This window comes from Brachyhypopomus gauderio, unplaced genomic scaffold (genome assembly GCF_052324685.1).
Source record: "Brachyhypopomus gauderio isolate BG-103 unplaced genomic scaffold, BGAUD_0.2 sc85, whole genome shotgun sequence".
NCBI lineage: Eukaryota > Metazoa > Chordata > Actinopteri > Gymnotiformes > Hypopomidae > Brachyhypopomus > Brachyhypopomus gauderio.
This window is the reverse complement of record NW_027506906.1, coordinates 107501-172500: the sequence shown is the minus strand read 5'-3', so window position 1 is coordinate 172500 and position 65000 is coordinate 107501. Positions and strand designations below refer to the sequence as shown.

General features: G+C 44.7%; 3 protein-coding genes and 1 long non-coding RNA gene across 7 annotated transcripts in view; 2 read left to right on the top strand and 2 right to left on the bottom strand.

The window, feature by feature from the left end:
* Positions 1-12037, top strand: part of cd44b (CD44 molecule (IN blood group) b) — a 16860-nt gene extending 4823 nt beyond the window's left edge. The window contains exons 2-8 of one of the 2 annotated variants that reach the window (XM_076991748.1): positions 3789-3957; positions 4306-4442; positions 4635-4715; positions 7982-8344; positions 9016-9120; positions 9506-9584; positions 9742-12037. In XM_076991748.1, the coding sequence (XP_076847863.1) occupies positions 3789-3957; positions 4306-4442; positions 4635-4715; positions 7982-8344; positions 9016-9120; positions 9506-9584; positions 9742-9955 (1148 nt within the window). In that variant the 3' untranslated portion in view covers positions 9956-12037. The other variant, XM_076991749.1, reaches the window with a different exon arrangement.
* A 4777-nt stretch (positions 12038-16814) lies between these two features.
* slc1a2b (solute carrier family 1 member 2b) lies at positions 16815-48310 on the bottom strand. 3 transcript variants are annotated; one of them, XM_076991729.1, is made up of 11 exons: positions 48079-48310; positions 27899-28035; positions 24980-25132; positions 24641-24891; positions 24381-24531; positions 24143-24269; positions 23743-23976; positions 23237-23431; positions 22779-22913; positions 22239-22473; positions 16815-20712 (listed from the first exon to the last, which is right to left on the bottom strand). In XM_076991729.1, exons 2-11 carry the CDS (start codon positions 28026-28028, stop codon positions 20638-20640), a joined length of 1686 nt encoding a protein of 561 aa, XP_076847844.1. In that variant the 5' UTR covers positions 28029-28035; positions 48079-48310; the 3' UTR covers positions 16815-20637. The 3 variants fall into 3 exon arrangements, with proteins under 3 accessions (XP_076847844.1, XP_076847843.1, XP_076847846.1); XM_076991728.1 differs by lacking the exon at positions 48079-48310 and adding an exon at positions 33604-33789; XM_076991731.1 differs by lacking the exon at positions 48079-48310 and adding an exon at positions 33604-33783 and having other exon boundaries at positions 22285-22473.
* Positions 48311-56334: 8024 nt separating this feature from the next.
* LOC143493349 (uncharacterized) overlaps positions 56335-65000 on the top strand; it is a 56792-nt gene continuing 48126 nt past the window's right edge. Inside the window, exon 1 of the long non-coding RNA XR_013125402.1 lies at positions 56335-56465. This is a non-coding gene — a long non-coding RNA (uncharacterized LOC143493349). The remainder of the gene's footprint in view (positions 56466-65000) is intronic.
* Positions 57921-65000, bottom strand: part of pamr1b (peptidase domain containing associated with muscle regeneration 1b) — a 28895-nt gene continuing 21815 nt past the window's right edge. Inside the window, exons 7-14 of the mRNA XM_076991734.1 lie at positions 64682-64852; positions 64228-64416; positions 61919-62803; positions 61310-61495; positions 61113-61179; positions 60621-60853; positions 59756-60147; positions 57921-59522 (exon numbers count right to left, since the gene is read on the bottom strand). Of these exons, the coding sequence (XP_076847849.1) occupies positions 58959-59522; positions 59756-60147; positions 60621-60853; positions 61113-61179; positions 61310-61495; positions 61919-62803; positions 64228-64416; positions 64682-64852 (2687 nt within the window). The 3' untranslated portion in view covers positions 57921-58958. The remainder of the gene's footprint in view (positions 59523-59755; positions 60148-60620; positions 60854-61112; positions 61180-61309; positions 61496-61918; positions 62804-64227; positions 64417-64681; positions 64853-65000) is intronic.

Genomic DNA, 65000 nt, shown 5'->3' with positions numbered 1-65000 from the left:
TTGTCAGATTGGATCATTGAAGACGACTATTTCACATCTATTTAATTTAAAAGCAAGATTAAACCTACGATGTAATGTAGCTCCAGACTTGAACATAACTGGTTAACAGTGCTGTTGCTGTGGTGGTGGGTCTTTTAATTAGATGCCAAAAGACCAAAGCAGAGATACACACAGTGCATAGAGCAGCTGGAGGTATTGGCACTCTCCATAGAAAACTGTTCTCTAATTCTCTCTCTCTCTCTCTCTCTCTCCTCTCTCTCTCTCTCTCTCTCTGTCTCTCTCTCCCTCCCTCACTTGCTTTCTCTGTCTGTCCTTTCTCCTTTCACATCATTTGTTTAATACCCCAATCCCGTAACTTCATTAAAGGAACTCCTTTGAAAATCAGCCCTTTTGCTGGGGCAGGACTGGACTCAGAACTTTGTGTCGACCAGCTGGACTACCCATTCCGCATGCAAATGCAGACACCTTGGCCGGGCCCAGCTCCTGGCTTTGACCCGGCGCTGTCTTTGATCCCTGATGTGCCTCTGCAGGCCCAGGGGCCAGGCCCGTCCTTCTGAAAACGGGCCACCGTGGGACACCCAGCCCACCGCTGGGCTGGGCTAAAGAGACAGGCAGGAGAGATGTAATAACGCTCAGGCCAACGGGCGTTAACGGTCACATGCAGGCGTCTTCCTCTCCGAGAGCCTGGTGTGTGTCCAGGGGAGAGTTCACACTAATAACACCCTGCCTGTTCCACACTGACCACCCATCAAAACCAGTTTTCAGTTCCTGTTTGCCTTGGACGCTGCTGTGTGCACGAGTCACCTAACCAACACTCTTATTAGCTGTGATGATTTAGATGTAGGCACGAGCTTTGAAGACTGCCGTCCTGGTATAGTATAATGTGTTTGGAGACGCTGCACTACAGAGACGGACGTAGTCCAGGTGTGCAGGTATCTCCATACACTGGGAGGACTGGCCAACCATCTCGCCCTGAGCTGCCTTCTAGCAGCTGAATACATCGTACGTGAAGACTATCATTATGGGTTTTACTGGCATGAGGTCTGACGGAATTAAATGGTGCAGCGGAAAAGTACTGGGACTGTGAACAGAACAGAGATTGAAAAGAGATTATTACACCTTGTACAATAATGCAACATACATATATTGAAACCTAATTTTGGATTTTGTTATATATCAAAAAGAATGTTGTGATCATGTTCCAAAATATTTTACAAGAAAAGTATAACTAGCATTTTCAGTTTAAATGGAAATCTCTATGTAAATAAAACTATAAATGTACTGTCTTGTTTGTAAACATCACCATAGTGACCTGCAGCTAACACAGCCTGGTACTGAAACTGCTTCCTGAGGTTACATGACACACCGATGAGATGCGAAAAGCAGAAGATATCACAGGATACGTAAGAGCGGCGTTTCAGAGAAGAGTTCGCCTTTTTTCATACTCGCTGACGCCTCTGTCAAAAAAACAATATTTGTACATCTGTTGTTGCCATGGTGATAGCAAACCTTGGTGGATTTTTTCGCCAAATTTCAACATTAATGCGCGTCAGAGAGGTCAGTTAGGAGAACCTCTTAGTTAGGAGAACCTCTCAGTTAGGAGAACCTCTCAGTTAGGAGAACCTCTCAGTTAGGAGAACCTCTTAGTTAGGAGAACCTCTCAGTTAGGAGAACCTCTTAGTTAGGAGAACCTCTCAGTTAGGAGAACCTCTTAGTTAGGAGAACCTCTCAGTTAGGAGAACCTCTTAGTTAGGAGAACCTCTCAGTTAGGAGAACCTCTCAGTTAGGAGAACCTCTTAGTTAGGAGAACCTCTTAGGCATCAGTGGTTAAGATGAGCCTGCACAACGGCCTTTGATGGCCTGTGTCAGTACGTCCAGTGTCAGTACGTCCAGTGTCAGTATGTCCTGTGTCAGTATGTCCAGTGTCAGTATGTCCTGTGTCAGTATGGCCTGTGTTAGTATGTCCAGTGTCAGTATGTCAATCAATCAATCAATCAAATTTTATTTATATAGCGCTTTTTACAACAGTTGTTGTCACAAAGCAGCTTTACAAGTGCCGAGTCCTAGCCCCCAGTGAGCAAGCCAAAGGCGACAGTGGCAAGGAAAAACTCCCTAGTTTTTTTGCATGAGGAAGAAACCTTGAGAGGAACCAAGACTCAGGGGGGGAACCCATCCTCCTCTGGCCGACACCGGTCACCATGACAACAACAACAATTTAAACAGAAAGAAGAGAAAGAAAAGGAAAAATATATAATAATGTCCATCATGATGTATGCATCCGGTTAGGCAGGAGGTGGCTGGCTCAGGATGGATCGCTGGTCTCCTCATCTTATTATTCCTCAAGCAGGCGGGCAGCCATGTGGAGAAATGAAACAGGGAAAATTAGCTCTGTATGAGGACATATACAGGACAGATGAAATTATAAACATTTCTGGAGTGTGGCAGCAACTCCGGCACTAAGTTAAATTATTACAGCCTAGCTAAAAAAGGCAGAACCAGAAGGTAACATAGGCTTGGGGGCATTCTAAGACAATGGCATCCGTCCACTGCACTGTCAACAAACTTGAGTGACCACGAGCAGTGACAGGACGACAGCACCAGCGCCCCAGTCTACCATAAAACCCTTCGTCTATGAACCCCTGGATCTGTACTTTTATCTAATATCTAGTATGTCTAATATCTAATATTTATCTAATATCTAGTATATCTAGTTTATCTTTTATCTAGTATGTCCTGTGTCAGTATGTCCAGTGTCAGTATGTCCAGTGTCAGTATGTCCAGTGTCAGTACGTCCAGTGTCAGTATGGCCTGTGTCAGTACGTCCAGTGTCAGTACGTCCAGTGTCAGTATGTCCAGTGTCAGTACGTCCAGTGTCAGTACGACCATTGTCAGTACGACCATTGTCAGTATGTCCAGTGTCAGTATGTCCAGTGTCAGTACGTCCAGTGTCAGTATGTTCCAGCACGGGGGGGGGGGGGGTTTGGGGGGATATTCCTTGGCTCAAATTTTTACACTGCTCATGAGAGACTTGATAATTATTCAAATAAGTCAAGTCTTTTAGCACAGGAGACATAGAACTGCAGTGTAAGTGTGTGTGTGTGTGTGTGTTTGTGTGTGTGTGTGTGTCTTCTTACTGGGGAATAATAATAAAATAATGATTATGATGATGGTGATTTCCATCCTTGGATATTGGCCTAAATCAGACGTCTTTTCCACTGTGATATAGTAGATGTAGGTCAGTCATGGTCTGGTGGTAGGGAACTGGTCTTGTGACCGGATGGTCGTGGGTTCGATTCCCAGACCTGAGGCCATGACCCTCAATTGCTAAAAATGAGATAGAAGTGTAAATCTTTCTGGATAAGGGTGTCTGCAAAAATGCCATAAATGTAAATGTAAATATGTACGCTGGAGTTCTGACATAATTACCTTCAGGCTCTCAGCGTCCAAGCAGCACGCATGACATGTGCTTCATGTTAGGAGTATAGCGCTGTAGTACTGTAGTACTGTAGTACTGTAGCGCTGTAGCACTGAGGGGATCCTCTTTATGACTTTGGAAAACGCATCAGTTAACACAAGACAGGAGCAACAGCTGCACTGGGACAGGAAGAAGGAAAACTGATACTTCCTCTCTTCTCCATTTTGAAGTTTACGTTGTCTTCACTGCAGAGTAATTAAAAGTCTCTTTCTCTCTCTCTATCTCCCTATCTCACTGTCTATCTCTCTCTCTCTGTCTCTCTCTCTGTCTCTCTCTCTCCCTCTCTCTCTCTCTCTCTCTCTCTCTCTCTCAGAGGTGAGGTCAAGGAGCTGCAGTTATGTGGGCGTGTACAAGATTGAAGGTGCTGATCGGTACTCTCTGAGTATTTCTGAAGCCCAGGAGGCCTGTGAACATTTAGGAGCCACTCTGGCCAGTGAGGAGCAGATGAACGCTGCTTATGTCAAAGGCTTTGAAACATGCAGGTGAGTTGACCATCCAACATGCCAGTGTGTAATGGCTATAAGCAAACTTAACAAGTCTTTTTTTATCTTTACATGCACATTAAAATTGATGTATCATTGAAATGCAAGGCTGACAAATACCTCATGTCTATTGTAAACCCTTCCAAACATCTCTGGCCCAGTAGGGATAATCAAAAGACGAAATTCCTCCTAGCACTAAAGTCTGCTCATGACATGACAAACACACAGAGAATCACGTCACTGCAGGGCTACTAAACGTGACAGCCACTTGGTTGACCAAAGTCCTCTCAAAGTAGCTACTGTAAATACAGACAGTGGTCATTAACCAGAGGTGGGGTGTGTGTTCAGGTACGGCTGGACCAGTAATGGAAACATCGGTATTCTTCGCCACAAAGCCAACCAGTTGTGTGCAGGAAACCAGACAGGCCACATCATCATAAACGCCACGGAGAGCACGTACGATGCGTACTGCTATGACGGAACAGGTAGCTATGAAAAAGATCTGAGCTAGTAATGGTGCCATAGCTTCTTATACATCTAGATTTGTATAGTTAGGCCTGGGGGGTTTATGAGAGCAGTTTGTCTTGAATGTAAAAGTCATTGGGGTTGATGTACCAGTGTGATTACAGTAAACACGGCCCTGCTCTTAAAACACGAACCCCTGTCTCCCAAACCAGACCTGTCCGTGAAAAACTGCACAATGATGAAGGTTCCTCACACCGGTGGTCCAAGCATCGCTCCTACATCTCCTCACACTGGTGAGGACCACAGCACTCTTCCTCCTTCATGACATCGTCATTGTTATTGTTGATGATGATGATGATGATGAATACCAGTGATCTACCTTCCACAGGAAGTTTTGTTTTGTCCAGTTTGTAGATGACTGCTGTTTATAGATTGTGCTCATTGTTCAGTGTGAGTATCAGCTTGGGTATCATATAATCACTATACACACACACACACACACACACACACACACACACACACACACACACACACACACACACAGTGTGCAGATTTACATTTGTATGTAGATTGTTACGTGTGCGTGTTTGCTTTTTCCTCTTTGTTCAACTTTTTGCTTCCACTATTACATGTATCCAGTTGTATAGTAACGTAGTAGAACTACTTCACTACTGTACTTAAGTACTAAAACGCTGTATCTGTACTTTACTGCTATTATTTTTTTTCTCCTACTTCCACTTTTACTTCACTACATTTTTTCCATCAGTTTAATACTTTTACTCCGATAAATTTTTTACATGCTGTGTAGTTACTCGTTACATTTATAAACATGTTACAAGGTGGAATTCATGCACTTGTACGGAACTTTGAAGGTTTTCAGTATTTTCCAGCACCTTCAGCTTAATTTACAAATTTATACAAATAAACACATACTCGAATTATTCCAAATAATTCGCTTTTTATCTCATTAAAAGAGATGATACCGTGTTTGGTAACAGCATAAGTGCTGCATAATAAGCTTGTTGGCGTTTTAATGTACATATATTGGCACATTCCACACCTTCAACATCGAGTGATCGTGGCGGTGAGGGTGAGGAAGGAGACCACCCTGGCCCTACCTAGAGACAGTGTTTGAGGAAGGAGACCACCCTGGCCCTACCTAGAGACAGTGTTTGCGTTTGCTGGAGCGAAAGTAAATTCCTATAGGATGAAGTGCCATCTCTGCCTCCGTAAAGAGGGTGAAATATTGGCCTTCAAATATTCACCTTCGAACTTGAAGAAACACATCAATGTAAGTTATAAATATAACACACAGAAGACACACCAGCTTTAGCTGTCAGTAAGCGCTAGTTAGGTTAGATATCTTAGCTAACTAACCTAATGTAAACCTTATGTTTATAATGTGCTGCAGTATTCACTTAACATTAGCTGGCAGTCATAAAGGTGATGTCACGTTGAGTTGTGTTTTTAGCAACAGTAAGCCGTGTCTCTTTTCATGCTGACTAATCATGTGCCCATTTTAAAGTGTAGTGTTTTTATAGGGGGCATTTATTGAGGGTAAACGCAGGGCAGTAGGCTCACCCTTAGAATCCGACGGACAGATTTTACATCCAAAATACACCTCGTTTTCTCAGCTAAATTAAGGCGAACTTGTAGTTCTGCGTCAAACCTACAACGTAGTGGGACATAGGTTATCTGTTTTATGTGTAATAATAATAATAATAATAATAATAATAAACTTTATTTGTATAGCTCCTTTCATACATACACATTTACAGAATAAATTTGAAAAAGAAACATTAAAAAGAGGCAAAGATAAAAAGACAAAGCAAAATATTAAGAAATATTTAAAAAAAAAGGAAACAACACAATAAAATAATGTAATAAAATGAATAAAGTAAATAAGATGGAACAGATTTAGGGTTGCTTAACTAAAACTACAAAGTGTTAAGCCCAGTTTTTTAAGTTGCTACTTGTTTGTACATACAGAACACTTGTATTTGTGGTCTTTGACATCTTTGATTTGTAAGTGATATATAAAAACAATTGGCAATCAAACGTTGACGGCTTTCTTTATTTAATTAAAAACACAATACTTGTACTTTTTACTTTCAGTACTTGAGTAATACATTTTATTTTCTTTTATTTATTATTGTTTTTTTAATAGCCCACCTCCACCCCCCCATCTTTGGAGGACAACTTTGTTTTTATGTACAGTTCAAATGACAATTATAACAATAAGCAAAGTGATAATTATTGGGGTTAGGTGGACCAAGAAAAGAGGGGGAGAGAAAGAATAAAAAGGGAAAAGACAGAAGGGCCCCCCTCCCGCCGAGGAGCCCCGAGCCGCCCCAGACCACAACCGCCCAGGGGAGCGGGCCAACCGCCCCCACGCCGGCGCACCAGGCTGGGCCCCGGAACTCCAAGGCACCCCTCCCTGGAGTGAAGCAGTAACCACAGGGGAGCAGCCGGGAGAGGACCAGGCACGACCAGCCCCCGACCCCCCGACATTTGGAACATCCTTTGTCCTGTATAGTGTGTTCTATGAAGGACTTTGTATTGTATAAGTTGTAAGTTGGGGCTTTTACTTATTTTGAAGATATTTGTACATATATCTGTCCAGAAGTGTTGATCTGGATTGATAGAAAGATCTCGTTCCCATTTGGCTATCGGAAGGGAGATTGAGTCATCAAATTTTAACAATAATTTATACAGTTTTGATAATAATTTACAGAGTACATAGATTTAAAAATTCAGTTACCCATGCTGATATTCCTAAATTCAGTTGATTGCGGTTGAATCTCTGTTTAACGATGGATTTTAATTGTTGATATTCAAGAAATCTATTGTTGTTTATTCCATATTCTGATATAAGTTCCTGAAATGTGACAAAGTTTCCATCATTAATAACATGTTCTAAATGTTTTATTCCCCTGTCATGCCATGATGTGAAATGTAGTACTTTCGTATTCTGACAAATGTCTGGATTGTTCCAAATGGGTGTTAGTTTACATGGGATGAGTGGAGACCGAGTTAGTTTTTTAATAAATTTTATTAAAAAATAATAAATAGTTATTGATTTTAGAATAAACTACTTGCAATACTTAAGTACAAAAAATGCTGAATACTTCTGTGCTTCTACTTAAGTAAAGTTTTTAAAGAACACTTCAACTTCTACTCAAGTCAGTTTTTTGATAGAGTACTTGTACTTTTACTCAAGTATGGGTCTCGAATACTTTATACAACACTGCATGTATCCTCCATGTTTACCTTCTGACGTACAGCTTCACCTTAGAAGCCCTGTTGGTAGTAAATCTGTATGAATATGGATACTCTATATTTGGGGAACAGAGTCTGAAGTCACCGGTTGTGTTGGGAGGACTCAGATTATTGAACCTGCTGTTAATCTCTGTGCTCTGGGGGAGTTTGCAAACTTGCTGCTTAGAGAACGTTTGTGTGAACATGCAGGGAAGTGCAGGAAATGTACATAAATTAAAAGATCTTTGCAGAAAGAGCAAAAATCTTGCAGCCTGCCATCAAGTGGCTGCTCTTGTTTCAGACACAGAGAGGCCTGCTGATGTTTCGGAGGGTGGAGACCCCACCATCTGGACCTCCACCGAGCCAGAGGACACCACCATGCCGTCCAGCTACGCAGAAGATGCAGGGAATAAATCGATGGGGACCGGCAGCCTCGAGGACACCACAGAGGCCACGCAACATGACCGAGGCCCCGTGGCGGAGGGCCCAACAAAAGCCCATCCCTGGACTCGTCATCCAACCGGGACCACGGCCTTCACCACCCGGGGGGACGTCGGGGGCTCCGGGATGGGGGACACAGCAGACAAAGACATACCGGACTTCAGCAGCGAAGATGGAGCCCGTCTGCCCGACATGACGAAGGCCTCAGACGAGAATGATGAAGGTCAATCATCATCACACACCCTTTTATTACACAGTAGCTCCACAAGATCCACACAACTGAGTCACATTTCCACAGAATGATATTATAAATGCTATAACATGGTTATGAATTGTTAATTACGTCTTATTATTTGTATTCTTATTATACATTTTACATGTTTAAATGCATTTAATTCCAGGCAACAAATACACAAATAATAAATAACTTATGATACAAAATTGTTATTTGGTTTTTATTTACTAATAATTTACTAATAATTATTTTTATTTACTAAAATGAAGGAGTGAATGCTTCTTAGATTACTTACACTCCCAAATGTTTCTAAGTGGGCCCCCCTGCCAGTGGACATGTGTGAGAGGCGTTGGTTTTGATGTTAGTGCCAGCGTTAGTGCAAAGCCCCCTCTGCTGTTAGAGTTCAAGTTTGTGGAGCTGTAACAGGTGCTTCTTCTTCTGTCCCAGCATGCTGAAGAACGCCCCCTGCTGCTCACTGGCAGATATTACAATTACAAAGTTCGTTTCAAATAAATGTCAAAGAATAAGCTATACTGTATGTAAGACCACAGTGCACTTTATGTCCTACAGAGCAAAACCTATTTTAATAAAAAGTAGACCTGTTTGGTCTCAGAAGGGTGACATAAATGTGACATGTGTCTTGTGAATTCTGCATGTAGGAAACACTGTGTCAGAGACGTTGGACCATACAGAGTCTCCAAAATGGCCCTTGGGAGCAGACAAGGGACCCTCAGCAGAGGACAAGGGACAGAGCGGAGCACGAAGTATACCCCCCCCCACACACACACACACACCACACCAATGGACAGACCAACCTCACAACCTCACAAACTCACAGTCAGAACCCACTGAGAACAAGTTCACACAGCACAACACAAAGAAAACTAGTTTAGTTTTACCATGTTTTGTGTCTGACAAAAGATTTAAAATGATTGAATGTGAAAATGTGTTCTGTTTCTTTTGTAGATTGGCTGGTCATTGTGGCCGTGGTTACGTTGTTTCTTTTGTAGATTGGCTGATCATTGTGGGCGTGGTTACGTTCTGTTTCTTTTGTAGATTGGCTGATCATTGTGGGCGTGGTTACGTTCTGTTTCTTTTGTAGATTGGCTGATCATTGTGGGCGTGGTTACGTTCTGTTTCTTTTTGTAGATTGGCTGATCATTGTGGGCGTGATTGTGGCCGTTGCTGTCATCCTTCTAGTCTGTGCTGCCGTGGCAACAAGGAAAAGGTATGTTTATTGATGGATCTCTGTCTCCTTATAGTACGAGACTGTAGTCATTAGTATTCTTGCTAAGTCAGTATTCTCTTAGATGACCCATACAGTCCGTGATCCTTTGACCCCAGACGTGGCGGAGGTCATCTGAGCGTCCGTGTGTCTCCCACAGGTGGTGCGGCAGGCAGCAGACTCTGATGATCACATCGAAGAGCAGCAGCGACGGCAACGGGGCAGCCGCCTCGGCCACGAGCTCCCGGGCCCAGGAACGAGAGCAGGAGATGGTGACACTCATGAACAAGGAGAAGATCCAGGAGAACGGAAACCCTGAGGAGTTCACCGTCATCACCCTGGAGGAGTCACCCGAGAAGAAGGAGCAAGCATGAATGAGGCCGGCGAGGGAGGGGTCAGGGGTCAGGGGTCATGGGGTTGACCAGGAAGAGACAGAAGCATTGAACATTGGCAGAGTGAGTTATTCACCTTTGGATTCATTCCGGAGCCGAGACAGAGACCGTGTGTTTGGGGGGGCCACAGGGGTGGGTGAGTGTGTGTTGCACGTCTGTGTGAGTGGGGTTTTTCATGGCGCTTTTATGTGATAATACATTCCCTATATGTTAATGATCCTTCTGGTAGCATTTTTGGTCCCAGGTTCAGAATTAGAATTTTACCTAAAGGGAAAATGAAGGTTTCTTCAGAGTCTAACAAGTGGGAAGACTTTTGCCAAACTTTTTTCACCTCTTGCATGGTGTCTTTTACATCTTCTGATGCTTTTAGAGCTGAGTGTAGTCATAAGCAGTCAGGAATTCAGCTGTATTTACCCATGCGTGGAGTATTACCTGCACACAGTTGAAGTTTCACATCTCACCTCACCCCCCCCCCCCCCCCCCCCCTCCTCAGGCTGTCACATCAGTGCTCTCATAGTGACACATACTGATTCCTCTCTGAAGGGGTACAATTCATATTTCATGGTTATTATTATTGTTGCTAGACTTTTTGAAATCTCATTTCACAATTAGAATAAATGTTCAACATTTCTACAGAAAAAAACAAACAATTCTTACAAAACAATACTGAATGTTGGGGTGGGGGGCTTGTAAACATTTATAGGAATATTGGGATATCCATTGTGTTTTTAAGGGGTGGGTGTATGATAGTGTGGGGGTGGGGGGGGGTGTAAAGATGTAAATAAGCACCGTTACAGAGCTGACACAGACAGCCCTTCAGAGTGATGGCATTTTATCTCCAAACCAGCTGAAACCTGAAACAGTTGATTCGTTTGGTCAGTGGTGGGAGGTGCCCCTCTCTGAGAGGACAGGGGTGCGATTCGTTTGATCAGTGGTGGGAGGTGCCCCTCTCTGAGAGGACAGGGGTGTGATTCGTTTGGTCAGTGGTGGGAGGTGCCCCTCTCTGAGAGGACAGGGGTGTGATTCGTTTGATCAGTGGTGGGAGGTGCCCCTCTCTAAGAGGACACACGCTTCTTAAAATGTAGCGCCTGGTTTTCTTTACATATTAACCTTGTGTAAGTATCTTTTTTCCTGTGTATAGCTTACATGTATTTTTTTCTTATTTTTTTCTCAGATGTTGCTATTTTAATTTATGTTTTTGATTTGTTTTTTGTATATAACACGATGCTTCTTTACTAAAGGTATCATTGGGTATCCTGAGTAGGTCAACTATTTCAGTTGACTTTTTATAGTCCTATTAATTACCAATATCAGTTTGTGTAATCTCATATTACATCATATTGATGATGTAGTTTACGAAAACATACCAGTCATTTGTTGTATTTTTAAATTTATACGTCTATTAGAGACAGTGTTCCCAGTGAAGCTACTGAATATTCATGTATCACCAAATCTCATGCATATGCAATTAACACATGTTTACGTTGATTAGAGGCAATTCGTTTTATTCAACAAATTACCAAGAATTTAGTGTCTACATTATCAATAATGCTAAACATGCGGGGTATTTATTTTAAGATAACGGACGTAGTCATGCGATGGTGTCGTTTAGTGGACATTGTGCACCTTATGTTACATACGCCAAAACACAAATGTACAGATCTCCATGAGCAAGCTCCATCCACGACTGAAAGATGATCAGAAACACGGTGTTTTCTTGGTATGTTTGATGATCAGAAACACGGTGTTTTCTTGGTATGTTTGATGATCAGAAACACGGTGTTTTCTTGGTATGTTTTCTGTCACCCTATTTCCAGTCTCTCAAAGTGTGGTGACACGTCGCACCATGAAAAAAACCCGAAATCATTATAGACTCCTTTCACTTCTTCTCTCTTGTCTTTGTGCTGTCACTCATCCCGTGGGCGGGTTCTGTTTGGGAAGGATTAGCATATGCATCAGTGGGAGGGGTGTGTAGCGAGTGTTTGTTATGATAAAATAACAAATTACTGTTCTTTAAAAAATCAATTTGTGAAGTAAGAAATCAAATAAAACTGAATAGATGTATTTTTTGGTTTAGTTTTTTTTTTGTTTTTTGTATTATTTTCAGTTCAAATGGTCTGAACATCTATGGTGCCATTAAACCCTGGCAGTGATAGAAAGAGAGAGCGAGAGAGAGAAAGAGAGATGAGCAGAGGAGAAAGAGGGGGGAGGTGGAGAGAGAGAGAGAGGAGCAGAGAAGAGAGAGAGAGGGGAGCAGGAGAGAGAGAGAGAAAGAGAGATGAGCAGAGGAGAGAGAGGGGGAGGTGGAGAGAGAGAGAGAGGAGCAGAGAAGAGAGAGAGAGGGGAGCAGGAGAGAGAGAGAAAGAGAGATGAGCAGAGGAGAGAAAGGGGGGTGGAGAGAGAGAGAGAGGAGCAGAGAAGAGAGAGAGAGGGGAGCAGGAGAGAGAGAGAAAGAGAGATGAGCAGAGGAGAGAAAGGGGGGTGGAGAGAGAGAGAGAGGGGAGCAGGAGAGAGAGAGGGGGGGGGGGGGGACTGTGCAGTTGCCATGGTATCCAAGTCATGCTGGAAGATTTTCTCCACCCAAGCTTGGAGACAATAGAGGGTGGGGGTGTGGGGGGGGGGGGGAGGGGTGTGGGTAGTGTTGGTGGGGGGGTGTGGGGGTGTAGGCCATTTTAATTTATGTTCCCCATCACTTTGTTTTCTCTGCACTTAAAAATTGTACTATGTGGAATTAAAAGGTAACGTATGACAAACATCCAGACTGACGATGTTTGATTAACACCAAAGAGCATCTGAGGATCTTATTGGCCTTAGATCACACAGCACTGCTCTGTATGAGACCATATTAAAGCTCCTGCATAGCTCATATCATTATCACTCATATAGATATTTGAACTTTCCAAATCATGACCATTTTTATACAAGAAGCACTAATCTGTTTAATCGTATTTTTGGAAAGGAGATAGACTAAATTAATTTAAAATAAAATATTACTTGAATTTTGTGAATTATGTTTAGCATGTGCTGTTGGGATAGTGAATGTCATACAGGTAAAACACAGGAAAAATACAGACATATGGATGAAACATCTAAATTAAGAGGTAAAATTTCATTCATTGTCTGAAATCAACCGTGATGTCATCTGTTGAGAGAGACTACAGGACAATGCAAAAATCTGTTCATTAAATAGCAGATGGCGTGAGGATATAAATAGCATACAGCAGTAGTCATTTCATTTCTCATTGTTGTTAGAAGCTAATTTGATAGCTATCGTGTTCAGTGAGGCGTATTGTATATCTACACCACATGACTGCAATTTTGCAACCTACTTCTCACTGATGTTTTAATTTGTTACGGATAAGGCTGCCTATCACATCCATTTTCTTAGAATTTAACTTAGAATGTCTTCCCTCTTACGGGAGTTGGCTTGAATTTCATGTGAAATCACACACTCTAGGCTACCATGCCGACCCCCGGAGACGTCAGACCCTGTCTGGGCTAGGATGCCATAGGCAGTATAGAGATTGCAGTCGCATTAATCCTCTTCTTGCCATGATAAAAGCTGACAGAGATTGTACTGGGGCTGCTAACTGCTCTGTTATGTGCTCATGGCCGCCTGTTCCCAGGAGATGAGGAAGACTTCACCAGAATCTTCATCAGACAGGTATCAGATAACTGAGCTGCTGTACACACACAAATCTGTTCTGAAGTTTAAAGCACAATTTCATTACTTATTTGACAACAAAGTGAAAAAATAAATATTCCAAACTTTTAGTAATTAGATGGATTTTGCATTCATTAACTATGCAATTATTCTTCTGTGAATTAAAGAAATTCATATGCCCCTCTTTAATTTATTTATTTTTGTTATAATTTCTTGTTCTGTTTGATATTATGTTGGTACTTCTGAATGTGTCCAGGATGTTTGTGCACCTTGTGCCTCTGTGAACGCAGCACCAAGGTCACCAAGGTCACCAAGGTCAGGAGGTGAGACCTTCCCTGTGGTGAGACCTCCGAGGCTCCGTCCTCCCTCACCTGTCTGTCTCCGTCCCCCACTCTCTTCCTCCTGTCTCTCTCCCCTCTCTCCTCCTGTCTCTCTCCCCTCTCTCCTCCTGTCTCTCTCCCCTCTCTTCCTCCTGTCTCTCTCCCCTCTCTTCCTCCTGTCTCTCTCCCCTCTCTCCTCCTGTCTCTCTCCCCTCTCTCCTCCTGTCTCTCTCCCCTCTCTCCTCCTGTCTCTCTCCCCTCTCTCCCCCTGTCTCTCTCCCCTCTCTTCCTCCTGTCTCTCTCCCCTCTCTCCTCCTGTCTCTCTCCCCTCTCTCCTCCTGTCTCTCTCCCCTCTCTTCCTCCTGTCTCTCTCCCCTCTCTCCTCCTGTCTCTCTCCCCTCTCTCCTCCTGTCTCTCTCCCCTCTCTTCCTCCTGTCTCTCTCCCCTCTCTTCCTCCTGTCTCTCTCCCCTCTCTCCTCCTGTCTCTCTCCCCTCTCTCCTCCTGTCTCTCTCCCCTCTCTCCTCCTGTCTCTCTCCCCTCTCTCCCCCTGTCTCTCTCCCCTCTCTCCTCCTGTCTCTCTCCCCTCTCTCCTCCTGTCTCTCTCCCCTCTCTTCTCCTGTCTCTCTTTAAGGTGGTTCACCCTCCACTGTTGTTAGACTGACTGCCACATGTTAGACTAGCACAATTTTTCTGCCACAAATAAATGTAAACACTGACCTGAGGTTTCACAAATGAACAGAAATGCGAGGATTAGCACAATCTCCCGACTCTTCACTGTCAAACTAACATTATGATACAGAAGTCTGGACTGGCACAGTAACGTCTCTTTGGTAAGTAACACCATTATCCTGAACCAGCTGTCAGATAGATTTACTTTTTGTAGGATAGGAAAGACTTGGGATTAGGGCAATCTGATTTCATCCCAGGCACTTAGAGAAGAATTGTTTTAGCAGATAATTTATCCTGTTACCGCACCATCCCTGATGAGCAATCCTCACTGAATTGTAGAAGAACTCCTGGAAACCTCCTGAGGGTTTAGCTAAAACACTTTAGGCATCTCAGATGCCTCTCTCTATTTTGGTAAATGTCAGATATCAAATATCAAACACTGACGGGATGTTTTGCACACACGTGTTTTGCTTTGGTTGCAGGCAAAAATAACAGGACATGAGTGCATGACCTATGACCTTCCTTCTGACCCTTTCTGTGAAACCAGTCTGTCTGTTTAATATTCATGACACAGCTACCATGTGTTTGGACGGAATATTTATGGCAAAGAATTATAATGTAAGTGTCGTTTGTGGTTGTTTTCAGGGCACTGGAGTCATTTCGGAAGCCGTATTCTTCATCATCTTCTCGGCTTCCCTCCTCGGCATGTGTATGAGCTGTCACGGCTTTGACCAAGCTCAGCCCTTCGTCCCCGTCCACACACCTGCTTAAGCACAATTACACTCCTGCTGTGGATTTGAATGCTGGGTAGCTAAAATTATCAGCAGCCGTTATATGTTTTGTCGGAAGGCGCAGTAGTTTAAAAGACTGCTGAGACAACATCACACACAAATTACTGTCCTCTATACAGTATGATACATTTGAAGACCTCTTCCACTGAGTAGACTAATAAACGTGGTTCAGAAACTCTACAAACCTCAAAGTCTTACAGTTACAGAATAAAAGAGGATGCTATCGATGCCTTATCATTTGTCTAAAGTTGTCTTTCAAGTGGCGATTTTTATTTAGCTTTAGTTTAAAAACTCACCAAAGCTTTCATGTAATGGCCTCTTGAGCATTCTTTGCAGACTGAGTTTCCAGATTTCTCTGCAGTCCTTGTCCATCAGTCTGCTGTCTGAAGGTTTGTTCCTGGCCTCCACCTGGGCCACTTCCTCGAGGACACACTGTGACTTGACCTGAACTGCAACATTCTGCTTGTATACCTGCTGGCAGGTTCTCCTCGGAGAAGTTAACCAAGCACATGTGAAAACACATGGATCATTATGCCAGACTTTGAGGTTCGGCAGAGCATGCTGGGAAGAGTCCATAACTGCCACCCCCTGGAATGCAGTAGGCAAAGGTTTCACTTTCTTCAGAGTCTGGGTCCTGTTTGAAGCCTGTTTTATTGAGGTTCACTAGAAGGTTGTGCAGATGCCTCTCGACAGGAGTGGAGCTGAAAGTGGAGGAGTCAACAGGTTCTGACCAAGAGTGAGCGACGCTGTCTGGTGGGCCATCGAGCTCTTTAGCGATAGCGTCCTGCAGTGCCCAACAGACGGCTGGCTTTTCTTCTTCTACGGTCTTCTTCTTCTCTTCACTTATGTTGATGATAAAACCGGACGCGTTTTTGAAGAGGGTCCCTGGCATTCTCCGGCCTGGTCCTTCTGTGGGCTTCAGCTGGACCTGCTCACTTCTCCAACGTGCCTGTATGTCCACGCAAAGCTTTGCAGTGCAGGACTGGCTAGTTCTGAAATCATCCACAGCTGACGCCCTTTACCGGCATTTATGGCTTAGCGTATTCATTTCTTTTGTTTTCTGTTTTAAATAATGACATTTTAAAAACTGATTAGACTCATGACTATGACCTTATGTGCTGTCAAATCCTCGTGTGTGAGAGTGATATAATGAGGCTTTGTCTCTGTTACATACAAACTGTTTGGAAGACTGAGGTATTCTGAAGTACAAAAAAATTACATTTAATTAATGACACTTCTGGGACATTTTTGGTGCTTGTCATATGCTAAATGTTGGACATTTTCACTTTTGTATATATTGTAAAGGCACATAGTGTTAGGAAGTCCACACTATTAGCTAATATAGGATCTAAGTTAATACAAGTTAATATTCTGTGGAAAAAAAGAAAGACCGTAATTAGTTATGAATAAACATTTATTAGTTATCATAATTGTATGTACACCAATGGTACAACACATTGATATGTATGAACATACTTTTATTCCACAGGGCTTTTTTTCTTAATTTTTCTTACTTATACTCCTTCATTTAAAAATTCCAAGAATGTCACAAAATAGATGAAAGTAAGGACAGAACAGATGGGTGCAAAGGTGGAGTGTGAGACAGGTTATCATATCTAAATGGTGTTTTAACATGATAAGAAGCATTACAAATGTTCATGCTCAATAAAATAAGATGGACACTCCTGGGGTGCTCTGTAGTACATGAGAGACTGTTGACTGGGACTCTCTCAGGGTTCTTTGTTCATCAAGGCTTGTGAAAGGGACATGTTTGGGTTTACACATGTTTTTTGAGAAGTAAAAGACCATAACAGTTAAAGAAATAGCCGAGGCTTAACCAAGCCATGTGTCTACACTCAGGGTCGGAAATGTTTCATTGTCTACTGGCCTGACGGGATCGCCAGCCAGAGATCTGACTTTACATGCAGCATCCTTATTGGACAGGAACATGATCTAATCCACCAGATCTAATCCCCAAAAGCAGGAGCTCTACTGCACTGTGACTGGCAGATCTTCCTCATTAGCCCCCAGCCATCAGAGACTCTCAGCACCACCATTCAGATCTCTACCGCCAATCAGCATTCATCCAAAAATTACTCTCAGCATCTAAGGTACTAGTGATCTACTGAAATGAATTTGGTGTTGTTTTAATGTTCATACAAACATAATATTATAATAATATCCACATACAAATGAGGGGCACACCGGACAAGAACACCCTTATAGAAGCACGCTCTTCCCTCTTTCAATATGATTTCATAAACAAGACTCATGGTTTAACAGCTGGAACAATCCACGTTGCATTGTGGCAGCGTGAATCATATATATATTTATATTTATGTACAATGAAAGTGAATGCACGCATGGAACAATCAACTTGCATCACATACAAAAGAGAAATATTGTATATGGAACATTAACGTGAGACAGCTAGACAGGTAGAGCTACTTACGCTTTAAAACGGTTCATTACACTCTCAATACATGTGCTAATCTACTTTCTTATGCATTACGTAAACATATATTTCTATAGTATTATAGAATTACAATTAAACACTACGTTTCCCCACTGAAAAATAAATGAGAACAAATTGTTACCTACAATATGTACACAAAAGTGCAAGGAGGCACTTTAAATTCATGCTTTGAAAGAAACTGATGCAAAAATAATGAAATGTCCATGCTTCTATAACATTGAGCTCAAACACTGCAGTGGATGGCAGTTCTTATATAATAGGATATCTGACTTTAAAACACAAAACCTCAACAACATCACCCTTCATAACTGGACTTGTGCAATACACCCTTTGACACCGTCTTGAAGCAGGTAACGTCCACCTGAACACACAGCAGGGATGCAGTGAAGAATCGCTCAACACGGAGCGTAACCGCAGGGATTCTGAACAAGCTGTGTGTTTAGCTACATGTTAGTGCCCTTCATAACGTGGCTTTAAATCATGAAAGAAAGAAAAAACGACTTGTTGCTTTGTGAATGTTGTCCTAAGACAGACCCGTGAGTGTGAAGCATAGTGGTTAATGCTTTAGAGGCAAGGCAGAGCTTAAAGGAGGTATCATAGCATCCATTCTTGTGAATCAAGGAAATATATCCTAAGAAGCAAGCATGTATTATTATTATTATTATTATTATTGTGTATTTACGTTTGAGTGGGGGGGTTCATGTAGATCAGTTTTTCATGAAAAGAACCAAAAAAACATAATTTGGTTCAGTGAAGATATTCAGAATTTGTGCTGACAGTAAGTATAACTCCTAGAGTCCTGCCAGTGGTCAGTCTTTCATACGTAAAGGTAGGTAGTCATGGCAGCATGCAGAGAGTGGCAGGTCAGTTATGCACCTGTGCTGAAGGTTTTGCGAGACACAGAGGAGAAAGAAGAGGCCACTAAGGTAAGAGAAGCAAACAGCAGGTGCACAGCTGACCCTTGTTTTGGGACACTGTTACTGTAGAGCTGTTCTTTAGAGTTACTGACCAGTGCACCATTCTTCTTCTCTTCATTGCTTTATTCATTCTCTATTGCAATGCTTTATTGGAATTGGAATGATATCCTTAAGATTGTTCCTTACAATAAGCTTTTAAATTTGATCGGATAATTCTTATTGGAGAATATGTTTGCTATTTAAAGAAACAGCATGTTTGATTTGAAAAAAATGCTAAACGTCAGTGTGAAAAAAGTGTATGCTTCCAGTGCAAGCATTTAGGAATAAAAGGGCAATAGGCATTTGGGCAGCTGTAAACACAATGGGAATTTGTAAACAGGTAAACAGTTACTCTCCAGCATGTTAAAAGGGATTAATGCAAACTCTTTAAACTGCTTGCATTAGGAATGTGTCTCCCCTCACAATGAGTGCATTTACATTTGCCTGAGTATCTAACATTCTACAATCTACATATTACAGAAGAAAAACATCTAAAGAGGAAACTGAATATGAAGGACAAATGATTTGTGCTATGGATTCAACACCATAAGAGCATGCATGGTGTTTACAATTTTAAGTTTGGGCACATTAATTTCGTATAGTTATTAAGTGTGTATATTCATTTTCAAACACTTGCAATGTTTCCACCATACAAACCAAATGCACAAGTTAACTTTGAATACTTGTCATTCCAACAAAGTAAACGTTTTTTTTTTATCAACAATTTTGATAATTTTATAGACTTTGTGAATAATGCGCTAAGTATTACATATTTCTTGTTAGGCTCTGGTGTTCACTGTGCAAGACAACCTGTGCTTACAATTGTCTAAAAATAATGTTCACTAATCATGTTGATATCAGTGTCAAAGCAAATAAGTCATGTCCTGTTGTTGGTTTGGTCCATTCTGTGATATGTGGGTACACATGAATCCCACCTACACATGAAAACAATCAAAAATGCTGCTTAACGAATCTCATGTGAGGAGAGCCGAGACCCCAGTGGGTCCTTGGTGAACGGGAGGAAATGCCTTCACTCTCCACATGGCTTGTGCTTTTCATTCCTTCGAGTATGTGCAGTGGCTTCTGCCCCTACTAGTACATCACATTAACACCGGGACTTCCCTGCAGAAAACTGTCCACTGCAGACACACTCCCGAGCAAAAACAGCTTGTGCCAGGTAGGTCAGAGGTCACACAGGCTGAGGTAAAACAGGGGTGAGGTTACCAGGTGAATGACTATTGCTCTGAAGACAGAATTGTAAACAGCTACAAGGGCAGGCACTCCCGCACAGACTCAGTACAATATTTAGTTCAATCTGAACTGCTGGGTAATCTGTGAATTCTCTCCCTAACTTCTGAGAAGCTTGCTCATATGTCATTAACAGCAGTCATCTGCCACCCTCACTACCAAACTCGTACCATAGATCTGAGAGAATCGGAGTACGTACAGTATATATTTACCACCAGGAATCATTTACGTTGTGCACGTTTTTTTTTTTCTTGTTCTCTCCCAAGCTTTGCTATGCACTGTTAGGCACAAGTTAGCGCACTATCAGACCGTGTGGTTCTAGCCATTGTTTAACATTAGTATGTGTTATTTCAGACAGTTAAAAAAACAGTAATGGGAAAAATAGAAGCCTAAACTACTAACCCATCATTTGTTCTGTTTGTATGATTTTAGCTGTTTTTTTCGCTCTTTCTCTTGTCCTTCAGCAGAAAGGAAAGCGTGGGGGCTTGGACACGGGGTTTGGACACGGGGTTTGGACACGGGGCTTGGACGTGCTCACATTATTCACTCTTCCGTGGCTCCTCTTCAATAAGTGCGTATTCCGCAGTAGAGCCGTTTGTAGCTGCCGAGGTCACCTGCAAGCAGTTACCAGGGAGATCTAAACAACACAGTTCAAAAACAACATACCAATTCCTGTACTGGGCAAACACCTAAGAGAGTGACCCTTCTAGCTCCAAAGGTGTAAGGTTTGGGGAACAACTACATTTTATAACTTCTTGAAGATTTATGAGAGGAAGTAACATTTATTTCTTTGTTGATTTTGCAGAATTACAACAACGAAACTCGGTGTGCAATACGAGATTTTAAAAATCTGCAGGTTTGTTTTTTATTCATTTTCTCTTTTATATTTGGTGTAGCACACGTTGGCCCTGCACTGTTGTAGCTGCAGAGGCATGTGGCCTTTACGTAGAGCCACATTTCGTTTTTGTAAAAATCTCTGAGAATCTATTACTCAAGAATTGTTTGTGTTTGCATTTTTGTTTCCTAGAACATCACAGCCACATGGGCAACTTTTAAAAGTGTATGACACATCTTTCAAAAGCAATAACCCATAAAAATCATGTATAACCTATATAAAACATGCAAAAATCACAATTTGGTATGTTTTATGACACACAATAAAATACAAATACAACAATCAAACAAAATAATACACATTCCATTCAAGCAGAAATGATAAAATACCAGATTGTTACAAATATGTGTGAGTGGCAGCATTAAGTCTATGTTGTGTTATTTTGCGGATACAATGGTTTCAATGGTACAATGGTTATCTTTGGATAAATAAGGTTAGTTTGGGTCAATTTCACATCACAGTCATGCAAACACAAAAGACATTACAGCAGCTCCTCGGTCATCCATATGAGCTCAAGGTGAAGAGTTAGAGAATAGTGTAGTTGCTGTATTTTACAGAACCGTATATATCACTCTAAAAATACCCCTCATCACTCCTGGCCTTTTGTATAATTCGAGTGCACTCAGTCTGATTTGTACAATGATATTATGCGGTGATAATGAAGTGAGATGTCAAAGACTAAGCCTGAAAGTGCACACAGCAATCTCATACTTAATTTCAACAGCGTCCCATCTCTGTTCTTGCACACAATTTATGTCCCTGAGATGCTATGGGAGGGAGCTGGTTCCACTATCCATTATCCTTGCTTATAAGGTCCTGATCGCAAGGAACGTAGACAGAGCTAAAATAGGAATCCTCATAAAAAGAAAAAGCTAATTTGCCCATACTGTGGACTTAAGTTGCACATTTAAGTTATCTTTGGGATAAAAGGCCTGGAAGAAAGCATTTTAAAGTAAAACCTTGTCTATTAGTTTTACAGTGAATGCTGTAATACTGTCATACTCTGTAATAAAGCCATATTAATGCACATATTGACCACAATTTTTGATTGGCATACAGGTGGATGACACTAGAACCACTGCCTCATAAAAACAGCCATTGAAATATATACACCGTTCTTTAGTTGTTTGTGTATGTATTTACATTGGCCTGGACCACATAAACGTAAGGAGACGTGAAGACGGGTGAGCATGCAGCAGAGATGAGCTATATACAGCTCTCTATGTCTGTAAGCATGAGCTGTACCTTGCATTCATCTACCAAGACTGAATTGTGAGCAGCAAAGACGCACTGGTTGGAGTTGTTCTCATGATGATTCTTGAGGTCGTCATAATAGGACTGCGTCTTGGTCATCATCTCGATGTCGTCAGATTTGCCGTGCTGAGCGTCCAGGGCATCCAGCTCTGCCTTGGACAGATGGTAAACGATGCCGGCCCCATACGAGTCGCCCACCACGTTGACAGAGGTACGGAAACGATCCCTACAGAACACACAGTGAAACACGGGCAGTGTGAGTGGATTTACACGTCACATCTTCCACTTTCCGACAGGCGTTGATGCTGTGATAGATGTCAGCGCCCTTTTATATAGGGACATTTCCCAGTCCAGCTTCACCTACAATGGCTTAAAACTCCTCGTCATCCTTGAGTCTCAGGGACTATCACCAAAGTTTTGAAGTCAAATGAAAACTGGGCTGCTATAATGCACTTAACACTCAGTTTACTTATGCAAAAACTGACCAAGATGACTTCACTATGTAAAAAAAAAAAAAAAAAAAAAACTTACAGAAGCCAATCAACAGCTACGAGCAGACTGATGTCCTGAGTGGGAAGTCCCACGGCTGTAAGAATCAGTAGCATGGTTACCAGTCCTGCACTGGGAATACTGGCCGCCCCAACACTGGCCAGTGTAGCTGTAAGACTGAAAACAGTGCAGAATGAGAATTTAATATGAAAATATAAATATACTATAATATGCTTGTTAGAGCTGTAACTTGATCTGACTATTATGAATCTTTAGAAAATAATTCATTGTATCACAACAATTGTAGCTAAATGAACAGATGCATGCATTGATGCATTTGTACATTTGTACCGGCAACCTTTTTTATTATGGCTATAAATGAGATAATATAAAACATTTTATGTGAAGGTAGTACTTTCCTGTATAAAATCAGACGTATGTTGCAATTATACCAAAATGAGCAATAAGGCTGATTGAAGCATTTAACCCATAGAAGCTACCTGACGGTGACTATCTGGCCAGGGTCCAGGTTGATGCCATTCATCTGGGCTATGAAGATGGCAGCCACTGCTTCATACAGGGCAGTGCCATCCATGTTGATTGTGGCCCCCACGGGGAGGACGAAGCGCGTGACTCTTTTGTCAATGCCCAAGTTCTCCTCCAGACAGCGGAAGGTGACGGGCAGAGTGCCAGCACTTTGGGTAGAGGCGGTTACATCGTCATTGGGGCATTGGGATAACAGCTTGAGTTTGCAATCGATCAAAATTGTATGTTTTATGTTTTAAGTTTCCGTCGGTCTGATAATATAGGGGGTCAACGGCTCATGCATATACATTTAAATTAATTAGAATCCATCATGTGGCTGGATCTCATAGCAAGTTAGGCAAACATTTCACAGACAGACTATTATGACCGATATAATTACTATACTGTAATATAGTGAATTCTGAGTACAAAAACTATTATGGATGTACAAAAAAAAAGATTCATGGGTGAAGTGTCCCACCTGGAGGCCGTTCCCAGAGCAGTGATCCAGGCCTGGAAGATTCCCATGAAGAAGCTGAAGGGATTTTTCCTTACGATGGCAAAGTAAATACAGGGTAGGAATATGGCTCCATGAATGATGAGTCCAATGATGACGGTGATCATGTACATCCCCAGCTGTCTGGCCACCACCTCCAGATCTTTGATGGAGATGATCTTGCCACAGATCAAGCAAGCAATACCAAAGGGAGAATACCTGCAAATAAAGGCAATACACACGAGAGCTTGAAATATGAAATGGATTTGACTTGATATTTTAAATGTCTTGAGACCGTCGAAACAAAGCTATAAGACATGAGAATAAATAAGAGTTGAGTAGTTCACGAGCAGGCGGCTGCAACCATTGAGCGGCTCTGACTAACCACATGATCATGATGACCAACTTCATCACGATTTCGTTCAGGATGTTGAAGAAGTCAATCATGAGTCGGGCCTTCTCCCCCATCTTCCCCATGCAGATACCAAAGGCAATGAAGAATCCAATCAAACCTGACAGGGAGCACAAAGGCATCAACGTTAACGTTTCCCAACGAACTTTATGTGAACCTGTTTAAGATTGTATTCTTCTACTATTCTGCTTCTGTGTGTTTGGCGTCCTACCCAGAACGTTCATCCCACTCTTGAACTGCAGGGATTTCTGCTCTATGAAAACAGGAGGAGGTTTGGTGGCGGTGGAGAGAAAATCATCCATGGTGCTGTTGGTGTCCTCAAAATCTGGTAGAACTTCCACCTTCTTCACAACGGTCTGAATCTGTGAACAGAGGGAGCAGACCAGTCATTTCATCACGTCACATCCTCAAAATGCGGTGACTGACATCAGTGTTGCTAAAAAGGGTGTAGAGGGTTGTGAAAACACTAACCTGCTGAAAACAAGCTTGTACCAAATTCTCAGGGAAGAGATTCCTGATGAGGTCAAAAAAGGCGTCAAGACTAGAGACCTCATCGTTCTTCAGGCCCTCACCAAGGTTCTCCTTCAGCTTGGGGTTGCCCGGGTGGATGATCAAAACCAGTATCACTCCCAGAACGGCAGCAATCACAGTGGTGGTCATGTAATAAATCATGGCTCTGGATCCCAGACGGCCACTGGACTTGGCATCCAGGCCGGCGAGACCTGGGTTGAAGATGCAGGACAGATTAGCGCCATTCTGTCATATGTGAAATCATCATCTACGTGTAGATTTGATGCTTTCTGTGGTCACCTGTAATTAAACTGGAGATGATGAGAGGAAGGATAAGCATCTTCAGCATCCTCATCAGAATGTCTCCAGGGAAGGAAATCACCATGACAATGTTGCTATCAAGAGGAGAGGCCACTCTCAGAAGCATACCCGACACCGCTCCCAATATCACACCTGTGGCAGAGCGAGGGGGGGGGGGGGCAGAGAGAGAGAGAGAGAGGGAGGGAGGGATGGTAGGGCAGAGGAGAGAGGATCATTTGAGAGAAAGAAATGAACTTACTCATTTCTCACAGATCCATTCATTATTCATTTTCTGTGGCATGTAATTTCCCTAAGAATTCCAGAAACGTGAAATGTGATGTACAACATAATCCCAACCAAATGTATTTTCTAAATGTGGTGTGTGTGTGTGTGTGTGTGGGGGGGGGGGGGGGAGTCCATGTGTGTATTGGGGAGGCACTGAATCGTGTGTTTGGGGGAAAAAAAAGTGTGAAGCAAAAAACAACAACAACAAAAGAAGTGTGTTATCAGTGTCAGGGACAGACTCCTGGAATGGATGACTAGATAACCATCTGTGTTCCCCAGAGGGGGAGGCAGGTTTTCTAACAGTCTCTTTGATGGTGTGTAGGAATAAAACCTGGTGCCTCACAGCTCTGGGCTGAACTCAGCAGCCATGCTGGGAGCCCTGGTCTCAGAGAACCATGTCCCCCGGGGCTCCTGATGGCCCCTGTGTTGTCCGGTGAGTGGGCGGTGTGGAGCCCTCACTGCCAGACAGGGCAGGACCCCGGAACTGCTGCACACCTCCCTGGATCAGGATCACGGCCTTTGAGCTCATGCCAGGGTGAATAACCCAGAGGGCCCCCACCCCCACCCAGGCCCACCGGCTTGGGAAGCACCAGGAGTGACACATGAGGACTTTGCAGTTGTGTGTGGTTCACACTGTAGGGACTGCAGGTTCAGGGCAGCGTGAACAGTGGAGGGAACGTGTGTCTTTTAGTCATGCTCTAAAACACAGATGCACACGCACAGCTGCATGCACACGCTTTGGGCTGCATGACCCATGTGATGTGTGCACAGATATTAGGGCATAGTTATTATTTATCATAAATCCAAGTGCTCACTTAATTAGAACAGATGTTCTTAAAAATGAATCAATAAAAACTCACAACCGTGGCAACAAGAAGCATAGTTGCAGACTATGAAACCAAGGAATACTACATTACAGCTCTCTGTCTGTCTCTCATTCAAAGAAAAATCAACTAATGTGCACCCTTCTTGTTATTGCTAGTAATGTTAAACCAGGGGTGGTTTACTCACGTTACTGTAATTGAGTACTTTTTATGAGTAATTTGTAATTTTCTGAGTAGTTTTTGAAATATGTAATTTTTTACTTTTACTCGAGTAAATTTTGACTTAAGTAGTTTTACTTACTTCACTTTACTTCACTACATTGGAACCGCTTCACGTTACTGAGTAAAAAAAATATTGATGGTGAAAAATTTAATGCAGGCAGAAATTTAAACTTCTGAGCCCCGGAACTGAAAGTCAATTGCGTTGTCAGAGCTGGCTCGGCTGCCTCTCCTCCTAACAACACTAGAGGCACCCGAGTCAGTCCTAGACTCTCCAGGCGCAATCAGCAGTGATCTGGTTTAGCTGTCTCATAGCCTACCTCAAGTTTTCCCCTGCCTTATCTCTTCCTATCAGTTCTTCGTTTATTTTGGGAAGGGTTTTTGTTTCGTCGCGGCGTTCTGCCTGCTGCCAGTTACTTCCCCTGGCGTCCTACGTTTCATTTTCTCGCGTTGTTTTCTCTGTGTCTTTTATGTTTATTCCGCGTCTCGTGTGATTTTGCTGCTTATGTGTGTGTGGACGCACGCACACATTTTGCTCTTTGCGTTTTGTCGGCACTTGGGTCTACTACTCTCTTGGTTTTGACGTGGTGTGTACTTGTTGGTACACCCGATGCGCGCCCTTTCCATTGTCTCATAATCAGGTCGTAATCTGCTGCAATTTTTTCCAAAAGGATGAGATTGTTCTATCTTTAAATCTTCTATCTATCAGGATCTGTGGGATCCTGTGGACATTTTATTGTGAAAAGTGGAATTCGGTGGGCACTGTATTTTGAATAGTTGGATCCTGTGAGCACTTACTTTTAAATTGTGGGATCTTATGAGCATTTTTTTTTTATTTTTGAGGTGAGATCCTGTAGGCATTTTATATTGAATTGTGGGATCCTGTTGCATTTTAGTTTGATTTGTGGCATCTTGTGGGCATTTAATTTTGTGTGCATTTTGTTTTTTGAAAAAATTGTAATTTAAATTTCTTTATTCTTATCATAGTGTTGTCCATTGGACAATAAAACTGAAAATTGTTTGCACTTTATGGTACAGGTTGTGACTGTCCTTGTGCTGTGAGGAAGTATGTTCCTGAGCCCAGCTGATCTTTTGCAAGTGTGGGTGTGCACTTAAATACACTTTGAAATCGATTAAAACTACTTGTGCTGGATTTGATTCATGACTCATTCTTTTTTGCATTAAATAACTGAAAGTAACTAAGTAACCTTGACTCAAGTAAATTTTGAGATGGGTAATTTTACTTTTACTCTGACTAGAATTTAGGCAAAGTAAAGATACTTTTACTCAATTACAATTTTTCAGTACTCCTTCCACCTCTGTGCTAAACCCAACCTGACATCTCATATCTTCTAACATGTCTTCTAAAGCCCATATGCAATGCAGGAGCTGCTCTCTGTGGACCCGGTTCAGTTGTGCAACCCGAGGTGACGTCTGTCACGGTGTCTCAGCACTGGTTGTCCTGCAGCCCGCCTGCGATGTCTGATCTCCGCCCCTGTCCTCTCTGAGCTCTGCGTTTGCGGAGAGAACCTGGAACTGGTGGCGAGGACCACGGGGGTTCAAGGGGAGATACGGGACGGCCGACACTCACCCATGACGGTGAGCGTGAGGAGCAGGTTCTTGCGCATTTTCTGGCAGATGAGGGCACACTTGGAGCGGGGCGGGGCCTCCACGGGCTCCAGGTGGCTCTCGTGCATTCGTACCTCCACTTGCTTAGGCATGTTGGCCCTAGAGGAGGGAGACAGAGAGGAAAACGTGTCATGGACCCGCCTCCATAGGCTAGCAGGCCAGAACTGAGATGGGGGTTTGATGATACAAATGCTCGTAAAGACCGCACAGACCCAATGATGCAACGATGCCATATTCATCTTTGTTAAATATTCATGGAACCAGCAATGGTCTGGTTCTGACTACAGTGCTGCAGTTACTGAGGTACTAACAGAACAGACTGGAACTGTAGGAGCTGTCAGCTGATGGTGATTACAAGCCCATGTGCAGACATCCTCAGTCTTTGTTCAATGGTGCTACAGAGGAACATATGTGGTATTTCACTTAAACTAATGTTGATGAGCTACTGTAACAAATACTTCACATTTTAAATTCAACCACATTCATAGCAGAAAATCCTGAGATTCTGTGATTCTTTATTCTTTAAAGAGGGTATTAAGTCCTGGAAATGCCCAAGATATGAGACATGATGCAGTGTGAAATTAATCTCTGTATTTATCTATTGTATGTCAAATCTTAACATACTGGTTATGTGACTATGGGAGGCAGTGAGTGGCTGTTTTATTTATCCTGGAGATGTTTGCTGTGCCACTGAGGTCAGACGGCTCTCACACACGGGGAGGAGAAAACAGCGTTACCTTGGCACAATGTCAACTGATCTTACCTGATTTTAACTAGAAAAAGCAGAAGAGAACAACCAAACAGAGAAGGCATTCTCTGTAAGTGAGAGTTCACTTGTTCGTCTCCCTATGATAACATTACTCTTGCCCCGGGAACTCTCTGCAACACTAGTTGACATGTACATCTAGTACATGTCATGACATGTTTCAGAGGAAGCTGAACCTTCCATGGTTTGTAGTTGTTGTAGGACAGGGGAAATTGATTAATTGAAATTGGCATGATGAGTAAAAAAAAGGGGGGAGGGGAGAGCAACAACTAAAAGGTATGAGAAAAGCAACTGGGGGACTTAAATACAAATGTCTCTTCTACACTGTAAAAAACAGAACTTAAAATTGCTCACCTTACTATGAATTTTAGTTTAGCTGAGCCAAAAATAATTAATTGCACCATAAACTATAACAAAGTAATTGGATCAGCTTACTTTATTGAGTTTCTTGTTAAAAGTTAATCTGACCTTACAACCTGCATTGTCAAAACATACAAATTGTAGTTGAACCCTAGTTTAAGGCCAGGCCAACTCCTCTGCGCATGTTCAATTTGACTCCTTAGTTGAGAACGGGGCGGGGTTTGCGATTTCTGCCAGAATTTGACTCTGGACAACTTGAAATGGATTTCACCTGCAGCAAGCAGCGACCTACGCTACTCTGAACTGAATATTAACGTCCAAATGTGTTTTGTCATTTGTCTTATATGACCCAACTTCAGTTAGCTATTCTTAGATTGAATTTAGAGATTTATGTACATGTGAAATACATACCAGTCAAGTTTTGTATTTAATAATACGAGACATTTCCCGTATCTGACGTAATCACGTATCGCGTAATTTGCATAATCGGTTATTTGCATATAGCTTCAATCGAGGCTGTAGGAGAGACGAAAACATCTTTGGAGTGGCAAAAAGTGAAGAAAAAACACCCCAAATATGTTTTGAACTACAAATGTGACTAAACCCGCGAGTTTTCAATTGTTATTTTTTTTAAAAGCATTGTGTGCCGCGCCAAACAGAATTCTGTCACAAGCCTCGCAAGAACTGCCACCTGCAGTAGTCTGGGTGGCAGTTCCACCTGCAGTGGTCTGGGTGGCAGTTCCACCTGCAGTGGTCTGGGTGGCAGTTCCACCTGCAGTAGTCTGGGTGGCAGTTCCACCTGCAGTGGTCTGGGTGGCAGTTCCACCTGCAGTAGTCTGGGTGGCAGTTCCACCTGCAGTGGTCTGGGTGGCAGTTCCACCTGCAGTAGTCTGGGTGGCAGTTCCACCTGCAGTAGTCTGGGTGACAGTTCCACCTGCAGTGGTCTGGGTGGCAGTTCCACCTGCAGTAGTCTGGGTAACAGTTCCACCTGCAGTAGTCTGGGTGGCAGTTCCACCTGCAGTGGTCTGGGTGGCAGTTCCACCTGCAGTAGTCTGGGTGGTAGTTCCACCTGCAGTAGTCTGGGTGGCAGTTCCACCTGCAGTAGTCTGGGTGGCAGTTCCACCTGCAGTAGTCTGGGTGGCAGTTCCACCTGCAGTGGTCTGGGTGGCAGTTCCACCTGCAGTAGTCTGGGTAGCAGTTCTCGCGAGGCTAGTGACAGAATTCTGTTTGGAGCGGCACATGAATGCTTTAAAAAAAATAACAATTGAAAACTGAAAATACGGGAAAATACTGGAAAATAAAAATACGGGATGACGCCGGGACAGAGCGGTAAAATACGGGACTTTCCCGGCCAAAACGGGACACTTGACAGGTATGGAAATATACATTATCTGAACAAGATATTGTAGCGTCGGGATGACGTCATTTCCCATGAGCCCTTGCGGCTCCGGCCCTGTTATGCGTATTATGTGGTGTTTGTGTCTGTGTAGTGTTATATATTATTGATTATTAATTGTGTGTTATTAGTTAAGTCACCCCGGTCCATTTTTTTATGTACATGTGCATTATCTGAGTTTCCCCTCCATGTATGTGTAACGTTGCCATCATCATGACCTCCCCCTGTATTTCATGTGTAAGGCCAAGTTAGTTAAGGCCTCGAGTTTGATCTAATTGTGCCTGTGAGTGCCAATTTTCTTGCGAGGTGAGAATAAAACCTTTGTTCTTGATAAGAATGGACTTGTCTGTGGCCTTTTTCTCCCACACCACACCACAATATAATAAGTTGGCACAACTTTAAAAAACATGGAACTCCTGGTTTGTAACTTACATTTTGAGGTTCATATACATGGGCAAGATAAATTATCTGAACAAGATATAGTAAGTTAGCATAACTTGAATCATTTGGAATTATTTGTAGGCAATACTTAAAATCTGAAGTTTATATACCTGTGAAAAATAAATAATTGGAACAAGAAATAATAAGTTGGCTCAACTGAGTGAATTTCTTAAAAACTTAAGAGTTTGAGTTGGGATCAAAACTCAAAAATCGAGTGCAGTAAGTTGCCTTGAAATTTTGAGTTTTCTCAGCTTTTTCTTTTTTTACAGTGTAGAGGACATGACTATTGTGATTACTGGAAAAGGAGCTATTACCCTGCACTGAACCACTTACACTGCTGATATATCATGATGTTTCCTTACAAATCTGAATTCCCACTTTGTAGCCTGTAAAACTAAGATTATTTCTGGCAAGCTGTCAAATTAGTTAATTAGTAAGGAGAGAAGCAGGTATATATCGGGGGAGGGGCGGACAGACGGGTGTGAAAGCAGACCAAGAGAACACACGGGCTCTATCTCGTACACGGATGAGAGTGAGTGCTATAACGGGATTCAAACAGGACACTAGAGCAGTGTCTCGTAGACACCACATGGACGGTCACACAGAAGACATGTCCAGGCATGTTCTGGTGAGTGAATACATGACGAATGCTTGTTGACCATGAATTTCTGACATCCTCTATATTTATGGCTGCATCTGAACCTTCATTTCAAACCTGCACTGAACTGAGTCTGTGTGCATGATGTCTGGGACACTGTATGCTGCAAAGCCCCTACCAGCCCTCTGTACATAACGCATGTTTCGTGGGTCAAAGGCTTAAACAATCATGTGCACACCAAATGGGGCCAGCGCAGCTCCCTGGATGTGTTAACAGAGCCATGACGAACGGACCTATGTTTCTGCCCTAATGAGCTACGTGTGTGTTCCCTGTAGGTGCAGCAGCTGATGGGCTGTAGGCCACACAGATGGAGTCTCATCACGGTCCAGGTATGAATGTAACGTGCTCATTTTATGAGGACAGCCATGAGCTCATGAACGTTGTGTGAAGAGTGTTGGGTAACTGTAGTCTATAATACCTTTACTGCTTCTCATTAGTGGTCAGGTGTGTTATGTAACTGTCCCTGGGATTAGAGCCCACAGCCAGGTACCTCAGATCTGTTTCATAATCAATAAGCTTCAGAATAGAATCATGTACTTAAGATACAGTAATAACCAATTACTGTAATCACAGTTTTTACAAGCAGTGCTGTACCTGTAAGAATGTGAACTGTGGCTGAAGTAGCTGGTTTAAGTGCACATGAGGTGGTAGGGAGTTTTTCCTTGCCACTGTCGCCTTTGGCTTGCTCACTGGGGGCTAGGACTCGGCACTTGTAAAGCTGCTTTGTGACAACAACTGTTGTAAAAAGCGCTATATAAATAAAATTTGATTGATTGATTGATTGATGGTACGTGATGGAGAGGTACAAAGTGACCGTGATGGTGGTGGTTTTATCAGATTAGCTAAGACAGGCCGATGGAGGCCACGTCTGAAACACATCTCTCCTGCTTTAAATTCAATCTCATCTGAGCTTGCAAAGATTAACCCTGCCACAAAAGTATCTGAATCATTCAACCATAAGGACTGACAACTGTGTGTGTGTGTGTGTGTGTGTGTGTGTGTGTGTGTGTGTGTGTGTGTGTGTGTGTGTGTGTGTGAGAGTTCTAAAGATGGGCAGAGCTCTGTCACAGGAGGGTCTAGGACTGCCCTGTGAAAAGGTTAATGAGGCTTTACTCAAGGTGTCAGTCATGATGTTTCTACACCATCTGTCTTCACCAAGGGTTTGAATGTCAGATGTCAAGATTTAAAGCTTTTCCTCCCCGTCTATCATGTACTTCTATCAGTCCATCACCTCAGCTCTCTTCACTTTACATCCATCTCTTATAATACGGCCTTTCCATTTGTAATAGTTACAACACCTGTTAGGGGTCACCAGGCTAAAAAAAAAACTAACCAAAAATAACGAACCAAAATCTGCTGTTGCTGCTTTATCGTCTTTGGACTGAAGGTTAAGTTACATTTACACCATGACTATTAACAGAATCTGCATGCACAGTGTGTGTGTGTGTGTGTGTGAGTGTGTGTGTGTGTGTTATGGAGAGAGACACTTTCTATTCCGACCTCATGACATACCTTTCCAACCAATGGAGAAAACAAGGTCAGACCAACAATTATGGACCTGAAATGTGTCCCGGTAGTCTCAGTGAGGCAATGCTAATGTGTGTGGAGGACCTGTCTCACCCAGCCTGTCTCTCCAGGACCTGTCTCACCAGGACCTGTCTCACCCAGCCTGTCTCACCCAGCCTGTCTCACCCAACCAACACAACCCACAGAACAGTTGGGTTCATGACAATAAATATTCAGAGGCTGTGCTTCATTATATCCCACAGCACACAGACCCACAGAAACAGCATGAACACCAGACAACATAAACTTCCAATGAGCTTTTGAGGGCATAGTTCAAAACTACAGAAAATATAAACTACTGCTATATTTACTTTAAGAACCTGAACAATTCTTAATTGGCTCATACAAATAAAGGAAACCGATAGGTGTTATGAACAACAAAGCATAAATAAGATTAATGACCTGAAGACTACACTGTTTTGTGTTTAGAAAACAGACCTTATATGTCACCCATGTAGTTATAAATGGGAATAAACTTACATCATGTCTGGTTTGCTGACTGATATTCAGACTGACTTCAGTCTTCAGCCATGAGATCCTCCGTATTCACCCAGCTGGCCTCCGACACCCATGAAAGTCCTGACACTTCAGACCCAGAGTTAAACTTGCTTTAGCCCCACAGTGAAAGTGACCCCTCTAGACCCCTCGCTACGAGGGCCACTGCAGCCAGGGCCAGTGGCTCCCAGCACGGGCTGACGTGAAGGAAGTGGATCCACCCAGAACAGCAGCAGGAGGAGTTACCCGGATTAGATGCAAGTACTGGAAATCCCTTGGGGAGTCTGTCTCTCTATCCCTCTCTCTCTATTTCTGTCTGTATCTCTCTCTCAGACTAGGGTTAGGGTCTCACTCTCTCACTCTCTCACTCTCTCACTCTCTTTGTCTATAATTCCACCAAAAACTCCATCACTCACGAGTCAAAGCATTTTCTGAAAATTATATATTATTAAATATTATGTTTGCTGACTGGGTTTCTGTTTTCATTTTCTGTTTATTCACATGGTCTCACTTCATCACTGCATCAGTGTAGCATTGTAACCCGATGTTAACGGTACGTAACAATGATAATAACGATGTACTATATATATAACTAACTTTAGGCTAACCTTTAGGCTTACACAAATCGTACGTTAACCTTTTATCTCACAACAACGTTGGGTTTGTTATGCTTCACTGTACAACAAAGGGTGTCCACACAGGGAAAGGAATTTATCTTGACTTTTTACAGTTAAAGTAAAAAAAAAAAACAACACAAAACTCATGTTTCCTATTGAAGTCTCTTTTGCTTTTGTTCAAACTATCACATACAATGAAGAAAGAAAAAAAACAGGTCTATTAAGAGTCTGGATGAAGAATGACGGCAGAAATCTCTAGTCACGTTAAGGCGACATGAAAATCAACTCCAAGGAAACAGCCAGGAGAACGATCCCCTCTCCTTCAGATCAGCCTCTTTCAGTGCTGGAACAGAACCTAGATGTATGGCCAACGTATAGGGGGGATGCAGAGATTTGTGTGTGTCAGTGTGTATCTCATACCACCCAGGCAAAAGGGACCGGTCAGTGAGAGGCATATTAAATCTCGCTCCCTCTCTCGCTCCCTCTCTCTTTCTCTTGGCTAGGACCATGTGAAGTTTCCCCCACGCCTCATCTGAGAGCTCTTTGTCCAGCGAGCAAACAGCGGTAGTGGCCCCCGCTAGCCGAACCCCTCACACCACCGCTGCACCCCAGCCAAATTCGGGCTCCAAAATCGGGGTGGGGGCAGCAATACGCTGCATGCCAGCTCCATTCAGGCGGCTGATATCCTTCCCATGCCCTGTGTGGGAGAGCTGCAGAGGGCCTGGGGGGCCAGTGGAGGGGCCTTTCTCCTCACCCTCCACCCCTCTTTCCGGGATGAATGAATCTTTCAGAAACGGCAGCCCATTGTGCTCCATAATCGACAGCGATTATCCCGATTTTATGCTGCCTTGCCGAAGTGAGCACTCTCCCTCTCTTTTTCCATCTCTCTCTCTCTCCATTTCTGTCTCTCTTTCTCATCACTCCCATCACACTCTCTCTCTCTCTCACTCTAACTCTTTCTAGTGCTTTCATAGAGGATACAAGTCAATGACAGCCCTCACAAGTTGTCTTAGCAACCCGGCACAGCTCAGAGAAAAGGAAAGAGAGGAGGGGGGGAGAGAGACAGAGAAATAAAGAGAGAGAACTCCTTCCACTCAGGCAATACAAATAACTATTAAAGTAAATGACACAAGATAAGCAAAGCTTCAAATAATAATGCATGTTAAGACACAGAAGTACTACAGCTACACTAATGCCAAATTCCTAATGCCTGTCCTATGAGAACATGTGATCGTCCGCTATGCTGCCTGCTATCTGAATGTGGGCACATTGTCATTAAGCCTACATGAGCAAGTCTCCCCCGCCTGCCTGGCAGGACTCAACCCCTCGGCCTGGGCACTGCTGTGCAGACAGAGCACTGATTCTACTTCCTCTCTCTGGCTAAATGCTCATTTAGGACATTACATCTCCAAGTAGGGGCACACTGATGTCCACTTGCTGAAAAGCAGTAACCGTTGTACAGTCTGAATCTTGGAAACCCACAATCAGTTCATTTACTTTTATCTACTGACCAGAAAACAATGTTGTCAAAAATGTTAAATACATTTTCAGTGAAACATTTAATTATTAATCATTAACGTGACACCCATGGGTGTCTTTTGGGACTAATGGCCAGAGGTGTATAATCCAGGTTCAGAAAGTAAAAGTCCTCGCCAGGATTTTGCTCAGGCTTCCTGGATTGTGTTGATTCCACTCATTTTACCTGGATTGCACTAATTAGAAAATCTAGCAAGCTTGAGCAAAATCCTGGTGAAGACTTTTAATTTCTGAACCTGGATTATACACCTCTGCTAATGGCTGAAGTTATTAGTGCATTTTTGACATTAGTTATGTTTTAAAGGAAAAGGCATAACTGGGGGAAGATTGACAGACCAGGGTGTGTGACTAGAGACCAGGGTGTGTGACTAGAGACCAGGATGTGTGACTAGAGACCAGGGTGTGTGACTAGAGACCAGGATGTGTGACTAGAGACCAGGGTGTGTGACTAGAGACCAGGATGTGTGACTAGAGACCAGGGTGTGTGACTAGAGACCAGGGTGTGTGACTAGAGACCAGGATGTGTGACTAGAGACCAGGGTGTGTGACTAGAGGGATGAGAGACCAGGGTGTGTGACTAGAGACCAGGGTGTGTGACTAGAGGGATGAGAGACCAGGGTGTGTGACTAGAGACCAGGATGTGTGACTAGAGACCAGGGTGTGTGACTAGAGACCAGGGTGTGTGACTAGAGACCAGGGTGTGTGACTAGAGGGATGAGAGACCAGGGTGTGTGACTAGAGACCAGGGTGTGTGACTAGAGACCAGGGTGTGTGACTAGAGGGATGAGAGACCAGGGTGTGTGACTAGAGACCAGGGTGTGTGACTAGAGGGATCTCTGCGCTACTCTCTTTATCTGGAACACATTATGTTGTTTTTTTAAGCAACTGTAACAGTAGCTGTTTGGTTTAATTAACAACTGTATATTAAACCAAACAGCTGAAATCTAAAATCAGTTGTTGACCTAATCCTTCCTAACCTTTACCCCAGTAAATACAAACTGCTACCCCCATTTTCCTATCAGGACTTTTTTGTACTAAGAATAAAAAAACAAGCATACACATGCACACATGAACACAGATTCTGAGCCAGGAGCCATTCAGAATGTGCATGGCCAGATAAAGGTCAGCATACAGCCACAGGGTACACACGTGCTTAACTAAATGTTTTGAGTGTTTTTTTTCTTTTGAAAGAGAGCGCTGGTAAGAGATATAAAACAAGACAGAGAGGGAGAGTTGAGGATAGTTGTTGTGGGAGTGAATGATTCACTGTTCCTACGTGATGACGTTGGAGCAAGCAAGACCTTTCGTTACTATTTCTACTCCTCGGTCACTTAATGAGCAACTAGGCACGCAGAATCTGAGGCAGTAAACATCGGGCAATCGCCCGTAGGTATTCAGCAGCTAGCGCTAGTGACTCTCGGCTTTGGTCCAGCCTGACTAGCAGTGTGTTGGGTGTCCATTCAACACAACGCGAGTCTGCTCGGGTCCTACAGCCAGATGAACGCTCTGAGCCCGAATGCTGCACCATGTGGAGATGTCCACTACATTACTTCAGGACGGACATGTAGCTCAACCCAACCATGGTCCAGGGGTGGAGATGTGGGGAATGTGAGTCATCAGGCCGCAAGTGTTGGTCTGAGTGCAGATAAACTGTAGCGATGAACGGCAGAACCTTGTTAACAATGGCGTAGTAACTTACGTATTGATCAGTGCCATTCCTGTCTGTTCATATGTGCTGTGATATTCTTCTGTGAGTAGTCGGGACCTTAATGTGTATGAGAAAACCGTTTCCAACAGCATCACCGTGACTGGTACCTTCTTCCAGTCATCTGTGTGTTGTTCTTCTGTGCCCACTGACTGGATGTGATGGTCTTCAGCTGCTGCAACCCCTCCCAGATTAAGTCAAGGAAGAGGTGCATTCTGGGATAAATGTCTGAGCACTAATTTAAAATACAGAAAAATGTGGCTTTCCTGGTTGTGATTGCTTGCATGATTCTCCCTGTCTGTCCATGGGCTCATAAAATCATCTGGCTGTTTCTTGCTTTCCACAATATAAAAGAGAACTAGAACTGACACCATCACAACATTCACAAGATTAAGTTGATTTACACCACACAGCAATGTATATATGTTCTCTCTCTCTCTCTCTCTCTCTCTCTCTCTCTCTCTCTCTCTCTCTCTCTCTCTCTCTCTCTCTCTCTCTCTCTCTACCATCGATCTACCAGATCGATACAGGCTGGACCCCCACACCAGGCAGGACCACAGACGCCCCTGAGACTGTCCAGCATATACCAGCAGGATGCAGGTTGTGTACATACTACGTCCCATGGGACTTCCAGATACTGACAGAATGGTAACAGCTAACCAGCCAGATGTTAGCAGAAGAAGGCTGTAGTGATAGACCCAGCAGTCCAGAGTGATGGCAACATCAGAATCAAGCTCTAGAAATACTAGGCACTCAGAGAAGAGCTAAAAAGGCTCAGGAGGCAAAGGCAGCATTGATTCCCCTGGTAATCAGGACAATAGGGGGGTGACTCCCAAACTGGGGGGTGCGTCCAGGAGACACCCGGTAGGTCTGTCCAGAAGACTGCGCTTGAGGGAGTTTGAAGGAAAGAGTCTGCCTGGAATAAGTTGAATGGGGAATTTTATAAAGTATAAAAAATAAACACAATATTTTGCAAATTACAAAAGAATAAAAATCTTGAGTATTCTGGATAGAGATCCCAGATGTTGTCTGCTGGAGTTATTCTCCATTATCCAGGGCTGTGTACAAGCCCACAGGTCCACTGGGGGTCCCTCTACCCCTCTATTAATTATCACGCAATAAAGGGGAACCCTAATCTCCATCTGCCTCTGGTCCTGCTGTGCTGAATCTGGAGGACTCTTCACTAGGTCCGACTTCATCACTAGCAGCAGTGTGTTGGGGTGAGAACAGACTCTGTGGTGGGGGATGTGTGCAATCGCCTTGGCTCAAATTCCCCTGAAGATCTCATTAAATCAGCCTGGACCAGCCAACTGCCAGCAATCATTCCACAGCTCAGCCACACAGAGAGACTGACACAGAGATGTGGGGAGAGAGAGAGAGAGAGAGAGAATCAAAGAAGGAGAAAGAGAGTGATAGAGACAAAGAGAGAAGGAGCGTGGAAGAAACGGATGTTGGTTTAAGACAGCTGTCAAGATAGGGACTGACCACTAGACCTCTACACACACACATACATGCAGTCATATACCACTAGACCTCTACACACACACATACATGCAGTCATATACCACTAGACCTCTACACACACACATACATGCAGTCATATACCACTAGACCTCTACACACACACATACATGCAGTCATATACCACTAGACCTCTACACACACACATACATGCAGTCATATACCACTAGACCTCTACACACACATACACACTCTGTGATGAATATCATAAAATATGAATATGGGAGATACACGGTGATAGATTGTCGATATAAAAATAGTGTCCTCTCTCCTCACACCAGCCTGGACCAAAGAGCTAACAGTCCCTCTCTTACCCTCACTGCTAAACTAAAGATGCAGGATTTCACATAACAAGATTCAGCCACATCACTTTGAACAAAACTAAATGTCTAATCTAAGCTAACTAGATATAAATGAGTGCTGGTGTCCTTAGAAGACGATATCAAGCTGGTTTCATTAGGAAAATCAATTCAGCCACTAATTGCCAGTTCCTTGACTAAAGGATTTGCCTGGATTACTTTTAGCTTAATTTTCATAGCCATATGTATTTACATTGTGTTGTTGCATGCATGAGTGCTTTAATTCATTTAATTATATGATTAGTTAAATTTAAACATTTACATTTACAAACTTTCATTAGATACTTGTCCCAGAAATTCTGTCTGTATATGTGCACCTGTCCGCTGGTGTCTGGTCTGAATTTCACGTGTGTAATTTATTGTGTGTCCATACCAGAGGCTCGGCAGGTATATCACTGACCAACTTCTAACCCAGTAGGAAAGGTTAGAACTCTCCCTGCTATGTGGGTGCTTCATAGAGCCAGTCACCGAGGTGAGTTAGAGGATGGACCATCAACTGATCTTTCTGTCTGTACGCGATTCTATAGTATTTGGAACAAGTTCTATTTCATACACTAGGGATCTGTATAATTTACCTCTAATGTAACATAACGTAAACGTAAATGTAATGTTGTGCACAGCTCTCCCGGATAAAGACTAGTGTGTACTCGATTTACTTACTTATGGAGTCTGTAATTCGCAATACAGTAAAGACTACTGCACTTTGCTTTAGTAATCTGATTAATAACTTGCATGTAATCCATAATTACCTGCCACACTGGCAAACCAAATGAAAATTCTTGAATTTTGACTGTTTATAAGGAGTTCTGAGATTGAATTGTTGAGGGGAATTTTTTGAATATTTGTTCTGAGAATGAGACGTTTGTTTACAACGTGTATGATTGCTAGCGTGTGTGTATTTATGTATGTGTATAGTGCAGTTTCTCGTGGGTTCATATGTGCGTAAGCAAAAATCATAAAATTGTACTGATAGTCACTAATTTGGTAAAAATTGAGAAAGGCAAACACTGAAGTCCACGCAATGACCTCTCACACCCTGCTAATAAGGCCAAGACATTAACCTAGAGAAAACGTTCATTTTATACCACACAAAGTTTCTGTTACCAGTAAAAATAGATATAAAAGTGTTTCACTATAAGACATTTTAATGTTATTAGCCCATTAGATGGTTGTTACAATAATAATAATTATTAGGAAATAAAAGAAAAACATGATGACCCCAGGAATAGGTCCAATAAAATTCACACATGCTCTTCCAATACCGAGTTCTTTCAGAATACGTAGAAATATGTGACTGTTATCTTTTCAGAACCGCGTGCGTAGCAGCAAACACCATACGCGCATGTACGAGCTCACCTTTACGCTTAATTAACGTCAACAGCCTCGCACATGCGCACAACATGACATCATCTCACTCATGCATATTCGGGGGGCAAATTTTGGATACTACAACGTAAGAAGGCGTGTGAACTCTCTTGAGACAGTCTAGTGGTTTTTTTTTTCTACCAAATCTAATTAATCGCCATGCGCATTTCAAAGAAGTTATGTTTCTTCGGCCGATATATTGGAAACCGATGAGACTGGACAACACACGGTTACGTTTACCTGTTTAATTATATCATGAACGCCATGAATGCCTTCATGTTGCTTCAGAGTTGGTCAGATTGGTTATATGTCACATTAACGCACACAAACCGCTTCAACGGTGAATCAAAACCCTGCGTTCTGAGTTCCCCCAATATTTTTTTTGCTTTACAAATCCCAAAATCCCACGCAAATCTGAACACAAGATCTCTGTTATACTGGAACTATAAGCAAGCAGCCTTTCTAACAGCAGGGATGGCGCTGCCTTTTGTGAAGAAGATCCTCATAGACGACTCGTTTTGGACAGCTTTGTGTTTTAAAGTGAAATATAAAATAGTAGCAGTATTCTGTAAGGTGTGTTAGGTCATGTAGGTTTGTTGTTGAGTCTATAACTTTAGAACATGCAGTTTTGGGTTGCCATAGTCCAGAAAACTTTGGAATGCAAACCCACCATCCCTTGTGACGCTATATACTGCATGGACAATGCCATGCTGAAACAGATAATGTGGCGTAGCTATGGAGCTCACAGGACAGGCCATAGGTAGGTGGACAGACAGATAGATGGATAGATAGATAAATGAAAGCAACTCCTCATTAACCAGTGCATAGTGTGGTGAGCCAAGTTCCCTACAAAAAGTCCACTGTGTTGGGACGGCCATTGATGCGAGCCGCTCTTGGAACACGCCAAGCGCGTTAGGATAATAGGGCAGTTTAGAGGCTCTCCGCCCGTTCACAGGGTCCCTGTGCTGGGAAACTGTTAGCGCAGAGGTTCAGGAGGGGCTTTTAATTGTTTCCTCGTCTTTCTCTCCCCCCTGGGCTGAAAAGCTGGACTGACAAACAGGCCGTGAAGGGGATTGTTTAGTGTTCCGCCCGCCACGGCCGGAGGTAAACAGAGCCGTCCCTGTTTGCCCGTGCACCTCAGCAGACCATGCTGGGAAGGGGGGGTGAGTCTCAGCACAGGGGGAGGAGCAGGGGCCCTCCGGAAGAAGAAGGCCGTGGGCATGGGGTGCCACTGTGGCCCCTTGGGGAGCTGGGCATTGTGCGTGGCACTGGGGTCCTCGTGTGTGCTCGTGAAGAGCACGTAAAAGTGATGAAGCTCTCTGAGATTAAGTGAGTAAGTGGCAGCTCGGCCCTCCGCTCCCACAACCTTGCTCATTTACATACTCAAGAGAGGAATTAATGTCCCACAATCCCCGGCCCCGGCACAAAGACGCGCACAAAGCTTCCTCAAAAGCCCATTAGAGCCTTAGCCGAAAATGAGAGGACGAGGGAGAGGAAAGGAAGGGAGAGGAGAAGAGGAGAAGAGGAGGAGAGAGGAGGAGAGGTGCTGATGTTTGCTGCGAGGCCGTAAGAGGGGGCTGAGGTGTGAGGAGGCTGTGCTCCTGTGCTAAGCTCCTGCTCTAATGGTACAAACGCACATCTATCACACTGTGGTGGTTTGGGCTTCCTTAATGTGATGTAGTCAATTCATTAAAATGACCTTCTACTGTGTATACATATTTTCCCCCTTTAACAAATGCTAATTCTCTTTAAATATAAAGTGGAAACTGATTGAATAAATGGGAGACACTAATCAACCCTACTAACACCATTTATAGGTGGAGTGGGTGTTGTTATTTGTGCTGTGTGCTGAGTTGTTATTTCTAGCATGCTAGTGTGTCTGTGTGCTTGTGAGACACGTGGATGCTGGTTTGGATACGCATGAGGACAGTGTTCTGGTTTGGATACGCATAAGGACAGTGTTCTGGTTTGGATACGCATGAGGACAGTGTTCTTGTTTGGATACGCATGAGGACAATGTTCTGGTTTGACATGAACATTTCTTAACTGTGACATACTGACTGGGGCTGATGAACTTTTCCATTTAATTTTAATGACATCTTAATTCATTCTAATGACTGCTTGTGTTAAACACGAGGAATGTTTAACATTATTTCTACCAAGGAAAAACACACACAGACACAAAACACACAGACACAAAACACACAGATACACCTCCCAGAGCATCTGGTGTCTGATTGAAGGGGCTGGTCATGACTGTCCTCTGCTGACTTGAATCAGATTGTCACCAAGTGAACTGGCACTGGCGTAGGGGAGGGGCACGCAAGGCACGCACTGCGGGGGGGCCCCGAACACAGGTGGGCCCCGCCTTAGGACGAGTTTGTTGTTTAGTCATCCTCCTGGGTGATGTTAATGTTTTCCCCCACGCTTAAGCCTGGTTTATACTTGAGGGTCTGCGCGACGAAAATGACGTAATCGCTGTGGCTCCGCCCGTGCGCGAGGGCCTCGCGCGCTGTCGATTCGCGAGGTCGTGCACCTCTCGAATTTTGTAACTTCGCACGCGCGCCGCGCTTCAGCGCGATGAACAAAGTCATGTTTGCAGGGTTCATACACCTTAACAAGGTGGAATTAAAGCACTTGTACATCACTTTCAAGGTGCATTTCAATATTTCCCAGCACGTTAAACTTAGTTAAATATTTATACATATACTCGAAATTATTCGCTTTTTATCAAATTATTTAATGGTTGTTTATTTTCAAAACGCCCAATCTTAACGTCTTCACGTTCTCTCATGTTTCGTCCTGGAATTACAAGAGGCTCGTATTTGTTAACGTATCGTTTCGGACAACACTGCAAAGCCATATTTACACTGCAGTGACGCTCGCGACGCTCGCGAAAGTATAAACGCCTACACCGCTCGCGCAGGGTCGCGCGCTACGGTCGCTCGCGAGATTTTAGCTCACGCACGGGCCTCCTCATTGCCTCCTTGCGGTGGGGCCCCAGAATTTTGCGCTACGCCTCTGTGAACTGGAGGTGGTTCAGGTTATCATGCCTGCAAGACGGGTACTGCCACAGTCCATAAATCGATTACACCCACATCTACACCTAGAGCTACACTACACATAGCTACACTAATTGGAAGACAGTGGGTAAAACACTACCTAGCTACTGTGATCTTACTGTCATAAAGTGTTCAAAGACCACAATCAAAATCATACATTCAAATCATTATTATCAAAGTGCATTCTATTCTGGATATTTCACACCAACTTGATGCAGAGACAGACAGAATCAAGGAATTTGAAAATGTCTTTTTCCTGTTGTTACTTAGCATGAAATTATTCTTTTACATTATGAAACTTCATGAAAAAAACATTAGTTTTGATTTCCTTATATTCTTAATTCCATATGTGCTACACTTCTGTCCATCTATGACAATGGCAAGGTGGTATTTCTAATATATCTAAAAGCTAATGTCATTAAGTTATATATGTTGCCTGTATTTCTCAAACATTACGCAGGTCCTTTGACACAGGTCTAATAATAACATCTGTTACAAATTAATCCATCCATTTTTCAGGCTGTTGGGGTGTTCTGTATTTCAAAATGTAATCTGTATTTTTTTACTTTAATGTGCAAAGCTGAATTACTCAAGCAACAACATCTACTAGTTGTAGATATTTCAACAGTGGACAGAGACGTTTCTGCATGAAACAGCAGGGGGCACTTAACCTCTAACCAGTGGCCATGAAAACGTGCCTACAAACGCCTGAGATTATTCTACAATATCCTAAAATAGATCAAATAACAAATCTCTCTGGCACTGTATCTCGATGTCTCCTCTCTGGGAATTAATTATTCCCAGCACTTCTTCAAACGGTGTTATCATGCTGAGAGGTGTGAGGTTGTCTAGAAGAATCCGGAGCACCCAACAGGTGTGACGGACAAGCCGCTGAGATGGAGATTTACTCAGGAGCCTCTCTGATCTGAGAGGATCTGTGTTGCAGCACGCTAACTCTGAGCGGAGCCGCTCTCCTCCCTGGTGTAGCCCGTGGGATGAAGCTGGCTTACTACAGCCGAAAGGACCTGGGCCTGTGTCCTTCACTTACAGCAGCAGGTCTGCCCAGGCTGTGCAGACGCAGGGAGGGGAGAGCAAACGATAGATAGAGAGGAGAGATGGACAGAGGCAGTGAGGAATGATGAGGAGAGAGATGGAGAGAGAGAGGAGGAGAGAAAAGGAGGTAGGATGGCACATTGGCAGTGCCCGCGTGTTCCCAGGAGGATATACTCCTGCACTACAGTAGCTGCCCCCCCCAATGGCAGCCTGTCCACCGCTCTGAAAAGACTGAATGGACATGACAAACGTGCGTACACACTTCCCCACCTCCCTCTTCCTACCACTTCACACACACACACGTCCTGTTTCTTCTCCGCTTCAATGCTCTCTCCATACTCCAGTTATTTGGTCCTGTTCCGTTTAGCCTCTCAGCTCCTCAAAGGACACAGACTCAAGCCATTAAAGCACATTATAATGTTGTCCCAGCGTTTCAGCGTTCCCAAGCACCATGTGTGACTGCGGTACTTGAAGTTCTCTGTGTTGATTGTATTATATCCGCCGTCATTCCTGAACCATCTTCACTGTTGTGTTGTGCATTTGTACTTATGTCGTCCTGAGTGTCGTACCAAAACTGTGCTGTGGTACCATTCCTCACCATGGACCATCTGCTCCCAGTGTGTACAGACTACACGGAGGACTGACCGTAACTCCTAACCCGACTGTAGTGCACCTAACTCCACTAGATGTTTCCCAAGCTCTGTGACCACCCTCTCTGGGAACTAACACCTACTACGCGTTAAGAAGTGGTGTGCACTTTTGCACAGGGCACCAGGGGAATTGCCACGCCAGGTTCAAACGCACTGGGCACTGACACGATCCATCCACCCCACCTCGTCCCCTCATCCCAGAACCCCCCGCGGCTCGCCACATGAGCACAGCCTGCCTGTCTGTCATCTGTTCTCCCTCTCTTTCTCTCTTTTCTCCTCCCTTGCTCCTGTAAAGACAGGCCTAATGGATAGACCACTGTTCCCTTCATCTCAGACGCGCTCCTCTCTAGACTTTGTCCAGGCAACTGGCAGATCTTTCTGCCCCTGCCTCACGCTGTATTGTTGCTGGTTGAAAAGACTCCACACAGTGACCTCTCACACCCTGCTAATAAGGCCAAGACATTAACCTAGAGAAAACGTTCATTTGAACTCCTCATTGTATACCACACAGAGTTTCTGTTACCTGTAAAAATGTACTGCATCACATTGGGGTTTTTTTTATTTTTATTTTTTAAACATTGACATTGTAAACGCAAAATGACCACAGATCAATTTCTTTAAAACATTTCAACCTAACACAAAAATGTGCTAACATCTTCATATGAACAAGCCGTCTTGTCTTGTCAGTCTTAAAAGCTGTTTTTCCACACCACCCCTCCCACACTCCCTTAAGAGTGGCCAAACCACTCAAATGTTCCCTAACCCTACCAAGTCCCCTAAGTCCACCCGAGTTCACCCTGACTGACATATACCCTAATTAAACCAACAGACCTTCACAAAAGCCATTCACTTCATTCTCTCTGTGCATGCTAAACAAAACAGCAGGAAGACTTTTCTTGATGAAGGACTAAATCACCGTTTCTTTGACAATCTTGTGTACTAAAATATATAATACAAAATGAAAATGAGCACTGAAATGTTGTTTTCTCTCTCTCTCTCTCTCTTTCTCTCTCTCTCTCTCTCTCTCTCTCTCTCTCTATATATATATATATATATATATATATATATATATAGCAACCCAAATAAATAACTGATAAATAACACAGTCATGTGTTATGAAACAAACCACAATCATGAAACAAACACTAGTCCCTCAACAAACACAGGAACTCTATACATCTGATTATTTATCCAAACCCTTAAATGACTTCCACATAATAAATGGTGAAAGGAATGCAAATGTCTGAGTGGGACCCCTAGGCACAGTTCAAAATTGATTATCTGCATGGATACTCTCTTTCTATCAGATTTCCTCCACAATCACAAGCAGTCCATCATATATCAGCCAGAGGGCAGGTTCACCCACACCTCAGTCCTCCCCCACTGGAGTCACTAATAACACACACACAATTATATTCCCCACCCTGTGGTAACTGACAAAAATGAGTCATTTAGAATCGGTTGTATTACTTTTATTTTTGCAATAAGGAGTTCAAGAGGACAGCTTTAATGACTGTATACTATATATGTAACTGCTACATATAGACCTACGATTACCACGACCCACGTCCTAATCTGTTGTTACACCAATGTCGACCAGTACAAACTGCAGTCAAGTATTTGTGTAAACGCTTTAACACGCATGCAGACAATATACTTTCACCTTGACATTGCACTGCTTATTAAATGAGATTATTATAATAGTGCCGTGTATTCGGTAATAATACACTTCCCTTTAGCTCGTAGGTCCACTGGACTATTTGCGTGTTCTCACACAATCTCCGCTTGCAGCGCCACAGTCGATAATAAGTGACAATACAATCAAACCATTTAAGAGACTTTATTAGTGGATAAGAGAGGCAACTTAAACACTGCGGTTATACTGCTAATGTAGTTTAAATGTCACCAGGTTTCTAATGAACATGCCAAACCAGATGAAGATCTGGACGGTGCCAACTTGGTTTTTCATCCACGGCGGTGTCAATAAATACATTTGGTGGTTGAAAGCATTTGATTAACTTGTTTCAAAGCGTTTTCACGCTTAATTAAGTAACATTCAGTACTTAACACTTGTAGTGTTCGTTAGTGTTAACACTTAGTGTTAGTATAGTTAACACTTAGAGTTAGTGTACTTAACACTTAGTGTTAGTGTACTTAACACTTAGTGTAGTGAACACTAGTGTTAGTGTAGTGAACACTTAGTGATAGTGTAGTGAACACTTAGTGATAGTGTAGTGAACACTTGTCTTTAACGACGTTTGCAGGTTCGTTTGGTAAAGTGGGTTGAACAGCCGAACCGAGACTAACTGGTAAAACCGACACAGATCCTATTTTAATGTGTGTGGTGAAATCCGCTCCGTGGCATGTACTCTGTAAAACTTACTAAACATGTTGTGTACTAGTACTACTACTAATAATAATAACAACAACAATTTGAAATGTATATTTAGCATAATATAAAAACGCAAAATTAGCCTTATAACAGATGTTTTATGTTATCATTGTAATCTCGTAATGAAGCTCTTTATTCAGTAACGATGTGGTTGAATATATGAATGTATGCCGTCCGCTGGTATTTGATGACAGACTCACCTTTGTTGTCAACCCGTTGGGACTGAAGGAGCAAGCTGATGGAGGTCTGGAGCGTCCACGTGTGGTCTGGAGCAGGACGGTGTTGGGAGCCCAGCGCGCCCGAGATGGAGACAGCGGGCTGTGTTCAGTAATCCGTGCAGCTCCGCGTCCTGCAATCCTGAATGAACCCACCTCACTGAGAATGAACCCACCTCACTGAGGAACTGCACACTCACACACTCACACTCCTCCTCTTCTCTACTCCTCCTCTCTGTGGGCTGCGCTGCAATGTTGTCACATTCAAAGACAACAACCCGCTCTCTCCAAATACATTTAGAATCTCTCTCGCTCTCATTCTCTCTCTCTCTCTCTCTCTCTCTCTCTCTCTCTCTCTCTCTCTCTCTCTCTCTCTCATTTTCTCTCTCTCTCTCTCTCTCTCTCTCTCTCTCTCTCTCTCTCTCTCTCTCTCTCTCTCAGGAATAAAGTGTCACGGTGGGTCAAGAGAGGAAGCTCTCAAAAAATCGATTTCTATTTCAGGATCATCACAGTGCGAAGGACACACACAATTGTACCGAATTTGTGTTCAGAAGGATGTGTTAAATCATGTAAAACTGATGTCTTCCTACCAGGACATTATAGGACATACAGTATAAGCCCCGAAGTTCTTCACGGAGTATGTTCATGGTCATTATTCATAGTGTAGCATTGTACACACTGGAAGAGGACTATTAAAATTTTAAGAGCTGAGTCAATAGACTCAATGTCTGGAAATATAAAAAAAAATTGAAAAAAAAAAACAAATTTGCCATTTTAATCCAGTATTGACAACCCATACAAGTCTGCTGAATAAGGTACAACTGCACAAACTGCTTTTCACATGTATTAGAACAATAGGTATTTTGAGGATGGAGTGATAAAATCTCTTTACAACCAGGCTTATTTCCATGGGAATGTTTTGGAACAAATCTGTTAAATCTGTTTTTTTTTCTCCCATAGACACAAATGACAAAGGAATGAAGCAGGAGCCGTGAATGTGGCCGTCTGCCATGGCGGGAGCAGTGAGTGTGTGTGACGGTTTCACACCAACATCACAGAGCTAGGTTCAGTTAGGATCTCTCTCCACGGGCCGTCTCCACCCGCGTGCTGGCAGGGACAGATAGCGTGGGACGAACCAGAGATGGAGGACCCACTCGGTTTGAGCAGTCAGATATCTGCCTTTCGTTAAAAAACTGAACAGTATCTGATGCTATGGAATCTGGCATTTTTTCGTCCTGATTTTGAAACAAGATAATGATGTACCTTGTATAAGCTTTAACATCGTTACAGACTTAACTCTGAGTCTTTAACGTCAGGTTCTTCTGTTCTGAAAACGTCATTGTGATAATGTGTTCATTCATGCACATTCATACTTACCACGTTTTAAATTGGACAAATCCAGGAAACAATGCCTAATGAAATGAATGCCAGCCTGCCAATTCACACCGTGTGAGAACGGCTCTTTGAAGGATGACAGTCGCGGGGACTGAGGGAGTGACCCGACTGGACCTGACGGCTCCATGCTCAAGCACGCTTTGTAAGATCCTCTGGGCTTGGCGTCAGTGGCAGTTAGGAGACATGCCTCCCGGCCAGATTAAGACTTCATTTCAAACCTGAAATCCAAGTTTAAAGGGCTCATACAAACCTTGTTGTGACCGCAGAAATCTGCTTAATGAAATGGGTGATCAGTCACGGTGGTTCTCAGGGCTGTGTGTGTATTCTGACACAGACTAATGCCATCGTTTGACGTCTCTCCTCCAGCTGTTGCTATGTTACTACATTCCTTCTCACAACGGTTCCCTTGTAAATACATCACACCGGTAATGATGTTTAAGGCAAATGACTGAAATGATTAAAAATATACAATGACAGTGAGGACTGAGTATTATAATTAAGGCTAGACATATTAAATGCAATTAAAGACAAATCAGGACATGCAATTAAAAACGTTCTTGCATCTTTTTGTCCAAGTCAAGCAGATCTTTGGCGAGGAGAGACTGCAGGAGCAGTGAGAGGTGGAGAGGTGGAGATGTGGAGATGTGGAGATGTGGAGAGGTGAAGATGTGGAGATGTGGTTCAGAGGTGAAGATGTGGAGATGTGGAGATGTGGAGATGTGGAGAGGTGGAGAGGTGGAGAGGTGGAGATGTGGAGATGTGGAGATGTGGAGATGTGGAGAGGTGAAGATGTGGAGATGTGGAGATGTGGTTCAGAGGTGAAGATGTGGAGATGTGGAGAGGTGGAGATGTGGAGATGTGGAGAGGTGGAGATGTGGAGAGGTGGAGATGTGGAGATGTGGAGATGTGGAGAGGTGGAGATGTGGAGATGTGGAGATGTGGAGAGGTGGAGATGTGGAGATGTGGAGAGGTGGAGATGTGGAGATGTGGAGAGGTGGAGATGTGGAGAGGTGGAGAGGTGAAGATGTGGAGATGTGGAGATGTGGAGATGTGGAGAGGTGGAGATGTGGAGATGTGGAGATGTGGAGAGGTGGAGATGTGGAGAGGTGGAGAGGTGGAGAGGTGGAGAGGTGGAGATGTGGAGATGTGGAGAGGTGGAGAGGTGGAGAGGTGGAGATGTGGAGATGTGGAGAGGTGGAGAGGTGGAGATGTGGAGATGTGGATAGGTGGAGATGTGGAGAGGTGGAGATGTGGAGATGTGGAGATGTGGAGAGGTGGAGATGTGGAGAGGTGGAGAGGTGGAGATGTGGAGATGTGGAGAGGTGGAGAGGTGGAGAGGTGGAGATGTGGAGAGGTGGAGAGGTGGAGATGTGGAGAGGTGGAGATGTGGAGATGTGGAGATGTGGAGATGTGGAGAGGTGGAGATGTGGAGATGTGGAGATGTGGAGAGGTGGAGATGTGGAGATGTGGAGAGGTGGAGAGGTGGAGATGTGGAGAGGTGGAGAGGTGGAGATGTGGAGATGTGGAGAGGTGGAGAGGTGGAGATGTGGAGAGGTGGAGAGGTGGAGAGGTGGAGATGTGGAGAGGTGGAGATGTGGAGAGGTGGAGAGGTGGAGATGTGGAGAGGTGGAGATGTGGAGAGGTGGAGAGGTGGAGATGTGGAGATGTGGAGAGGTGGAGATGTGGAGAGGTGGAGATGTGGAGATGTGGAGATGTGGAGAGGTGGAGAGGTGGAGAGGTGGAGATGTGGAGATGTGGAGAGGTGGAGATGTGAAGATGTGGAGAGGTGGAGATGTGGAGAGGTGGAGATGTGGAGAGGTGGAGAGGTGGAGATGTGGAGATGTGGAGATGTGGAGAGGTGGAGATGTGGAGAGGTGGAGAGGTGGAGATGTGGAGATGTGGAGATGTGAAGATGTGGAGAGGTGGAGATGTGGAGATGTGGAGAGGTGGAGAGGTGGAGATGTGGAGATGTGGAGATGTGGTTCAGAGGTGAAGATCTGAAGATGTGGAGATGTGGAGATGTGGAGATGTGGTTCAGAGGTGAAGATGTGGAGATGTGGAGATGTGGAGAGGTGGAGATGTGGAGATGTGGAGATGTGGAGATGTGGAGATCTGAAGATGTGGAGATGTGGAGATGTGGAGAGGTGGAGATGTGGAGATGTGGTTCAGAGGTGCTTCCATCTCTGCTTGGAAATCTCCTTCACACACCTTCTCCCTTTGACTTATTGATCTGTGTTTCCTAATCACACAGCCATGCATTTGCACAGTGTGTGTGTTTGTGTGTGTGTGTGTGTGTGTGTGTGTGTGTGTGTGTTTGTGTGTGTGTGTGTGTGTGTGTGTGTGTGTGTGTTGATGTGTGTGCATCAGAGTGAAAGAGTGTGTGAGAGAATAGCTCATTTTGCTATTATTACATACTGCATCCGTAATAAGACGGGGTCGTTGTATTGTTCTTGCCCTTTGAGGGCTAACGTGAACGACTAGGACTTCACTCCAGTGGAATAAAGACCCACCTAATAAAGTCGTATGGGGCCGGGTCTCTCCTGGGACCCGCAGCTCCACTATGGGGGAGGTGTTGTAGCCGGGCAGACTGAACCATCACCTCCGGCTTCACATTATAGGTGGGGAAAATAGATGTTGGATCTAACGCTGCTGGTGCCTCATTACCTTCTAGACGGCCTACGTGTAATGGGTGTGGGGTTGGGCGGGCCTACGTGTAATGGGTGTGGGGTTGGGCGGGTCTACGTGTAATGGGTGTGGGATTGGGCGGGCCTACGTGTAATAGGTGTGGGGTTAGGCGGGCCTATGTGTAATGGGTGTGGGGTTGGGCGGGCCTATGTGTAATGGGTGTGGGGTTGGGCTGGTCTACGTGTAATGGGTGTGGGGTTGGGCGGGTCTACGTGTAATAGGTGTGGGGTTGGGCGGGTCTACGTGTAATGGGTGTGGGGTTGGGCGGGTCTACGTGTAATAGGTGTGGGGTTGGGTGGGCCTATGTGTAATGGGTGTGGGGTTGGGCGGGCCTATGTGTAATGGGTGTGGGGTTGGGCTGGTCTACGTGTAATGGGTGTGGGGTTGGGCGGGTCTACGTGTAATGGGTGTGGGGTTGGGCGTGTCTACGTGTAATGGGTGTGGGGTTGGGCGGGTCTACGTGTAATGGGTGTGGGGTTGGGCGGGTCTACGTGTAATGGGTGTGGGGTTGGGTGGGTCTACGTGTAATGGGTGTGGGGTTGGGCGGGTCTACGTGTAATGGGTGTGGGGTTGGGCGGGTCTACGTGTAATGGGTGTGGGGTTGGGCGGGTCTACGTGTAATGGGTGTGGGGTTGGGCGGGTCTACGTGTAATGGGTGTGGGGTTGGGCGGGTCTACGTGTAATGGGTGTGGGGTTGGGCGGGTCTACGTGTAATGGGTGTGGGGTTGGGCGGGTCTATGTGTAATAGGTGTGGGGTTGGGCGGGCCTATGTGTAATGGGTGTGGGGTTGGGCGGGTCTACGTGTAATGGGTGTGGGGTTGGGCGGGCCTACGTGTAATGGGTGTGGGGTTGGGCGGGTCTACGTGTAATGGGTGTGGGGTTGGGCGGTCCTACCTGTAATGGGTGTAGGGTTGGGCGGGCCTACATGTAATGGGTGTGGGGTTGGGCGGGTCTACGTGTAATGGGTGTGGGGTTGGGCGGGTCTATGTGTAATGGGTGTGGGGTTGGGCGGTCCTACCTGTAATGGGTGTAGGGTTGGGCGGGCCTACGTATAATGGGTGTGGGGTTGGGCGGGTCTACGTGTAATGGGTGTGGGGTTGGGCGGGTCTACGTGTAATGGGTGTGGGGTTGGGCGGTCCTACCTGTGGGGTTGGGCGGTCCTACCTGTAATGGGTGTAGGGTTGAGCGGGCCTACGTGTAATGGGTGTGGGGTTGGGCGGGTCTACGTGTAATGGGTGTGGGGTTGGGCTGGTCTACGTGTAATGGGTGTGGGGTTGGGCGCTCTGTGATTATATTGTAATGTGTGTGGTTACATTCTAGCATTCATACACTTTAAGGAATTACTAGTTGTAATTCTATTTCAATATATTGGGTACACACTCAACAATATGCATTGGGGTTAACGTATGTCCTGCTCAACCTCATGAGTTTAACAATGTTCATCACGGTTTGTGGAAATCAGATTTAGCTGCGGTCACTAACCTTACAATCCATAACACGGCGTTCTGGACCAGGCCCGACAAATAAAGAAATCCTATAAATCTCCCTGTCAGTCTGCTCACTCATTAAGTCCCCATCAGCTAGCCATGCGGACAGTGAACAAACACACTCACGGTGCACATACACCCACAGACGTGACACGCAGTCCATTAGAAAGGAGAGTACTGATGAACACTGGGCCTGTTTACTGCAGCGGCCGTAAGCTGTTCATCGCTGTGTGGTTGCATAATGAAGGGAAGAAAGCCCAAGACTGGCTGGATGGTAAAAATGCTAATGAGGTTTCCCTGGAAACTGACTTGGAAATATAGACCCTCCCCCCACTCATAGCGATAGTAATAAACCAGCCCCCCCCCCCCCCCCCCCCCCGCCTGATGTGTTGGTATTGTCCCTTACTGCTCCCAATGTGAGTGTGTGTGTGTTTGTGTTTATATATATATATACACACACACACACACACACACACACACACACACACACACACACACACACCTTGGACTTCTGGATCTACATAACACATGCAGTAAGAGCCTTCACAGGGTGTTTGTGCCACATGGACGTGAGGAGACGAATGCAACGACTCTCGTTTCTCGTGAGAGAATCCTATAGTCCGTCTTTTCCCAGCATGCTTGTTCTCGGGAATCACGAGCTCAGCCAGCAGCCTGCGACCAATCAGGGGTTTGAGAAGTTTGTTTCTCCTGAATTGCTGACGATGCCCTGTGAGCTACAGGAGCATGAGAAGTGTGTTCTGGAGGAGCTTTCTCTCACTTCCTCCAGGACGTTTAAAGATTCTGTACGATTTCTAGTAAAATAAAGGCATACACAACAAGAGCCCTTTTATAAATGGTGGCTCTTGCTGGGGGTGAGGGCCCCCCGAGCAAAATTACCTCCCACAGCACATCTTACACACGGGATGAAAGCTTCACTCTAGAGGGATGGGAAAATCTCTCCGACCAAATACCCATGAGAACTTTGTGTATTGAATAGACCATGGACATGCTCAGACAAACACTAGATGCACTAGAAGGACTAGAAGAATCATATGTTACCATGTGTGTGTGTGTGTGTGTATGAGTGTGTGTGTGTGTGTGTGTGTGTGTGTGTGTGTGTGTGTGTGTGTGTGTGTGTGTGTGTGTGTGTGTGTGTGTGTGAATATGTTTATGGGTCGGTGAAGGGTGTGTACCCCAGAGAAGTGAAGTGACAAAGAGCCCCAATCAGAGAGTGTGTGTGCGCACACACGCACACACACATCATTATCATTTCAGGGTGGGAGCTTTCATCTCTGTGGGCATCTTTCCGGAGAGATGTGTCATCACACATAAAGTTAATCCTGAGAGTGTGGTCTGTCTCTATGTGGTTGTGTGTGAGCACAACTACACTGTGTGTTTGTGAGAACCATTTTGGGGGTCCTAATTTATTCATGTTTTCATGGATCAGAACCACCGGGGTTTATCTCCGACCCATCATGTCCATATGTGTATAGTGAGGCACTACCGACGGGGCTGAATATAGTCTTCTGAAGCAAGATGTCGCTAGGTTGTATTAGACACTCGTTTCTGGAGAAATACACAAACGAACACAGATCAGTGTTTAAAATGGGCTTTCTAGCTCCATTTGTATTATAGACGTCTCTGTGTTTTCCTTGGTTAGTCTTGAGAGAAAGACAAATCTGGACCACTTCACCCAATGCTCAGAGGGAGGTCTGTGTAATTAAGACTCATCAAGAAAAGGTCAGTTACGCAGCAAAAATCATTCCCATCATTTGACAGATGCTCGTATCCAGACTGATTGGATCCAACACTGGACCCAGCAGTATGTGTGCTTGCTGGGAAGCTAATCCATGACCCATGACCTCGGTGGTGTGAGCACCTCTCTCTACCAGAACAGGACAAATAAGCAAACATAGTAGGATCGAATCAGGAATAATGAGAACTGACTTTTGTGCAGTGAATTCTTCCTTCACATTTGCCCTTAATAAAATCATATAATGTTAGTGATATGTGGTCAAATCTGGGGTTCCAGTCCAGCTAAGCCTAATCCTAACCCAGTAGGTCATGGGGCTTACACTAGAATAGAGACATTCTGATTACATCATGTCTGTTTGTAGTGTAACAATGTTTTTATTTTCATATTTTGCTCTAAATGCATATATGCTGATCTCACTATTGCTGATTTATTCATAGGTTGGTCTGCTTTGATATTAATTTTGGCAACATGAATTGCATTTTCAGTTTGAATTTATGAAATTCAGAGCTCCCACCGGAATATGAGTGCGCCAGAATGATCTGACACGTATGTGAATCATTACTGCCATCTAGTGGTAACATTTCAGGATTACAGTCAATGTTTAAATATCAAGACTATACTATGAGTTTTTCTTGTTAATAGTGTTATGATTACCGCGATTTCTTCTCTGTATTCTGATAAATTCATAGTGAAGTTGGTCACTTCCACCATATAGTAAATAGGTGTAGTGGAAATTTAGGTATTTTCCTTGATGCTATGCTTTATTAGTATGTGTTAATCATAATAGTCACATGATAGACGTATAAGCTAAAGTTTTTCACCTATATGTGTGTTAATCATGTAACATGGCTCAGTAGGCCCCAGAATTGTGTTGTCTTTCCCCTGGACGTCCTCGGCCCATTCCGGGACTGCGATGTTCCTAAACTGACCTGGAGACCAGCTGGTCTTCTCTCAACATGGAGGTGTCCACACGTCTCTCAGACCACCATACTGCCAACCCTGTGAACCAGAGCGAACCAGTAACTTATTATCATAGATGTGGATCAGAGGTAAATAAACTAGATTATTTTTCGGCGTGAGATATCGGAAGTGTGGCGTGAGAGCGTGTGAAGACGGTCAAATGCGTGTGTCTCACGCTCAATGCGTGAGAGTTGGCAACCCTGAGACCACTAAGCGTGGATGGGGCGTGTGGGGAGAGGAAAATATACATTTGTTAAATCATGTGTGATTTATGTCATCTTCATCCAATCATATTTTGTGGCGGCGAGTGTAAGTTGTTGACGGGGGGGTGGCGAGTGTAAAATAGAGACAAATTAAGTATTATATCGCGATCGATTCTTAGTGTTGACTTGTAACTCCTGCAGTAGCCCAACTCAAAAGTAGCCCAAAAAACCGCACCCCGCGACCCCAGAATTTTTACCCGCGGCTGGATTTTCAAACAAGCCCAATTTGGTGTGAAAACCGCGAACCTGGCAACTCTGTGTGATATTGTGATTGTGAGTGTCGTTGGTGAGACGCGGTTCTTCTGTCACACGTTTGTAATAAACCACATACGAGGTGCAGCACCGCACACGACTGAGGGAGCTTCAAAACTACTGACACTGTCTGTTCTCTTCTTCCTAAAGGTGAGCGCAGGTCAGTGGCGTTGTAACGAGTGTTGTAACGTGCCAAGTCCTGAATCATATCACGACTTATGTTTATATCCAAGTTTGTGTTTGTTTTTTTAATGTGCTGTTCGCTTAGCTTGAGTTGACCCCGGTATTTTGGTCAAATGTGTGTGAGATGAAAACACCGCTTCCCAGTCAGGACAAGATCATTACGATAAACTATTTGTGTAGAGTTTGCTCTCAAAATGGCAGGGTAAAAATGCACATCAACATAAAAATATGAAGATGAACAGAGGATGTTTTAAACAGAGCAGGCAGCCCTAGCTCGACACCCGGGGAGCAGTTGGGGTTAGGTGCCTTGATCAGGGGCAACTCAGTCATGGCCTCAGGTCTGGGATTCAAACACACAACCTTCTGGTCACAAGACCAGTTCCCCACCACCAGACCATAACTAGACCCCACACTGTTTATGTGTGACATTTACAATAAATCTGAGCAAAGGTCTCGTGTGTGTGAGAGAGGGGAAGGGATGGGTGATGTTCTTGTGCCCGTGTGTGTGTGTGTGTGTGTGTGTGTGTGTGTGTGAGGAAGGGATGGGTGATGTTCAAGTATGCCCATGTGTATAATGTGGCTCTTTGCTGTAGCACAGTAAAAAAAGTGGCTCTTGGTCTCTGACAGGTTGGCCACCCCTGAACTGAAGTATAAGAGATGAGAGTTTGGAGGGGGAATTAGCTCTCTGTGGCAGACGACTTGTGCATTTGTAACAGGGGTCTCTGGAATTAATCCATACTTGCTTAAAAAATTAATTTGACTTTATTACCTTACCCAACTGCTTGTGAATTTTATTGTGCTTACCATTTTGGGTTTACAGAATTTCAACCAAACAAAATAGCTTCCTGTAGAACAACCATCTGATTATTTATTTTAAACATAATAAGCTTACAATCCTATACAATATATACATCCTTTCAGTCATGTGTACAAAATCAGAATAAAACATTACAATATATGTACATAAAAACATTCAGAAGACCAAACACCACCGATAGCAAATATCACATTAGGTTTGATTTTCTGGTCAATTCTACAGCACCCAGTTACCTGAGGACCTGGACGTTTCACAGGGTTCAGTGTTGGTAGTCTCTCTTTGATTCTATACTAAGATTGTTTGATGTTCTCTTTACTACATGTTATAGTCAAAGATATAGCTGGTTGAAGCTGGTCTCAGATCAGCACAGAGTCATTTCTACATAGATACAGGTCCATATGCCCTTTTTATCTATTGCTGTCTGCTCATGGCAGCACACTGTATAGTCCAGTGTTAGTTCAGCCTTTACACAAGCTACATATGGAAGGATTATGAAGACAAAAGACCAGGGGAGGAGTCAGTGTGACGGGCAGGGCCTGGGGGAGGAGTCAGTGTGAGGGGCGGGGCCTGGGGGAGGAGTGAGTGTGAGGGGCAGGGCCTGGGGGAGGAGAGAGTGTGAGGGGCAGGGCCTGGGGGAGGAGTCAGTGTGAGGGGCGGGGCCTGGGGGAGGAGTGAGTGTGAGGGGCAGGGCCTGGGGGAGGAGTCAGTGTGAGGGCAGGGCCTGTGGGAGGAGTCAGTGTGACGGGTGGGGCCTGGGGGAGGAGTCAGTGTGAGGGGCGGGGCCTGGGGGAGGAGTGAGTGTGAGGGGCAGGGCCTGGGGGAGGAGTGAGTGTGAGGGGCAGGGCCTGGGGGAGGAGTCAGTGTGAGGGGCGGGGCCTGGGGGAGGAGTCAGTGTGAGGGGCGGGGCCTGGGGGAGGAGTGAGTGTGAGGGGCAGGGCCTGGGGGAGGAGTGAGTGTGAGGGGCAGGGCCTGGGGGAGGAGTCAGTGTGACGGGCAGGGCCTGTGGGAGGAGTCAGTGTGACGGGTGGGGCCTGGGGGAGGAGGGGTGGGATGGCACGACCTTCTTATTATTTCATGTTCCCTTCTAAAAAGTCAATGAAGTTAGCAATCTGTGTGTAGACAGTATAAAGTTCTGGGTTGCAGTCCAGCGAGTCATACCCAAAGCTGACCAATCCCAGGAGCTTCCACCCCTGGGCGGGGTTTGGTGCGAGCAGGGAGGCGGGGTCAGGGGTAGTGGGCGGGAGGATGAGGACGCCTCCTGTCTCGGCCGGGCAGATGTTGGACGGCGTGGCGCCAGGTTCCTGGCGTGCGCAGAGCATGTTGTCCGACAGGCCGATGGGAACGCCGTGCTGGGCGAACTGCTGCTCACAGTGGACCACGTCACCCAGCCTCACCAGGCCCACGTGGGCTTGCTCACGCTCCCCAGCCCCAGGGTCCTGGTTCAGGGACCAGCCCGTCACCATGGCCTGCCTGGGGTGGGTGTCCTGGTTGTCCTGGGTGTCCTGGGCGTCCGGGAGACAGATGGGCAGCACATGCTCCCCAACGCGAGCCTTGTCCAGGAGCTTCATCACGGCCAGGTCAGAGTCCAGCACCAGGGGGTCATAGTTGGGGTGCACAGCGATGGAGGAGACCTGCTCACAGATGAGGTGCGGATTCGGATTTAGAAAAAGAACAGGACAGAGTGGAGAAATAAATGGTGAAATGCAACAGGCATTCCTTTAAATCCAACATGCAGAAGAATACTTCTAGACCAGATCTTTTTAACCATCTGATCCTCAGTGACTCGTGCACGTGACTCGTACACGTGACTCGTACACGTGACGCTCCCCGACTAATCCCTCCGTCCCCCCCCGGTGCTGCTCACCCGTAGCTGCTGCAGGCCTTTATTGTGTCGGAGGTCGTGGCGGAAACGCTTCCCCAGCACCACGCGCACCGTGGCCACTTCCAGCGGGTACAGTTTCCCCAGCTCGGTGACGCAGTGGGCCGCCACTACCACACTGCGCTGGTTCAGGAGAGCCCCGCTACACACCAGCTGCCAGCCACCAGCCTCCAGGCCCCCATACCCGTCTGTTAGACCCAGAACCTCCCCCACGCCCCCCGCGGGCCCGGCCTGCTTCCCCACACCCCCCGTTGGATCGGCCTGCTTCCTGGGCTTGGCCTCGCCGTTCGTGCCAGACAGGCGGTAGATGGCGGCCAGCCAGGGCCAGTGTGAATCCACGGGGCGTTGTGGGTTATAGTTTGGCAGTTTGCCACACACTGATATAGAGACAGAGAGGAAGAGGAGGAGAGAGGGAGAGAGAGAAGGAGAGAGACAGAGGGAAAGGAGGAGAGAGACAGAGAGAGGGAGAATAAAAACAGCTAAAGGACATGATGTGCCAATATAAACACTTCAGCAAATGAGCCTCTCTAAATCATTTTCTTTGCTTGTCTCTGGGTGTATGCTGCATATGATCGAATTTGGAGTATTATGAAATATTATGATGTAGCGTACCATAATTTTATCCAACATTTCCACAACAACCCATTTTCCAAAACACAAAATTTGATTTTTTTTTTATTCAGCAAGGAAGACTTTTGTCATTGGTGCAAACATATTCCATTGCTTCTGGTTACACCCATTAATGTTTTCCCTTTAAGCAAAGTCTTTTCTCAATCATAAATAAATAATCATCATCTTTTACCGGCTGGTCAGCAAGGATTAATTTCTGTGTACTCTCTGGCGCCCTCACCTGGTGTGCAGGAGACATGGCGGCCACTCCACTTGCCGGTCTTCAGGCAGGTTCTCCGAGTGCTGCCAGTGTGGTGGTAGTATGGAGAGCTACACTCATACTCGATGTGTGTGTAGAGGTGGTGAAAACCCCGAGGGAGAGGGGACAGACTCGGTGGCCCTTTCGTGGGACCCAGCGGGTTGAATATCTTCATTAAGCCGGTGGATGAGTAGAACTTATGCACAGGTGTTTTTCTGGCAAAAAGAACGAAAGGAATAATAGTGAAAAATAAAGCAGCTCCACTTCAGAGGTTAGTTTACATGATCTAACTGAAGAAGGCTCTTCCTAATGACGTGATGAACTTGCATGGAAAACTACTGTAGTCTAAAAGGCCCAAATTGGGTGAGATTAGACATCATATTGTAATTTTTGCCTATAGCCTCTAGGGGGCAGTAATGGTTACAATATACAAAATATGGACGTTTCAGCTATGTGGTGAATCTGTGTATAAACCTGAATGGGACTTGTGGGGGTAGAACCTTCTGTCTCACCAGCACTGACACTTTTGGCTCCCGACAGGCTGTGAAACCCAAGAGCACAGTGTCATACAGTCTCATAAGACTTATCTCCAATCACACACCAAAAATACTCAAATACACAGAGCTGACTGTGTTGTGTCCTGTAGCGCGGGATGCCAGGTCAGCTCGTACCCCGCACACAGATGGGTTGTGCGCCATCCCAAGTGCCATTGGCCAGGCAGGTCCTGCGGGCGCTACCACTCAGAGCGTAGGAGTGGTTGCAGGAGAACTCCACCGTCTCTGGGTCCACACCTGGGACCCATTCGTAGAACCCATGATACAGCCGGGGGGGTGGGGGACACTTCCTGCCCTCTGCCTCTGAAGGAAGGAAGGAAAGAAAGAAAGAAAGAAAAAGACAGAAAGAAAGGGAACATGCAATGATGTTTGGATAGTTACGTAGCTCATCTCAACTCAGCTCAACATTAGCTGGGGCTGGATTACCGACTGGATTATATAGCTGGATTACTGACTGGATTATATAGCTGGATTACCGACTGGATTATATAGCTGGATTACTGACTGGGTTATATAGCCGGATTACCAACTGGATTATATAGTTAGATTACCGACTGGATTATATAGCTGGATTACCGACTGGATTATATAGCTGGATTACTGACTGGATTATATAGCCGGATTACCAACTGGATTATATAGTTAGATTACCAACTGGATTATATAGTTAGATTACCGACTGGATTATATAGCTGGATTACCGACTGGATTATGTAGCTGAATTACCGACAACACTGAGGTTCTCTGCTCCCATGTCTTGCCCAGGCTGTCGTCCTGCTGCTTCAGGTCCTCTGTCCACCTGGACCTGTCCTGTGGGCAGGACTTCAGGAGCAGGGCCCGGGAGCCCTTCCTGTTTATGCTCGCCGCCATGCCGTGTCTCATCAGGCTTCACCGTGATCTTCTCGTCCTCAGTCTGTGGGTCTGGGGTTGACACTGTGATTTTCTCTGTGCTGTTGTTGTCTGTGGCCTCCAGGGTAATCTTGCGAGTGTCTTTTGGCTGCTGTGTCCCCAGTCCAGCGTCTATGTCATTGCTGTCCACAGGTTCTGTGTCATTGCTCTGGCCTGACGTGTGTACTTTATAAAAGACATTGTCCTTCTCATCTTTTCTCAGGCTGACTATCGTGTACTGTGGTAAGTCAGTAGTCGTTTCTTCTGTCTCCTTTTCAGTAGCGTTGTCTGGATCCGGTATTGTCTCTTTGACTGTCACTATATCCTCAATTAACACAAAGTCCACACTGTTCATGTCCAGATCATTAGTCAGGACTTTTACACCTTTGTCTCCACTGTCCAGATCTCCATCTGTGTCTTTCTTCCTGTCCATCTTCACGCTGTCTTCAGGAGCTTTGATGAGGATTTGATCTTTGCTCCCCTCTCTATGTTTGTCTGTTCCAGCATCTTTCTCTGGGTCTTTCACCACATCTTGTTCTTTGTCTTTACTGATATCTGTGCTGGTCTTTTCCTTCCCACGTGTTGGTATCTCTAGACTTACTGCTTTGTCAGGAGTCGTCTCTGTCTCCTGTCTCGTCTTGTCTAAGAACTCTGTTTGTTTGTCTTTTCCACCATCATCTTCTTTCTTTATGTCTTTGTCTGGTACGGGAACAATGTCCTCTTCTGTAAACAGATATAATTTTGCTGCTTTGACTGTTCACTTAATACAAACTGTACACCGAGTGGAGGCATGCTTTATGGAAATCAATGATGCGTTTTATGAACAGTAATAGTTAAAATAATTCAAATATTTAGTTTGATAGTTCAGTTCAAAGTGTTTTCTGTGCTTGGATTTGAGAAGCACACTGCAAGATTTTTCCTGTAATGAATATGTGTCATTAGATAAGAGTCAGCAGCTCTGTGGAATTGCAAATGCACATAATCTCAAAACCCCATCATTCCATGTTTAATGGAGTCCATCATGACACCATGGCCCATGTGTACCTATCACACAGGTGTACCTATCACACAGGTGTACCTATCACACAGGTGTACCTATTACACAGGTGTACCTATTACACAGGTGTACCTATCACACAGGTGTACCTATTACACAGGTGTACCCATCACACAGGTGTACCTATTACACAGGTGTACCTATCACACGGGTGTACCTATCACACAGGTGTACCTATCACACAGGTGTACCTATCACACAGGTGTACCTATCACACAGGTGTACCCATCACACAGGTGTACCCATCACACAGGTGTACCTATCACACAGGTGTACCTATCACACAGGTGTACCCATCACACAGGTGTACCCATCACACAGGTGTACCCATCACACAGGTGTACCCATCACACAGGTGTACCCATCACACAGGTGTACCTATCACACGCATGTACCTATCACACAGGTGTACCTATCACGCATGTGTACCTATCACACAGGTGTACCTATCACACAGGTGTACCTATCACACAGGTGTACCTATCACACGCGTGTACCTATCACACAGGTGTACCTATCACACAGGTGTACCCATCACACAGGTGTACCCATCACACAGGTGTACCCATCACACAGGTGTACCCATCACACGCGTGTACCTATCACGCAGGTGTACCTATCACGCATGTGTACCTATCACACAGGTGTACCAATCACACAGGTGTACCCATCACACAGGTGTACCCATCACACAGGTGTACCCATCACACAGGTGTACCCATCACACAGGTGTACCCATCACACAGGTGTACCCATCACACGCGTGTACCCATCACACGCGTGTACCTATCACGCAGGTGTACCTATCACGCATGTGTACCTATCACACAGGTGTACCCATCACACAGGTGTACCCATAACACATGTGTACCCATAACACATGTGTACCTATCACACAGGTGTACCCATCACACAGGTGTACCCATCACACAGGTGTACCCATCACACAGGTGTACCTATAACACGTGTACCCATCACACATGTGTACCCATCACACATGTGTACCCATCACACAGGTGTACCCATCACACAGGTGTACCTATCACACAGGTGTACCTATCACACATGTGTACCCATCACACAGGTGTACCTATCACACAGGTGGGCGCTGATCCGCTCCAGGTGTTGTTGGCCAGGCACATCCTCTGGGGGGTTCCCATCAGTGTGTGTGGCCTGTAGCACAGGTACTGCAGGGCCAGGAGCACGTCGTTTGGACCGTACACCAGGAAATGGTCTCCGTGCGATGGCTTCGGAGGTATGGGGCAGTTCTTCTCTGGCACTGGGAATACAAGATACGATATAATTGTGTGCGCAAGTGTGATTTCCAGAGGATTTTCAGCCTATATTTATGCCATATGGAAAGTGTTCAGTGTACAATTACAGAGCAGCTTGAATGTCAAATGCAGAAGCCAAATGGATGCTGCTGTTTGAGTCTTTTATCGTTGTGCTCGCCCGTTGGGCACGTCGGCAGTCACAAGCTCTGCTCTGTCTTTGAAAGTCTCCGTTCCACAACGATGAGACCTGCGTCTGTTTCTGCTGCTTACCGCACAGGGGAGCGGGCGTGCTCCACGAGCCGTCCGTCATGCAGGTGGACATGGGGAAACCCTGCAGGGAGAAGTTTGGCTGGCAGGTGAACAGCACCTGGCCCCCCACCCTCACGTCCACGCTCTCCACGGAGCCGTGTTCAGGCACGGCTGGCCTGCTGCACGCCAGCACTGGGGAAGAACACAGACGGGTTCAGCACACAGCCACACGGGGCCACTACCTCTGGGTCTGATGTCCTAGGCTTCTGTACAGAAAGTAAAAGATGGTATTTGGCTCTGTGGTTTCAGAGCGATTCACCATCTCGTTACAGGACCTGCA

Bases quoted from the DNA above. Each gene is read 5' to 3' on its own strand.
- slc1a2b (XM_076991728.1), bottom strand. The intron at 24,892-24,979 runs GTGACCACAGAA...TCTTCAACCCAG, and splicing joins CATCTCCAGTTTAATTACAG to GTCTCGCCGGCCTGGATGCC. The intron at 24,270-24,380 runs GTAGGACGCCAA...GCTCCCTGTCAG, and splicing joins GAGTGGGATGAACGTTCTGG to GTTTGATTGGATTCTTCATT.